The sequence below is a fragment of the Gordionus sp. m RMFG-2023 genome, chromosome 1, assembly GCF_954871325.1.
Source record: "Gordionus sp. m RMFG-2023 chromosome 1, tfGorSpeb1-WG-v2, whole genome shotgun sequence".
NCBI lineage: Eukaryota > Metazoa > Nematomorpha > Gordioida > Chordodea > Parachordodidae > Gordionus > Gordionus sp. m RMFG-2023.
The window spans coordinates 39,579,028-39,651,116 of record NC_088775.1 but is presented as its reverse complement, the minus strand read 5'-3'; the positions used below and the strand labels follow the sequence as shown (position 1 = coordinate 39,651,116).

Genomic DNA, 72,089 nt, shown 5'->3' with positions numbered 1-72,089 from the left:
AGCTTTAGCGCCTTACTTTTGAATTAGTAAATTTATTGTATACTTGAAGGTTTTATCATTAAACAAGACTAATATCATCAACAAGGAATGAAAGTAATATCAAACAAATTTATCAATGTGTACAGCTCAGTCTTTAATTTTTAAAATAAAATTTGAATGAAACTGTATCTATAATAGTTTTTGAACAGGATGAGTTTATTTGAAAATATTTTTTGGCCCAGTTCAAACATGGTATGTTTTAACTGGCCATGAGATATTATTCAACAATTACATATATTATAAAATAAAAATAATAAATAGTAAATAGTTAATATTAAATTTTCATTTTTTCATCAGACTCAATATTTTATAAATTATTATCTGATTGTTAAACTTGTTTAAAAACCACTCATCTATAAATTTTATCAAAACATGCTAAAAAAATACTTATTTCAATCCTTTCAGATTTTAAACAATTTTAGTGTTAGATAAAAAGTTAAAGGATGTTGACCTTGACAGTCAGCAAGCATGACCATTTATGCCACTTATCCCCTACATAATTTATTTTTAACTATTACTATTATAATTTTAGACACATCAAAAAGGCACCTGCTATCAATGATTTTTTTGAAATAAATAATATTTTTAAAAATCTTTTGGACGCATTTTTTTAAATCTAAAAATAATCACAAGAAAATTTTTGAAGATTTTTCTTATATAAAAAAAACATATATATTAAATTTAATATTGCATTGTCCTCAAGTGCTAGGGTTGAAGGATTATTTGATGATAGATTATACTTTCTGATCGACGCGCATTAGGTGAGATGACAGTAAGGAAATGTTATTAATTTTGGGATTCAATAAAAAATAAATAAATTATATATATTTTAAATTTTAGTCATATTTTTTATTAAAACCGCTTGGGTCTCAATTGGGATTGATCATTGAATGAGAATAAAATATAATTTGGGAATCGTCAATTCTACTTTGGATGTTTGCTAATTATTAAATAAAGAATATAGTTAAAATTTGCTTACCTATTGAAGATCTTGTTAAAATTTTAAATGATTTATTATATTCTTAACTGATATATAGGAATTGAAATTTATTATTAAAATATATTATATATTATTAACCTCTATTAGAAAATTATCAAATAAGCATAATATTAATATTTTACGTGTAAAATTGCAAAATAATATGATAAATAAATAAAAAGGCTTAAAATTCAAATAGAATTTAGTTTTGTTAATAGATAGATCTCTTTTTATTTGATTTGTCTGAATAAAATCTACGATAAACAGCATATCATATCAATTATTGGATCCAAAAAGAATATAATTCAAGTGATAAACTACCTCTCAAAAATCAATACCTACCCATCATAAATTAATGCCTACCTCCCAAAAATTAATATCTACCCCCCTAAAATGCCAATATATTTTGGAGGCATTTGTCTCCTACCCCGGCCAGGTTGTCACTGTTGCCTCTCATTACATTGAAAACGATTTAGAAGTAGATTCCTAAGACATACAAAATGTTATGACACTATATCTCGTGCCTTGAAATCTGCTGGAATTCCTTAAGACCTTGAGACAACTAGACTTTGTAATGCATATGATAAATGTCTTGATAATTTGTCCAAGATTCCATGGAAGAGTGGTAAATTCTTAATCTCAATTTTTCTGTGTATACCCACTCGCTCCTGCCAACTAAAACTATGAAATCTTCCAAATATTCTTCTTTTTCTCCCAAACATTTATTCACACCAATAATTGCTACAACACTCTTTTGGCCATCACGCTCTAGCCTTCTTTAAGGATCGCATCACATTACATCGAAAACCGATAATGCAAATAAAGGCTTCTACCTTAGACGAAGAATGCCAATTAATATAATTCTATCTTACATCAGTTTCATATTCTCTGCTGAGATAAGAATTCATTCACTATATTAAGTTTTATTTATATATGGAAATATATTTTCAAATTTATTATTATCTAATGATATAAATTAAATAATATATTTATTTTATAATGTATTTTCAAATTTGATTATTATAATGTTCCTTTTTCCGAATGCTAATTAAATTTTATGGTATATCTAGATTATTCTCAATTCCAAACTGGGTTCTTCTTTAAAACATTTTTATTATACTATATACAAAAAATCATCTTTGATTGAGTATTTAATTTTTATTGTGTTATATAATTCTGTAAATAGTTTAAATTTCTCCAAAATTTACAGACAATTATCTGCGCAAAATGCTAAAGAATTAAACATGAATTGTGCTTTCTTATAACAATGCTTCCCTTTAGTTAATATAAATTTATCGAAATTATAGAATAGCTGAAATGAAAAAAACCAAAATAGAGTAATTGTTTGGTTTATACTATCCATAATGAGAGAACAGGGTCCTTTAGATGGGAAAAACTTATCGAGAGAGAATAGGAAATCGTCTGATTTATTGAAAAGTAGGAAGGTTGATATTACCTGCGCAAGACATGAAAAGATTTAACGATAATATAATGGATATGACTATGAACTCTAATATTAGATTCGAAAGTCAAAGATTTAGTCTTAATTGAAGCGTATGTGCGATTTAGTGTCATTCAACAAACAATTTGCAAATTAAAATAAAATGTGCATATACGCTTCAATTAAGATTTAGCCATAGAAATGGTGCTGGTGTTCTTGTATTGTATTAAGTCTGTTGTGATTAAGGATAAGATAATGGCCGTTATACTATGCTATAGTGATTTAATATTAAAAGGAGATCTTATTCTAAAATTAGAGGAATTATTGTCCAAATCAGCAAATAGGGAAATGGTCATAGCGGCAGATTTGAAAGGCTTTGGAAGTCATAAGGATTTGATATTCCCGTAATTTGGTTAGGTTTAAATATCATAAACCTCCCCAAATAATTTCTACTAGAGAGAAACTGAGTCCTAATAATTCTTTACTTACGCAGGTAATTAATTTCTTTCCACAGTTTTGAAAAAAAATTTTATTGCAAATTTTTTATTTCACAATCATTTAAATAAAATTTTAAAATACAATAAATTTAACAATATAAATAATAAATAATCAAGTATTCATGAACATTCCTTCATTAAAATAGAAATAGATTTGAATCTTGTGAACAAAATTTTAGGTGGTCGGAGCATGTTCTGTTAATGTTAGAAGTAAAATATCATCATTTTTTGCTCGAGCGAGCATTTATCATTCTTAGACAGTTTATCTTTAGCCTGCTACCACTTGAAGAAGAAATGTGTTTTGAGCAAAATTTACATTCACATAATTTCCAATATTTTTACTTTTATTCAGCAATAAAAAGTTGGCATATATATGATGAGATTTGTATCCAAGCATATTTTAAGTAAAGAGTAAATAAATAGAAATTAAATATTAAATTAACTGATATATTTGTTATTTAAAAAGAATTAATAAAATTTTATTTATAAAATTATATCAATTTTTAAAAATTATTTCCATATTCATGGCTTATTGAACATTCTCACTCAACCATTACCGAAATATTCTATAAAATTTTTGCATATTTTGAAAAATAAAGTTTTTTTATAATATAAAAAAAGCTAAGGCCACTTCCAAGCACGACGTTTTTTCAAAACTTTTTCCGAGGCACGTTTTTCGCAATATTTTTTACTTCCAAACAGCAACGATTTATATTTTACAGCTGATTTTTTAAAAATGATTTTTATAACTAGATATTTTATTATGAGACATTATAAAAAAAAACGAAAAGTAAGTATAATTTATAAAGAAAGAGATCTGTATATGATCTATATCAATTTAAATGAGAATTTAAATGATTCGCAATTCTTTCACTATCTTGGATTATCTAGGAATGTTTACTATTATATACTTAACAAAATTGAAACTAAAATTATACATAAACAAACAAATGCAAAAACAACAATATCTCCTGAAAACAGATTATTTGTTACTTTAAGGTAATATATTTAGTTATTAATATATATACAACATTTAAGATACTTAAGAACGGGCCTTAATTATTCACAACTATCTTATAGTAGCAGAATAAGCAAAAGTTGCATTGCTACTAACATTCCAGAGGTATGTGATGCTATATGGAAAACTTTAAAAGATATTCATATGCCAATTCCAACTAGAGAACATTGGGAGAAGGTATTATAAATTTAGATATAAATATATTTTTAGATTGCCCAAGAATATTTTGAAAAACATGGATTTCCAAACTGCCTTGGCTCATTGGATGGTAAGCACATAAGAATAAAAAGTCCTGCAAAATCTGGAACCCTTTTTTATAATTATAAAGCTTTCAAATCTATAGTGTTACTTGGTTTAGCAGATAGTAATTGCAAATTTATATATATAGATGTAGGATCTTATGGGAAACAAAGTGATGGTGGCACTTTCAGAAATAGTAGTTTATATCAAACTAAGTAAATTTTTAACGTTAATAAATAATTTTTAATTATTTTAGAATTAGAAAGTCAAACACTTTATATTCCTCCCCCTAAACCTATGCCAAATAATATCATTGCTCCACATGTAATTATTGCTGATCTAGCCTTCCCAATAAAAAATTATCTAATGAAACCTTATCCTACGAAGAATACCAGCCCAGAAGAAAAAAATATTATAATTATAAATTAAGTAGTGCTAGAATGTGCATTGAATGCACATTTGGCATAGCTACTGCTAAATTTGCCCTACTTTCTAAAGCTATAGAGTGTTCAGTTGAAAATGCTGATAAAATTATATCTACAATTACACTTTTACATAATATTATTATTGATTATGATAAAAAAGAATATACACCTAATATTTTACCTATTACCGAAAATTTAGGGATCAGTAGATCTTTAAATGCTTCAAGTTCTAATTCAAGAGAAATTAGAGAATTATTTAAAGACTATTTTAATTCTTAAATATATGTTTAATTTAACATTTTATCATTATATATTAAATAAATAAATTACTTTTGTATGTGTATATAAATTAATAAATTACTTTTGTATGTGTATATAATACATAACTATTTAAACATCAACATTTTCTACTATAATATTATTTATAAAATTATAAATAAGAGTTTGCACATTAATTTTCATGGCCTCCTTAACTTCATTTGGCACCTTCTTTACATTATCAACCAAAGACAGGCACCATAATCTATTTGGGTCATTATCAATTTCTAACATTTTGTCAAAATATCTTTCCATTGGGTCTTTTGTTACTCTAGCCCTTTTTACAGGTCATACATTCTCTATATTATCTGTGATATTATTTAGTGTCTTTCTTGGTGTGGTGGAAGTAGTAAGAAATGATAGTGAATCATACCATTTACATGGAGTGCTAGCTTTAGCAGCATCCCCTGAATGCACTTCTTCTCTCTTTCTCTTTTCCTTTAAATAAGAATCCCTCAAATTCTTCCATTTTAATTTACAGACATTTGGGGATGAATCAAGCCTGGTAAATAATAAAGGATAAAAAATAATTTTATTTAAATAAAGATATAAATTATTAAAATTCATATTCCATGCTTACTAATAAATAGTATCTAATTAAAAAGTCTGTTAATTAAAAATTATTATTATAAAATAGTCAATATTTTCAATATAAAGTCTTGTTCTACTTTTTAGCACATAAAGTCCATAGTTCATCTACTAATAATCTATTAAAATAATTATCATTAGATTGGTTCCATAAATCGTCATGATCATCTACAAAATTTATCAATTCAGATACAAAATTTCCTCTAAAATCATTTCATTTATTGAATATTAACGTTAAAAAAAATTACTTTTTCATTTCAATTGTATCAGACGCCATTTAATCGTTAAAAAAAATCAAGCTAGTTTGTTATTAAAATAATCGCAAAATCGTATGCATGAAAAAATCGTTTGGTTTGGAAGCACACATCTATTAAGCTTAATTTGTTATTTATCGCTTTGAAAAAACGTCGTGTTTGGAAGTGGCCTAAGGTAGATTTTAAAAAAAATTTCATTGTTCCCTCAATATTAGTGGCATTGTTTTTTATTCGTATTTTTTTTCCACTATTTTTTTTAAATTTTCTTTAATTTTTTTCCCAATTTTTTCCGTTAATTCTTTAAAATAATTTTTTCGTTTTACATAAATCTCTTATAAAAGTGTATATGGTATTTTAAACAGACAATAATAAATTTTTATACCATTTTACAGGCCCGACTCTAGTTTCACCCATTAGGGGGGGGGGGCAAACAAAAATGGAGAAAGGTAGTTAAACAAATTTTTTAACACCATAGAACGAATATTATTTGAACACAAAATTGAAATACACGATTTTATTTGAAAAATACTACATATTAAAATATACAATGATCAAATATTTTTGTAAAATTAGATGGAAGTTAAGAATTGACTTATAACTGGAAAGAAATAAGTTGATTAGCATGTAAATATTTAACAATGTTGAAATAGTTTAACTGTGCTTGTATAATATTTGTTAGGGATTCAATCATAAAAAATATGTAATTTAGAAAATATTTAAAACTATGTAATTGGTATTATGTCAATGTGAACAGGGTAAAACTAACAAAATAAGCATTTACAATATAATTTTAGTTGGGATGTATTTTTATATACCTTGAAAACATTTCCAAAATTAATAGGTTATATCTTTTCCATGACCTAATGAAATCAAGCGAATGTTTATCTTATCAATAAATCTCTTTAATGATGAAAAGATGTGTATGATCTAAACTGATACAGAATATTTGAAAAACATTTGGAAATGCATTTTTGTATGGGTATAGAAATTTGACAAAATCTGATGTAACACAAATTTCCTAAAATCTTAGAATAATTTTTTACCAATCTCAATTTCAATTACCAATCCCTCTTCAGTAATATTGGTTGCAATAAAGGTTTTAATTTTTTTATACAAAATTAAAATGGCTAACTTGATTTCAATTTTATTTAAATTTATTAATTAGTTTATACAAAAAAATTGGGAAAAAAAGATTGAGATATTAGCAAAATAATATTATGTAGGCCTCGTCATTTGGGATACCGATGTCTAAACCTTTCCGCCATTATGAGCAAAATCTACAGACTTACATAATTTTATTTTGGTTATTATTTTGATCGATCGATCAAAATTGGGCTTTTTAACACCACAAGATATTGATTTGGTGATACCTGATTTAAATCTGTTGTAAAATATATGCAATAAGAATTACTTTAAGATCTAATCTATCCATTTTGTTTTTGAAAGCTCAAGCTCATTTTTCTTATTCTGAATCTTGGCAACTTGATCATTTGCATTCTTTTACCAAATTAACTATATTTACACTTTCTCCTTTCTCATTACAATATGTGGTGTGTTGGCGGTATTAAGTAATTTAGCCGACATGAATAGATAATTTATTTTAAACCAATAGTGGTTTGAACAGCAGTAGTGGTGTGAACAGCAGATATTTCCAATACATTGGGGGGAGGAGCAATTTAAAATTTTGGGGGAAAGTAAGCATAGAATCGGGCTTGCTATTTCGTATTACGTATCTTTAGAATAATATATAGCAACAAGAAAAAAATCTTTATAACTCAAAATAGTTTTCGATATCTGCATCATAACAAATATTTAAAAAATACTTTAAAAAAAAATCAAGTATAAAACTTATATTCACTAACTTGAGCTTAAAGTTTTAACCCAGACCCAATTTATTTGTTTTATACTTTATTTCACTTAACGAATTAGTTATTTAACTATTTCATCAAGTTTTAATTTAATAAAATATGTATAATTTAAAAAATATATATTTAAAGGGGTTTAACTACAAACTCGGTATTAAAAAAATATTATGTAAATTGATATTACATATTTGGAATTTCTGTTAAAAATCTTCACAAATATAAAATAAAATAAAAATAAAGTATATTAAAATAAAAATAAAATTGTTTGTATAACTAAACAAATATACAAAAAAAAAATAATATTTTAGAGAATAATTACATTTTAATTTTATAATTCTATATATTATAAATACAAATTATTCAAAAAATGTATTTTATCAAAGATTAAATTTTTATTTTTAAGATTTACAATATTATTATCGCGAAACATGAGATATTTAATCACAAGGGTCTTATGAATCTTATACTTTACTTATCTTCCCCTTAGCATTTCGTTCCAATCACTCATATCTTTGCAAGTCTCAAAAATTTCTCCTATCGATTATCACCTACTAGCAAAATCAGTTTTCTTACGGCTCAACGCACAATTCATAATTTAGTTCCGTGTTTAAAGGTAATTTTGAAGAATAAATTGAATTTTTTTTTTAATTTATATTTATTATATTTTAAATTTTAAGATTTTTATTATATATTATAATAATAATTAAATTTCTATTCTAATTAATAATTACTAATTTCTACCAATTCAAGATTTTCGGATTTTTTTTATTTTAAATTAAAAAAGAAAATAAATTATGGAATTCATTTTCATGTAATATTCTAATAAAATGCAAAATTAGATAAATACAAATAAATATGATTTTTTAATAATAATAAACATTTTCCTTTTTTTTTTGTTTTATTTTTATTCCTCATATTTTTCACTCACTTGACAGTTGACACCATCCCGATATTAGGTTACAGAACTAGTCATTATTTGTATAATATTAATTATGAAAGAACAAAAAATTAAAAATGGTAAAAAAAAAATCACCCAACAAATTTTCACATATATATATTTCACTCTACATTAATAAAAAAAAAGATATAAAAAACAAAAAAACAATTCAAATAAATTTGTCAAGGTAAAAAAATTATTGATTTAGTTTTTTTTATTTTCATTTTTTTCATTCCTTCATTCATAGAAAAAAAAATTAAATAAAAGTCCTAATAAATTATCTATGCATTAGTTTTATTGTTTAATGAGATGAGACAGTATTTCTTTTCTTTTATTAAGAGTAATATAATATTTTATATTAATCAAAAGCCTTTTACAGCAGTATTAATTGTTTACTTTAAACCAGTATTATCGAGAGCCTCGATTTGTTTCGGGATTTTCCAAAAGAGGTCCAAACCCCTTTCTCATCATTTTGTGAAATATCGAAACTTAAGTAATGTTGTTATAGAATGATTTAGCCATTTTTTAAAAAATCTGTGAAATCGAGGTTTTTAATAACACTGCTTTTAGCTTAATTGGTGATGCTGATAATATTTAGTGAGGATAGGATCTTTCAAATTAAATTTCAAATAAAGTTTATTTTAAAAAGAAATATTTTTTTGAATATTCGAATCTTTTTAGAGTCAGAAATATATTTATTGTTCTATATAATTTAAGTAGATAATATAGAACACACAATTTTATAATTTGATTTAAAATTTAAAAAAATATTAAAACACGAATATTATACAATTAATTTGTTACAAAATAAAAAGAAAATTTGAATTCAATTTTTTAACTCTTTTTTCTTTCTTAAATTTTTATCTTAATTCCCATAAATATAATTTCTCCATTAGTAAAATAATGATGCGGCATGCAATTTAGGGGCTGGTGGGGAAATATTTCTTAATATGTTGTTTTATAAATGTTTATTTGCCAATGCCAATGCCAATTCTTCATTATTTATAAATGGGAAACGATTTTTTTTAGATAGAACCTTTTATTTTTCTGGATTCATTTTAATTAATTTTTGGTTATAAGCGTAGTGATGTAGCAATTAAAATTTTTAAGCTAAAATGTATTCTATATTTTTCAAATTATTATTTTTTAATACAAAGAGAGAGGGTGAGTTATTTAGAATAATGATGTTATGAATATAATATGAAGAGCATATGTTCCATTCCATTTTAATAAAAATAAAACCATTTCTTCTTAGAATTTTTACATTATTATATAGTCAAAATTTTTGAAAAATAAAAATCATTTAATCTTAAAAAAAGTATAAATATTTTTTTAGAAATCGATAATTTTATCAAAATACCAATAAGTAACAAAAATAAACCATTCCTTAAAATGTAACAAATCAAAATTATAAAATAATTTACCTGCCAAATTAAAAAATAAATATTAGCCTATCCTGTGAAAATTAAATTAGTTTATCCCGTAAAATATTTGTTATAATGTTATTACTATACATACTAATGACGGACCACAATTCCACACTGACTCACAGTTCGCACATTAGCTCAGTCCAGTGGCCCCTACAACGGGGGGGGGGGGAGGGGGGTCCGAAACAACTGCTCCTAAAAATTTGAGTGGGGGTACTTTTTTTAAAAAAATTTTTTACTTTAAATTTTTTGTTTTAATATTTAAAAATTTTTTGCTACATCTATTCATATCCAATAGATTTCTGGTTGATGTATGTAATAATAAGACTCCCCTTCCTCCCCTCTCCACCAACTTATTATTTAATTAAATATGCATTGACAGAAATTTTGGTCGATGTTTAATAAATTAGGTTGTTATCCAAGATTTCTTGTCATAAATTATTTTTCCAATTTCAAAATATGCCCAAAAATATTACCAAAAAAAATAAAATGTGTTAGAAGAAAATATAATATCTGACTCTTTTAATGATCATGAAATTTAATCATGATATTATTGCGCATGAATCTTCACAGGCACATATGATGGCCGATTATGGAAGGCTTTCACACAACAAAAAATCCATATTACAATTTATAATACCCCAGAAAGAATGTGTGGATAATAACCGTTCTATCATAAGAATAATAATCAGATGTCTAGGTTATTTAATATCTCATAACCAAGCCTTCTGGGGAACAGACAACAAGAAAGCAATATGATGGGCCTTATTAAACTCATTTCAGATTCTGAACCTGTACTGGGAGAAAAAAAATAAGGGATTAAAAACGAAATTATATTCAAATCTATTATCATATAATAACATAAATATTCTCATTTAAACCATGTTATAAAAAAAATTCAAAATGAGATTGAATTCAATAGGTGCTTTTCAATCATAGTTGATGGCACATATGATGTTTCGAAATAAGAAGCAATAGCTTTGATAGTAATATATGAAAATAGTGAGACGCCTAAGTCCACTGAAAGACTGATAGACATACATTGTATGGGAAATACAAATGGTCTCGATATTAAAAAGAATATAATATCCAATCTTGGCTCCATGAATTTACCTCTTGAAGTCGTAGTTGGGCAAAGCTATGATGGTGTCTCAAACATGAGTGGAAGAATCAATGGAGTGCAGACTTTGATTAGAGGGGAGGCGCCAAAGGCAGCTTTTATTTGGTGCTATTGTCATCGATTAAATTTAATCATTGTTCAAATATGTCAATCAATAAATGAATTATAAAATGTTTTAGGAATATTAGAGGAGATTATATATATTTTAATGGTGTTAAAAGATATGAGGTGCTCAAAGCGTATCAGAGTAATGCACTGACAAAATCGCAACAATTTCTACGCATCAAGAATATCACTCGGTAATAATATCTTATTTCTATAGATAGAAACTGGCTATCGTCTTATTCTTATAAAGCTATTGTAAATTTTTTTCTACTTTATGATGCCATGAGGGCAGCTTTAACAAATTTAAAGGATTCTGAAGATCTGCCATTTTCACTATGGCTAGTGCTATAGTCTTTAGAATATAAAAATTTGATTTTATCTTATCACCTTGTGTTTTGGATAAAATATTGTTGCTAACAAGTTTGGCTTGTACAAAATTGCATATCATTTCGAAGGATATAGGATTTGCAATAAATCAAATTCAATTGGCAAAAGATTGCTTAATTAATTTGAGAAGTATAATATAAATTATTGTCTTAATTATTTTTTAATCTTAATAGATAATAACACTAAATTTTTGGATGTTTTTTCAAAGCCACAAGATTTTATGACGGAGAGAAATCTAATTTTTGATTTTGAAAGTTCTAGACTTCAAACATTACAATCCAAAAAGGAGAGGTATATATATACTTTCATCATTAAATATAATAATTTTTTTTAGCTTTAAAATAGGTGTGTTTTATGCTGCACTTGATTTGATTATTATGGTTTAAGGAAAGATTTAATGATGAATTGAAGATTTTAAATCAAACATCATTTTTTACACCAAAGGGAATGGCAGGAAAGTCAATTATTAAAGAAGATATAGAAGATATCTGTGAATTTTACCATTTAAATTCAAGTCAAATTTTCGAAGAAATATTGGTTTAGAAATATTTTTAAGATGGCCAAAATGGGGGATGTAATTATTACTCATGACCTAGAGGTTCAAGAATCTAAAGATTTGTCAGATTCTGAGAATTATAAATTTATTTAATTAAAATATTTTTACCAATACATTACTTCTGATGATGATAATTCAGGGACTTATGATTCAGATTTATTCATTTATTTTACCTTATCGTCTACTTTAAAATTTTTCTGCTTTCCCTAATTTGACAATTTTATATAAATATTTATTAACCATTCCTACAACCTCATGTACTGCCGAAAGAGTCATGAGTAAAATTAAATTATTTAAAACAAGACTTCGTAGTACCATGAAAGATCCATTTCTCAATAGTTTAACCATTTTATCAATGGAAAAAAATTTATTTAAACAAATAAATATTAATGAAATTATAAATTCCTTACTTCTTCCCCTAATTTATCTAAATTATTAATTTATAAATAATATTTTTAAAGTATATATTTTTTGCATTTTATTTTAAAAATTGACGCAATAAAAATTATTTTTGTAATTTATAGGTGTCATAAAATAATTAGCATATTTTCGAGGGGGGTGGGTACTTTAAGGGGGTTATTCTGCTTCGTTCGCTCAGAAAGTGTAGTGGCCACTGGCTCAGTCCCATCAAAAATGTCCATTAACAATAAATAAGGACCACTATTATGAAAAATGCAAGATAAAATTTTAGAATTTTTTTTAAAATAATCTAATCTAAAATAAATAATAATTTCACATATATATATATATCTTGAAAGGACATTTTTTGAATTCATCGAAGAGTTGCGGGGAATGCCGTATTTTTTTAACCTTGATAAATTATTTCTGACAACAATTAACTTATCATTCTGTTTAAATATTTATACAACTTTTAAAGGCGTGATTAATTCACCATCTTTCATTGAAATATTTTGTTTATATAGATTCGGTTTTTTTTCTATTAAAATATTTTTTCTTTTTGAAAAAGTGGATATAGAATATTGGATAATGTAATATGATATGAGTAATAAGTGGGCACATCCTGATGTACCTTTTAGAGATAAATACTGAATACTATATTCCTTTCATAAAGTATTCATTTTCATATCGAATGTATCTTTATGAGGTGGGCCCTCATTATTAGATGAATAGTGTTAGAAAACTTCAAATATATTAATACCCATTTTGTAAATATATAAAATTTTCATTAAAATATATCGAAAGATTTTACCATTTTTAATGCATTGGCTATCTTTATATTTATATAAATTTATTGGTCAAATTTAGTGAGTTGCATGGCAATCAACTTTTTATATCACCTTAAACATTGACTGCCTTCTTTATAAATTAATAAAAAATTTACCCATATAAAATGAGTGCCCTAAATTGAAGAGAGTATATTTCACATTAATACCATAAGCAGATAATTTTGATGATTTAAATGGAAAGATAGCAAAAAATATTGAATTGACTGTCGTTTATTTGAAATATTAAAATGCCATTTCAAATATAATTTTTATTAAAACTTCAAAAATATTAACGACTATCTTTCTAAATTCACAAAATACCTATTATAAAATTAGTATGCACTAAAATGAATATCATGATACTTTAATTTACTATAGGCAAATAAATTTTATGATCTAAATGTAAACCAATAGCAAAGACAAATAATTATTGAAAATCCCTGCTATTTATTAAAATTATATTAAATTCATTTAAAATATGAATTCAATATATTTATATTCCCTTCCATTTTATTTAAAAGTTATGTAAAGTTTTATATTTCTTCAAAAATATTGGCGGCCATCTTTATAATTGACACCTACAATACACAATTATTTACAGTATTCAACTTATAATGGGTATTCACTTCAAAGTGTTATAGCCACTCTAAGCTGAAAATAAGAGCTTTTCGGGAACTTGTACCAAATGTATTTAACGCCCCAGACCGTGTAAAAATAATTAAGGGTCTGGCCCAAAAATTGGATAAAATATTTTTACGGGCCGGTTTTCTAATATGAATATTGAATATACAATACAGTATAAATTTTTTATAACATAACTCTAATCAGGTTTTAAATATTATTAGACGAAAATTACTTGAACGTATAAGTAAATGAATCCCAATTTTCATTTTCTTAAAGGGAGTTTAAGAGGTCGTTTGCTTTTTAATACTGATATGATATATTACATGCATAAAATCAATGACATTAAAACTTATGAGGAAATCTTACTAGTTGGTATTTTCCCCCTAAAAAAGATAAATCTTCCATTATTTGGGGCGTAGTAAGGCTCGAAAAAGTCTAAATATATTATAATATTCGAATAATACATGTTATTATCACCCTGAAAATAGAAATAGAAGGCGATAAAAAGATAGGAGTTATAAATTATAATGGTGACACCCTTGCTAATATTTAAAGTAAAATGACAGTTAATTTTTATTTAAAAAGAGAAGTACTAATCTGCTCAGCAATTTAATCATATAATTTATTTATGATATAAGTTAGAAATAAAACGTATAGAATTTCCATATATTTTTTTTGTTTTGAATATAAGGAATTTTTTAATATCATATTATCTAAGCCTTCCAGGCAAAATTTGGTACCATTATTTTTTACCCAAAATTAAATGATGTATTAACAAATATTTAGTCTGATATTTGAAGTTGTGTATTATTATACTATCTATAATTTAATGTGACATTATTTTATGCTAATAGTTGTAAATTCCAAATATATAAATGTGTATGATTGATAATCTACATAATACTTAATTCGAATGAATTAATATGGGTCTTTTCCAATATAGACTTACAAATATACGCATTTCTCACAATTTTCAAAAGAAAGTTAATATAAATAAGAAAATTTATATACAGGGAATTTTCCGTTATAGCAATTAAGTAATAATATAATAATGCAATTAGTTAAATTGACTACTTTTAATTAATAAAAATATTTTCCTTGGGCTCAAGTCGGACTCTGGTCGGGTCAGATGTGTCCGACCCGAAGCCAGACCCGACCCGAAAAATAAATATTAAATACAAATATCCTTAATAATACAAATATCTTATGCTTACTAGCGGGGAAAATAAAAAAATTAATAAATTCTCAATACTAAATAACTTTATTTTTCAACCCATAGTCATTTAAACTAATGGCAATTTCTCACAATCAACATTTTTTTTAAAAAAATTTTAGCACGTAAAATTTTTAACATTACAAACGAAAAACGCGAATCAATTTTTCTTAAACAAAAACTCCTATTAGAAATTTTTAAACATAATTATACCTGTTTTTTTAGGAACATTTTTACTATATGCTCTTTTTAGAGCCATCGATATTTTTAAAATATACATTCACTTTTAATATATATATGTCGTATTGGGATATGGAATCATGTGGGATTCGAAATCCCAACGTGGGAATTCAAGATCTTAAATCCCCACGTTTTATTCGGGATCTTTTTTTAAAAATATTTAAAAAATATTCCGAATCCCCATGAAAAAAATAATAAATATAATTACTTTTTCTTTTCTTTTTTTTGCGGCTGGCACCATATAATTAAAAGGCCAAAATAAGGGATTTAAAAAGAGAATTTAAAAAAAAGTAAATAGTATTAAATTAAGGCATATAATGAATGAAAAGGGATGAGGTTAAGACTTTTTTGTTTTAAAAAATATATTTATAAAATATCCGAATTATTGCAACAATTATTCAATGCATAAGCAGGGACCCGAACCGTTATTTATAACGGTTCAGTTTGGTTATGGTTCAGTATGTAAAAAATTTTAATGGTTACGGTTCTTGAGAAGAAATTTATAAAGGTTAGGTTCGGTTCAGCTAATTATAAAGGTTTATAAAGGTTCATTACTGTTATAAATTTTTATTTTATTGAAGCAACATCATCTTCTAATTTATTTTTATTATAAGCATCTATGAATTATATATATAAGATTCAAAATAACTCATTTTTGAATATATTATTTGAACTTATAAATAATATATTTTCAAGTATAAATGGATTCCTTTTTGTTCATTGTGACGATAACACAAATTTTAGCCCCGAAAAAGCCCTTTCTACAGAAAAATATGTTGCGGGAACAGCTAATACTATAAGAGCACGTTTATAAAAAAAAATGATAAAACACTAAAATATTAAAACAACTATAGAAAAATATGTAAAAATATATAAAATTACTGAATAAAATTATATATTAATAGCATCGAAGGCTCTAAAAAGAACTTAATTTAATAATGAAAATATACCTAAAAAGCAAGTATAATTGTGTTTAAAAATTTCCAATTGAAGTTTTTGTTTAAGAAATAAGGATTCGCAATTTTCGTTTGTTATGCTAAAAAAATTTCGTGATAAAGTTTTTTAAAAAATATATGTAGACTGTGAAAAATTGCCGTTAGTTGAAATGACTATTGGCGAAATATAAAGTTATTTAATTTTGAATATTTATTAATTTTTTTATTTTCCCCACAAGTAAGAGGGTTTGTATTAATTGAAAAGGATGATACGCAGATTGCATCTCAAATAAGGGATTTCCCATTGGACCAGGGGGTGCAAGTTAAGCCATCGGATCTGATTTTTTTTTATAATTATACCAATATCAATATTATCAAAATAAAATTTAAAAAAATAAAACAAATAACAATTGCAATATTTTGAAGTTTTGGAAGCAGGAAAATTTATTTCCTTTTTTGAGAAAATTAGAGTAAAATTTTGTCAGCCCTGGCAAATTCGGCTTCTAGTGGGTTATTTTCTGTAGCCAATCGCCTATTAGAGTAAGGCGTTAATTGAAATTTTAAAAATAGACATTCTTCTTTTTCTAAGTAAAAATTTGGATTTATAATATGTATTTATTTTTTGTTATTATGGATTATGGAATTAAAGAAATAAATAGAATAAATTCAAAAAAGTGTAAAAAATTATAGTATTAAAATTTAGAAAAATTTAAAAACACCGTTGAATTTTCGGACGTGAATCAAAATATTGTTAGTGGTAAGCGTGAATGGGCGTGATTATTGCCACCGTGAGCGGGCGGGCCGTGAATAAAAAATTAGGCCCGCACCTCTTTTCGCTTTCTTTTCCTCTAATTTGTCTAAATTATTAATTTAAAAATAATATTTATTTTTTACATTTAATTTATATTAAAACCATTTTTTCGAGTATTTAATAAAGCATAAAAGTAATACATATTAAATATCTCTAAAAAATAAAATTTTCTGGTGCCAGCCAGGTGGCAAAAAATATAATTTAATTGTTTTTTTAAAAAAAGATTCCAAATCCCCTTAAATATTTTTTTTTTAATTTATTTTTGTTATAAATATCTGAACCATAACCGTAACCGAACCGATATAATTATTTTTTGAAGGAGTAAAAAGAACCTTTATAAAAAACGGTTAAACCGGTTCAGTTTTTATATTTTAGAAATGGAAATAATTTGAATATCCAGAATTATATAAACGTGCTCTTATAGTATGGATTTTAATATTTTTTAAAACAAAAATGTCTTAACCTCATCCCTTTTCATTTATTATATGCCTTAATTTTTTACTATTTTTTTTTATTCTCTTTTTAAATCCCTTATTTTGGCCTTTTAATTATATGGTGCCAGCCGCAAAAAAAAGAGAAGAAAAAGTAATTATATTTATTTTATTTTTTCATGGGGATTCGGAATATTTAAAAAAAAAGATCCCGAATAAAACGTGGGGATTTAAGATCTTGAATCCCCACGTTGGGATTCCGAATCCCACATGATTCCATATCCCAATACGACATATATATTCATTTTTTATTTTTATATTTTGTTTACATGTTTTAAAGGTAAATGAATAATAATTAATAAAAATTAAAATAAATGATATTGATTCTTTTTAATATGTTCATTATTATATTTTTAAATTTTTTCTCTATATAAACAATTATATCATCTTTCTTCGACATAAATCATGCAACTTTTTTTATATAATGAAAATAATTTTTAAATTTGATTGTATTTTAACTTTACTTTTTATTTTTAAACTGAATAAAATTTGATTGTATTTTTAACTTTACTTTTTATTTTTAAACTGAATAAAATTTATATGTATGCAAATTAAATAAAATGCAACTTTATTTTATCATCGATTAAATTATAGGAGTTAAATATACTTTTATTTAAGGTGGAATATGTGAATAAATACACATAATTTGAAATTGTTTCTAAGATAGACCCCATTTCCCCTTCTAATAATATATATGACTATCTTCTCAAAGCTGAATTATTAAAATGCCAAAAATATTCCTATCTGATGGGTAATAACTACTTTGTCCCCATCGTAACTACATCATCTTGCTCCTTTGGGCAAGTCGCTTTGAATTTTTTCCAAACGGTTTCGAAATCCATAAAGAAAAATATATATATCTCTCTTTATAAACTTAAACAAAACATTGATATCAAAATAATTTGGTCTAATTATTTAATTTTTAAAAATTCTTGGGTAGAATCACTTAGCATTCTCCTTTTTAATTTTTTTATACATTTTCTTTATAATTTAATATATTTGTTTTTTAAAATATTTTTCATGTTCTATTTTAATATAGATTTATATGTAATTGTTAGCGTCAATGTGTTATTTTTTCAACTTGAAACCATTTTTCAGCGCGTTTTTTAAAATCTGATTCCGGAAATGTATGCCATCATGATTGGAATAATTACCCTATGATTTCAGACAATTTTTCCATGAACTTTTAAACTTGATATAATTTATATTAAATTTTTCATATATTTTTTATATAAATTGTAAATGACTCGAAGGTTAACATCGAAATTGTCTAATAGGTATTCCAAACATGATAGAATATATTTGAGGTAAAATTCGAATTTAAATTTAAAAAAACACACTCAAAAAAATATTTAAAATTGTAAAAATAACACATTGCCGGAAAAAAACATATTGACGCTAACATATATATTTTTAGTATATATTACTTTAAAATAAAAAATGATTATTAATATTTAAACTCAAATTATAAAAAATTTTTAGTCGAGTTTGGCTTGGGTCGGGTTAGATCTAAAAATGTGCTCTGGCTCGGTTCAGCCTCTAGCTAAAATCTTTCTAAAATTTGGGCTTGGGTTGGAGCGAAAAAGTCACTTTGCAAACTTCTAGTTACAGCTATGTAAAGAGTTAGTCAAAAAAGAACTAATTAAAATAGGGAAGGGTTAGTGTTTGATATAAAATATAATTACAGGGTTTCCCATTCAAAAAAGGAAAAGTCCCAATCAAAAAAGAAAAGTCCCAATCAAAAAAGAAAAGTTACAATCATAAAAGGAAAAGGTCCGATCAAAAAAGGAAAAGGGTCAATCATAAAAGGAAAATTTCCAAAAGGAAAGGAAAAGTGTCAATCAAAAAAGGAAAGCTCCCATTCAAAAAAGGAAAATCGTAATTTTTTTAAATTTTTTTAAAAAAAATTATAAATTTTTCAATTTTTTTTAAATTTTTATTTATTTTTGTCATTCCTTCTTATTTTATTTCTAACTTTTTTGCGATTCCTTTACTTTATTTGTATCTCTTCTCAATTTATTTTTCTTACTATATCTTTTCTCAATTTTTTTCTTCTCATTTTTGATAATTCTTTTGTATTTTTAAAAATAATTTATAAAGTTAGGTCCATTTTTTTAACAAATCTTTACGTTTTTTTTTCATCATACATATGCCGTAATTTTTAAAGGGATCATAACTATCCGGGATTTTCACGGGATTGGGATCTCTTTAAAATTTCTATTTTTTAAAGGATAAAGAAACGGCATTATCACGTTTGAACCATGATATAGAAGAATTTTATTTTAAAAAGCGTTTTCCGCGCGATTCGTTTTTTAATTTTATTGTCGTTCATTAATTTTCAATGTTGTTTTTTTTTTGGCCTTATATAGGGTATCAATCGATAGCTAATCAAAAGATCTATTCAACTGGAGGTCAGTCTCTCCCCCATAATAGGCGGGTCTAGGTCTTGCAGATATATTTTTCTCAACACAAAACATCGATATGGGTATCAAATAAAAGCTAATTTTAATATGGTTTGACTGAAAGTCTTCATTCTTGGTCTGGATGGGTATGACTTGGTCTGGGGGTGATGGGGAGTGTATGGGGGGGGGGGGGGGGGGGGTGTAAAAAATAATTTTCTTGATATGTGTATCAAATAAAGGTATAAAAATATTTTTTTATTGTAATAATAATAAGCACTCATAGAAGGCAGACATAAGTCTTGGGGGGTCAGGAATATTCTTATCACCACAAAATATCGATATGGGTATCAAATAAAAGCTAATTTAAATATCTTTAGATTGATTATTTATTTTTGTCTTTATGGGTATGACTGTCAGGCCCTCATTAACAAAATGTCTAGTTGGATAGAATTTACACAAATAAAAGAGAATGAAGATAAAACAATTTTTTAAATCTTTTTTCGGTTCCAATCCTACTTGAAATATATAATTTGCAGTGTTCTATATGCGCGTTATTCCATAGCTATTTTTTCAAGTATCGATAGCTTTAACGTGCTACATTTTTAAAAAGAGAGATAGCAGTAGCTTGTTACTAAATAAATAACAAAAATTATTATAATAATTTTATAATTAATTCTAAAATCATAATCTTTTTATTTTATCTGTACCAAAATTATTTTCATTATCAATGTCTACTATCGACAATTAAAAATTATTTTTATACCCCCTCCCACCCCTCCCCCCAGACCATGTCATACCCATCAAGACCAAGAATGAAGACTTTCAGTCAAACTATATTAAAATTAGCTTTTATTTGATACCCATATCAAAAAAAATTATTTTTTAAACCCCCTCACCCCCCCCCCAGACTAAGTCATGCCCATCAAATGAAGAATTTCAGTTAAACCATATTAAAATTAGCTTTTATTTGATACCCATATCAAAAAAATTATTTTTACACCCTCCCACCCCCCACCCCCCACCCCCCCCCAGACCAAGTCATACCCATCAAGACCAAGAATAAAGACATTCAGTCAAATCACATTAAATTAGCTTTCATTTGATACCCATATCAAAAAAAATTATTTTTAACACCCCCCCTCCCCCCCCTCATACACTCCCCATCACCCCCAGACCAAGTCATACCCATCTAGATCAAGAATGAAGACTTTCAGTCAAACCATATTAAAATTAGCTTTTATTTGATACCCATATCGATATTTTTTGTTGAGAAAAATATTTCTGCAAGACCTAGACCCGCCTATTATGGGGGAGAGACTGACCTCCAGTTGAATAGATCTTTTGATTAGCTATCGATTGATACCCTATATTAGACATATCTTATTTCATAAGGCCAAAAAAACAACATTGAAAATTAATGAACAACAATAAAATTAAAAAACGAAACGCGCGGAAAACGCTAAAATAAGATTCTTCTATATCATGTTTCAAACGTGATAATGCCGTATAGTTCTTTATCCTTTAAAAAATTGAAATTTTAAAGAGATCCCTTTAAATCCCGTGAAGATCCCGGATAGTTATGATCCCTTTAAAAATTACGGCATATGTATGATGAAAAAAAAACGTAAAGATTTGTTAAAAAAATGGACCTAACTTTATAAATTATTTTTAAAAATACAAAAGAATTATCAAAAATGAGAAGAATTGAGAAAAGATATAGTAAGAAAAATAAATTGAGAAGAGATACAAATAAAGTAAAGGAATCGCAAAAACTTAGAAATAAAATAAGAAGGAATGACAAAAATAAATAAAAATTTAAGATTTTTAAAAAAAAATCGATTCTTTTCCCTGCATTTTATTTTACCTTTTATTTTACTAGTATTAATAATAGTACATTTAATTTTACTACATTTAAAGGGCAGCAACAACCCTCTTGGCATCCCTTCTTCTGCTTTTAAAATTCCATTCCACCAAACTTTTTCGTATAAAGATATTTTTGGTTTTATGTTACCTCTATTTTTTTGTGTCCTGATTTATTTACAGATGTAGTCAATTTTATTGAAGCTAACCCTTTATCCACCCCTCCACATATTATACCTGAGTGATATTTTCTTTTTGCTTATGGTATCCTACGAAGTGTACCTAATAAATGGGGGAGTTATTGCCTTATTTATAAAAATCATAACTATATATATCTTACTTATATCATCAAAAAATCTTTTAATTTATAGCTCTTTACGTAAATTTATTACAGACCTTATTGCTTCTTCTTTCATCCTATTAAGCTATATCGGTTCTCAAGTTGTGGAGCCCCCTTTCATTATTATAGGACAAATACTTAGTGTTATTTACTTTTTATTATTTTTTATTATAGCTTCCATCTGAGTAAACTTATATTTGCCTTGAAAGCAAGTCAAGATCCTAAAAATCATTACTCTCATCAATATTCATTTAATATAATATAAATTATATAGAAATTTCAACTCTAAAATACTTAAATTACTTTAAGTAATGTATTTTAGGTAAATATATACCTCTAAATCCTTAATTTAGTACACAAATTATGCTAACCTAAATTAAATTTAAAGTGGTCCTTTCGTATTAACTTTATAATATAACAATAAAAGATAGGAACCGATCTGGCTCTTGCCGATCTGAACTCAAATGATGGATAAATTTTATGGTCGAACAGACCATCCATTAAAACTACTGCATCTTAATGAAAAATAATTCAACATCGAGGTCGCAAACACTATAAATTATAAGATCTAATTTAATATATTACGCTGTTTACCCTAGGGTAACTTTTTCTAAATATTAATATATAATTGGATCTCTTTAAAATACACTCTATTTTAATATTTTATAGGGTAGTTTTAATTTTAGCCCTAGTTGCCCCAACTAACTGTAACTATATCTAGGTTCTTTCCTTCTTTTTATTAACTTTAAGATATTTCACTTAAAAATTAAATTCAATTTTATTAACCAATAATAATTTAAAATAAGTCTTACCATTCATCCTAGCAAACAATTAATTTGCAAATGATTATGCTACCTTCGCGCGGTCAAATTACCGTGGCCATTAAATTTTTCATCATAGGGCAGGCAATACTAAAAACAACTGATTTTAGCTAAGTATTTGTTAAACCTATAAATTTTAATCGAGTAAATTGATTAATTCACACATAATATTTTTACTATAAAATATTATTTCTACTAATTAAAGCAAATTAATTTTAATTAAAATTAATTATATTTAATATATAACAAACTACAATAAATATTAAAAGATTTTATCTCAATTTTATATTGATATTTTATTTATATTGGTTAACTTTATTTAAAAGAGCTCACCCCTATTAACTTCTAAGATTACTCACCGCATTCTAAAAGAATTATTATCATTAAGCCAGCTATAAAAGAACAAAATGAATTTCACTTTAATAAAATTTAAGTAAAAATTTGAAACTTTTTACTTAAATTTTATTAACTATCTTCATTATCTGGGTAGTTAACAATAAACTTTATTATTACCTTATCGTGTTGCAACAGGAAACCCTAATATCTTTATATTTAATCCCCTTTCAGGGCATTAACAATTTATTATACAAAATACTATAATTAAAATTTTAAAATTTTTACATAATTCACCTTTTCAGTGTAAATGAAACGCTCTATTATAAAATTATTTAAGCTATATGTAATAGGCCTTTTTTCAAGAGGGCCTACTTTGTTAAGACTTGTCCCTCTAGGGAATGACGGGCGATATGTGTATAGTTTAGAGCCTTTTCATTAAAACACTCTTATTTTAATTACTTCTAAATCCTGAATTTTAGTGTTAACTATTTTTAAATAGTTAAAATTATATTATATAAAGTACCCCACTTACTAAATATCCTAAACTTTGACTTGAAAAATTATTTTGTAAAATATTTATTTTTAATTTTTAAACAAAAAAAATATTAAACAGCAATACATAAAGAAAAATTTAGATAAGGTCAAAAGCGTACCATCAACTCAATAAGCTAGATCCTCTAATCGGGATAAACCACCGCCAAATTTTTTAAGTTTCAAATTTTATAATACTTAGGTATTTTCTATTTTATATATAATAATAGGGTATCTAATCTTAGTCTTAAAACAAAGCTTATAAAAATCCTGGATTTTGGATTTAATATCTTTAGTGATTCCACCCCCTAAAGATATTAAATCCAGACTAATTTTTACCAAAATCAAATTAAATCTGTTTGTATAACCGCTAATGCTGGCACAAACTTTTTAAGACTTATATTTACTAAACCTTAATTAAAAGTTGTTTAATTTATTTCACCTCTTTTCTAAAAATTAAGTTTTAATTTACAGTATAAATATATAAATAATATTTTAATTAACTTAAACTAAATTAAAACTATCTGCTGAAACTTATCAGCAATATAAGATTTGCAATCTAATTTTTAAATAGTTTAATATTTTAAAAGGGGGTATATCATTAAATTATTTTTCTGGCATCCCCTTCCTTTAAGGCTTGGCGTAATTACCTCCCAAAAATTAAAAATACGTATTTTTAATTTTTGGGAGGTAATTAATGATTCTTCTATCTGCTGAAACTTATTAGCAATATAGGATTTGCAATCTAATTTTTAAATAGTTTAATATTTTGAAAGGGGGTATATCATTAAATTATTTTTCTGGCATCCCCTTCCTTTAAGGCCTGGCGTAATTACCTCCCAAAAATTAAATGAAACCGGTACTATTTACTAAGTAACTAAAGCTTTCTATCAAAAAGCTTATTATAATACCTTAAACTATCAAACCATTAAAATTCACAATCTTATAATAAGGCAATAACTCCCCTCACGAAAACTTTATTAACTTATCATATCGAACTCGAGGATATGAAGCCCGAATAAACAAAAATATAAGTGTAAATAATCTAGAAAAACCAATAATCACTATAAATCTTATCACAGCTGTTATTTTCACTACTTGTGAGAGTCATAAGTGAAAATAACATAATCGAAATATATTCAGCTATATAAATTAAAGCAAAAAACCCCGAGTAAAACTCAACATTAAAACCTGACATCAGACTCCCCTTCCATTAAATCAAAAGGAAGCTAATAAACAAATCAAAAAGGAAACTAATAAATATATAAATAATATACCCGTATATATTTATAGGAGTTATAAATTCTTCAAACTCATAACTTATCACTACTAACCCTATTAGTAAAAAAATAAATCTTATAATTAACTCATAAGAAACAGCTTGTCTTACCGCTCGTATACCTCCTATATAGAAAACTTTGAATTTCTTAATCAACCCCCTATAATTAAAAAGTATACGCTCACGCCTATTAATATAATAAAGACCAATAGAGGATAATCATTTATTAGAGCGAAGGATCCTTGGGTCAGCACAAATTCGAAAAGGACCAAATAAAGTCCTAGTGATAGGAGGTGCAGCCACTCATATATGCCATCAAGTATAAGTATACACAAATATACCTTTAGAAAATAACTTGATGGCATCTATGAATGGCTGCACCAGTCCTATCACTAGGACTTTATTTGGTCCTTTTCGAATTTGTGCTGACCCAAGGATCCTTCGCTCTAATAATGTATAAAAGGATATTCCAACTAATAAGGATCCTTGGGTCAGCACAAATTCGGAAAGGACCAAATCTAAAGACCAAAATAGGTTTATCAAAATCTTAACTTTTGAGCATAATATCTGCCACAATAGATCCTTAAAGGAAGGGGATGTCAGCGTTGCCCGTCCCGCCCCCGCCCCATTCTTCTCTTCTTCTCACCCCCCACCCACCCCTATATATGTTTACTTCGTTCATTTCATTCGTTTCACTTTATCTGGAATTAGGAGAATAGTCATTCTTTATAAATATGGATATTATATATGTTTAGGATCAAGTTATAATTTAAATTATAACTTGATCCTAAACATATATAATATGCGATGAATTACATCTACCTCACATAAAGATATTGGTAATTTTATATTTGGATTCTGGTCTGTATTTTTAGGAACCGCCTTAAGAATAATTATCCGAACCGAGCTATCACATTCATCTTCATTAATTAATTCTGGGTCTAGTTATAATATAATTGTTACCTCTCATGCCCTAGTTATAATTTTCTTCGCCATTATACCTATTTTAGTTAGAGGTTTTGGTAATTGATTAATTCCTTTAAGGCAATAAACAAAAAAGTTTTATTATATAATGTATTTAAAAAATATTAAACTACAATTTAACTATATTTTTAACTCAAAAACTATATATAAATTTATCCTTTATATATATAAAAAATCTATTAAACAATTAAATAAAAAAATGGTGTTAATTAAATGAATGTAAGATACAAAAATTTTCGCTAAATAATAACCATTATAATAATAATAATCCATATTTAACACTTTAATACTTTCATCTCCTGATATAGCCTTCCCACGAATAAATAATATATCATTTTGGTTACTTCCTCCTAGAATAATTCTTCTATTAACAAGAAGTTTAACTGAATCAGGTTGTGCAACTGGATGGACCCTTTATCCACCCCTCTCTTCCCTAATTGGTCATCCCTCACCATCTACAGATTTAGCAATCTTAAGACTACATATCGCAGGAATTAGATCATTACTAGGAGCTATAAACTTTATTACTACAATTATTACCCTTTGCCCAGCCAGAATACCTATAGAAAAACTATCATTATTTTTATGATCTTCACTCATTACCGCCTTTTTACTTTTACTAAGTTTACCTGTATTAGCTGGAGCATTAACAATACTAATTTTAGACCGAAATTTTAATACTTCTTTTTTTGATCCTGTTGGTGGAGGTGATCCTATTTTATTTCAACATTTATTTTGATTTTTTGGGCATCCAGAAGTCTATATTTTAATTTTGCCTGGATTTGGTCTTATCTCTCATATTTTAACAGATAACGCCAACAAAAAATTTACCTTTGGTCATCTTAGCATAATCAATGCTATAGCAGGAATTGGAGGGTTAGGTTTTATTGTATGAGCACACCATATATTTACAGTCGGACTAGATGTTGACACTCGAGCCTTTTTTACATCTGCCACAATAATTATTGCTATCCCCACAGGAATTAAAATTTTCGCTGACTGGCAACTATATCTGGATCTCCTAACAATTTTTCTATTTCTCAAATTTGAGCATTAGGATTTTTATTTTTATTTACAGTAGGAGGTTTAACAAGAATTATTTTAAGATCTTCCTCCATTGATATCACCCTTCACGACACCTACTATGTAGTCGCCCATTTCCATTATGTCCTCTCCATAGGAGCCGTATTTTCCATCTTTGCTGGAGTTATACACTTTATGCCCTTAGTACTAGGAGTTTCAACCCCTATAAAAATTAGTCTCCCACAATTTTTCTTAACCTTTATTGGAGTAAATCTAACCTTTTTTCCCCACCACTTTTTAGGGTTAGCAGGCATACCTCGATATACAGATTACCCTGATAGATTTACATTTTGAAATAGTGTTTCATCATTAGGGTCCATTATATCAACTATAGCTCTAATTATATTTATGTGGATTTTATGGGACACTCTGTCTTCCGACCGAAAGGTATCTATCACCTAAGCCTATTCAACCCGTTTAGAGTACTCTATAGGGCTTCCTCCTTCTACACATACTTTTAATGAAATATCTTCAATCTCTCTTTAACAACTTTTAACTATAAATAATATTATAGTTAAAAATGAACTCGTGACGTGCCTTATTCTTACAAGATATACTTTCTTCATCCTCTGAACATTTAATTATTTTACAACATTTTGCAATAAGATTTATCGTAGGAGTAACTATTATAGTATTTTTTATATGCGTCTCTGTAACAGCTTCAAAAACCTTTGTCATTAAAACGACGCATATAAATATAACGGAATTTTTATGAACTACTACCCTTATAGTAGTTATAATAGCTATAGCATTACCCACAGTAAAAGTAATTTACTCTAATGAAGACTCCCATTGACCTGATCTTACTATTAAAGTTATAGGATCTCAATGATACTGAAATTACGAATATTCAGACTTTATAAACTTAAATTTTGACTCCTACATAACACAAGAGTCAGATTTAACTCTTAACAGACAACGACTTTTAGACTCTGACAACCATGTAATTATCCCTTATAAAATTATAACTCGAATAATTATTTCATCTAGAAATGTAATTCATTCATTTTCATTACCTCAATTTTCGATAAAAATAGATGCTGTACCCGGACGTATCAACCAAATTTTTATTATACCTAAAAAGCCTTTAATCACCTACGGTCAATGCTCAGAAATCTGCGGAGTAAACCACTCGTTCATACCTATTTGCCTAGAAGTTGTATAAACTAGAAACTTTATTAACTGAATTAACAAACAATAACTATATTATTATCCAACACATTTTCATTATGCTAAATAGCTTATCCAACCCGTCAAGCATCAACTTCTTAAGTTGAAGATGTTCTAAAACTTTAGTAAAATTTTTAATAACTTAAATAATATATAGATATTTAATTATAGTTTGTCATTCTATAATACTCAATATATTACCTGCTGAGATCTATATATCCCTCACTCCTACCCTAATCTACTGTCAATTTCATTCTTTTTTATTATGATATTTCTTATCCTATCTTTATTAAAATTTGTTCTTACCAGTAAATAACTAACTTAAATGATAATAAATTTATTTTCATCTTTTGATCCTTACAGTGTCAATTTCTATATGTATTTTCTCATCTGTTTTGTCATATCCGGATGATTATTTATTATATGACAAAACAGATGAGAAAATACATATAGAAATTGACACTGTAATTCTACCTACCGAGAAGGGTTTAACTCTAAGAAGCCGCCAACAATATTGGCACTATTAACGAAATCTCTGGCTTATGTAATATTAATAATGAACGATTGGATTTGGAGACAACAACTCTTTTTTCTCCCCTATAGACCTATAATAAAGAAGACGGGCTATACGTAAATATTAGTTCTAAGTAGTAAAGATTAATATTAAAGATAGTTATTGGAAGTGGTGATCTGCATCGGGCCTAAATTTTTTTTAAAAAAAGTTTTACCGGCCCGGCCCGAACCCGAAATTTTTTTTTAAAAAATTTACCGACCCGACCCGGCCTTATTTAAATAAAGAAATTAATTTTTATAATTACTCAAAATAAAAGACATATGTTATATGTCGTTTAGTTTCAATAAATAAAATCAAATATTTTTATTTTACATAAAAAATTCAATATAAAATTGAAGATATATTTAAAAAAATTCCCAAGGTCCGACCCGACCCGGCCCAAATTTTTTTAAAAATATTAGGCCCGGCCCGACTCGAACCCGATTATTTTACATAGAATTAGGCTCGAGCCCGGCCCGAAGCCCGAGATCTCTAATTGGAAGCTAAAAATTGAAGCCAAAAATATCCTAGGGTCTAAGAATCGACAATAAATACTGCGATTAAGGTCAGATGTTAACCGTTATGAAGTGTTTCTTGTCAGTAACTCTAAGGGATATAAGGGTTACTTTTTAAATTCACCGATTATATAGTTTATCTTACTATATTATTCAACAATTATTTTAAAATATGAGTACATAAATATATGTGGATTTTTAAGTCACGCATAAATTTTCTTTATTCAATATTCTAGATTGAGATTTTCAAAATCTTCATTGAAATAGAAATAATTAAGATATTTTTGTTATAGAAAGTAAAATAAAATAAAAGAAAGGAAAGGGAAGGAAAATATTATTTTGCAAACTTAGGATGCAAAAAATTATACTATTTTAAAACCATTTTTTTATACCAATTATTCTAACACTACGATGTTAAGTCTTCTTATAACTACAAATCAATTTTCATTTTTTAAGAGGCGAGTGTAGGCAGGTCGAACCCAGATCAGAGCTTGATTTAAAATAATCGATATAATGAAATATGTAAGTTTATTTTGTAATAATAAGATTAAAAAAGAAAAAGACATCTAAAAATTTTACTGATAAAAAAATTTGAAAAACATTAATCAAGTTAGGACAGCAGTTGTATCTTAATGCATTGGGATTAAAAACAAAAAATAAGACACGCAACCTAATATTCTTTACTTTCACTTTAAAGAAATTGATCATAAAATTAAAAAAATATGGTTCAGGTCTGGGTTAATAAACCTAAATATTTTCAACCGGGCTTAATAAACCTGGGTCCAGATCAAACTTGGGTTTCAGACCCTGATCTAATTTTTGTCTTATTGATGCTAATTTCCTTCGATGTTCTTTTTTTTCTCAGTTGATCAATCTTTTCGTCTTTTTGTCCTAAAATCTATTTTTCAATCATTTTAATTATTATTTAAGTCTTGTTATTATTCTTCAATTATTAATATTTTGTCATTTTCAATCGTTTCCTTTTTTTTCATCTTTGAATTTCTTGTCAATTTTTTTAAAACATTTTCTCTATTTATTTTCAATTTTTTTTATTTGAATCTTTTTATATTTCTTATCTATTTTTTTAGAGATTTTCTTATCTAATTTCCTTTGATGTTCTTATCATATTATTTTCAATCCTCCCATGTCCTAAAAATTTTTTCTTTTTTTTTATGCTGCAATCTTACTTAATCATTTCTAATTAAAAATATTATCATTTTTAATTATTATTTTTTCCTTATTTCCATTTTTATCTTTAATATTATTTTTAGTGTTGTTAATGAAACTTAGAGTTCCAACACTGCCATATTTTACAAATCAGTTTGCGATAATTTCAATGATTAAAATCAGGGATGCGAATCCGGCAAAATTTTTGCCCGGGTTCGGTTTAAGGTTAAAAAATAGGTAGGTTCGGGTTCGGTTCAGGGAAATATTTTTGAACCCGGGTTTGGTTCCGAGTTCAGCTCGGGTTTATGAATTTTTGAATTGATAAAAAAAAATTTATATTTAAATAATAATTAAAAGACTAGACATAATGGTATAAAAAATAAATTGTTTATTTTATTTATAGGCAAAATATAGTTAAAAATACAAAGCATAGTCATGTATCAATTTTAGAAATTTTATTTAGACATATTTCTTTAAATTAACAATATACAATATAATAATTTTTACTTTGACTTGTTCACTTTCATTTTCCTCTAATTAATAATCTTTGAGAATAAGTTAAAAATTAAAAATAATGGCGTAAATGAATTTAATTGTTTAAAATTTATTAACAATACAATAGGAATCTTTGAGAATAAATAAAAAAAATTTAAAAGTAAATGAATTAAGTTGTTTAAAATATTAACACATCACTTACTTGGAAATTTGAAAATATTATAAAATGTCAAGTAAATTATTAATATTTGTATTTACAATTATACAAATATCTTATATTAATTTAAACAATACAGTGAACCCGGTTGAATCCAGGTTCAAATAAAATTCCCGGGTTCAGTTCGGGGTTTTGAAAATTTATAAACGGAATTCAGGTTCGGTTCAGGTTCAGATTCAGATTTTTCCCCAAAAACCCGGGATTTCTTCTCCAGGTTCGGGTTCGGTTCGAACCCCTGATTAAAATTATTAAAAATCGAGACTAAGCGGGACAAACGTTATCACATTTTATAAATATTATTTATGGGAACTTTTTTCATCGATATTTTTTTAAAATTTCTGGTCAAAAATTACAAATTTATCAATCTTTAACATATTTTTGTCAAAATTAAAAAAATTAGAGGTAAATTTATATATATATATATCAATCCGATCATTCTTTTTTAACAGTTACTTTTTTCAAAATTATTTTCGCTTTGAGAACTCCATACCATTCATATTATAATTATTTTTGACGATTACCTACCATAAAATAAATCGAATGAAATTGAAGAACGATTTTTACTTCATGATACAATTCCACATTTGAATCAGGAATTAAAATAACAAAATTACTATATACTTTTTGTAGGTTTAAAGCTTATAGAATTCAAAAGAATTAACCAAATTTTGATCGGATAAATTTAAATTTTAAAAATGCAACTGCAGGCAAATAAATCGCAGGTAGCTACAAAATTTATTTACTCTATATTATAGACATCTGTATTTTTTTAGCTCCTTTGTTTTATTTGGTAATCTGTTGGAATTATTTCTAAATTTGTTAGCCCTTTGTAGTTATTGGTTTGGCTTATACAGTTAGTGGCCCCTACACTTTCTGAGGGATTGGAAGCAGATACCCCATTGAAAAGCCCCCCTTCTCGAAAAAATGGCCAATTATTTTTTGACACACATAAATTTTAAAAATAATTTTTATTGCAACAATCTTTAATATATAATATAAATAAAATGTAAAATATATAATTTTTAAATTAATAATTTAGATAAATTGGGGGAAGAGAAAGCGAAAGAATTTATAATTATATCAATAATTATTGCAGATACCTTCATGGACCTTAATTTTTTGACCAAGCCTGGCCCAGGCCCGCAGTAAAAAATTTTTTAGGCCCAAGCCCGGTTCGGCCTATATCTAATGTTAAAAAAAATTCCCAAGCCCATGAAAGATAAGTTTCAAAAAATTTCCCCAAACCCGACCCAAGCCCATATCCAAAAGTTTAATTTTTTTTATTTAATGAAAATAAACAATATTTAAATATATTTAGGCAATCATTTTATTTACAATACTAAAATTTATTATTATTAGAAGAAAAAAAGGCAATATTTCTTTAAATTAGCAACTGTTTTAAATAATCTAAATTTAAATTTAATCATTTTGCTCAAACCCAGCCCAAGCCCATTTAGAATTTTTAAAAATCCAGACCCGGCTCAGGCCAGCTAGAAAATATAATATTAGACCCATACCTGTTTAACTAAAAAAAATTTCAATGATAAAATTAGATTTCTCTCCTTCATAAAATCTTGTGCTTTTGAAAAAACATCCAAAAATTCAAGGTTATTATCTATTAGGATTAAAAAATAATTAAAGACAATAATTTAAATTATACTTCTCAAATTAATCAGGCAATCTTTTGCCAATTGAATTTGATTTATTGCAAATATATCCTTCGAAATGGTTTGAAATTTTGTACAAGCCAAACTTGTTATCAACAATATTTTTTCCAAAACACAAAGTGATAAAACAAAATCAAATTTTTCTATTCTAAAGACTATAGCATTAGCCATAGTGGAAGTGGCAGTATCTTCAGAATCCTTTAAATTTGTTAAAGCTGCCCTCAAGGCATCATAAAGTAGAAAAAATTTACAATAGCTTTATAAGACGATAGCCAGCTTCTATCTAAACAAATAAGTTAATATTACCGAGTGGTATTCTTGATGCGTAGAAATCGTTGCGATTTTATCAATGCATTACTCTGACATGCTTTGAGCACCTCATATCTTTTAATACCATCAAAATATGTATAATCTCATCTAATATTCCTAAAACATTTCGTAATTCATTTATTGATTGACATAATTGAACAATGATTAAATTTAATCGATGACAATAGGATCAAATAAAAGCTGCCTTTGGCGCCTCCCCTCTAATCAAAGCCTGCACTCCATTGATTCTTTCACTCATGTTTGAGACGCCATCATAGCTTTGCCCAACTAAGAATTCAAGAGGTAAATTCATGGAGCCAAGTTTGGTTATTATATTCTTTTTAATATCGAGACCAGTTGTGTTTCCTATACAATGTATGTATATCAGTTAGTCTTTCAATGAGCTTAGGCGTCTCACTATTTTCTTATATTACTACCCAAGCTATTGCTTCTGATTTCGAAACATCATAAGTGCCATCAACTATGACTGAAAAGCACCTGTTAATTTCAATCTCATTTAAAAAAAATTCTATAACCATATTCATGGTTTCAATGAGAATATTTATGTTATTATATGATAATAGATTGAATATAATTTCGTTTTTAATCCCTTATTTTGTTTTCTCCCAGTACAGGTTCAGAATCTGAAATGAGTGTAATAAGGACCATCATATTGCCTTATTGTTGCTTGTTCCCCCAGAAGGCTTGGTTACGAGATATTAAATAACCTAGACATCTTATTAATATTCGTATGATAGAACGGTTATTATCCACACATTCTTTCTGGGTTATAAATTTTAATATGGATTTTTTGTTGTGTGAAAGCCTTTCATAATCGGCCATCATATGTGCCTCTGAAGATTCATGCGCAATAATATCACGATTAAATTTCATGATCATTAAAAGAGTCAGATATTATATTTTCTTCTAACACATTTTATTTTTTTTGGTAATATTTTTGGGCATATTTTGAAATTGGAAAAATAATTTATGACAAGAAATCCGGATAACAACCTAATTTACTAAACATCGATCTAAAATTTCCGTCAATACATATTAAATTAATAAATAAGTGGGGAATGGGGAGGGGGGGGGGGGCCTTATTATTACATACATACCAGAAATCAATTGTTTATGGATGGATGTAAAACAATAAAAAATTTAATTTTTTTTAAAAGTACCCCCACTCAAAAAATTTTTAAAAGAAGTTGCTTCGGACCCCCCCCCCTCCTTCCCATTGTTGGGGTCACTGTATACAGTATGTGGGAAATACACTTTATTGGCAGAATTAATTTTTTAATTTAAATTCCATCATTATGCTATGATTTTTACTAAAATTAACACTGCCAATATTTGCACAATAAGCAACATTACTAAAAGTCAGATTGGAAATATTATTTATTATAATATTTGCAAGTTTTACAATGAGAGTCTTTTTTTCACTTTGGTATAGCATAAAACAAACTAAATTTTATAAAATTTATATGAAAGTTGCAACATATATATTATTTTTTTCCTCATAATATTAGAAATAATTAAAATTTTATGATTTTTTGATAGTCTTGTGGGATTTTTAGCATGTTAGAATTTTAACTATTTCACGAGCCCTATAGGCGAGTTTTTTCCACGGGGTAAGAAGGACAGCGTAACCTAAAGCGGGATGTTTTAATTTATTTTTTCTTATAAAATGGGGGGGGGGGGGGGGTGGATATTTTAGATATTTCGAGCTGGCATTATGAAACTTACTAAAATAGCTACCTCTTTAGCATTACCATTTTTATACAATCTCTTTATATAATGACCGTCTAATGAGCATATACTACATTTTGTAAAAAAAATACAAATCATGAATCTCTAATGTTTTCGCTTAAATCCTTTTTTAATAATTATACAATTTCTTTATTTGGTATGTATATATAAAACTAGTATTCTATCACATGACAAATATTATATAACTGTATGATTGATTTGTATATGACATTTATAACATTAATAATATATATAATATATCTCATTTATAACATATCCCCACACATATGATCTTACAACTGCTCAATCAGCCGATTTGTAGGTTTCCTAGCTCTTTGTGATTTTCACGTTTTTAGTTTTCCGTTATCTTCCACATTTTCTAAAATCCCAACTATATCCGACTCTCTATTTTTTATATTTTCTTCCTCTCTCTCTGACTCCATATTTTCTCCATTTTCTTCCTCTCTCTCTGACTCCATATTTTCTTCCACTGGCCCAGACTTTTCCATTTCTTTAGCTACCTCCCTTTTTCGAAGTTCATCCGCATGCTTTCGTACCATTCTATCCTTGCTTTCTATCAAATAAGAATATCTACCAGTTCTGGATTTTATAACTCTTTCTCTCCAAACTGAATTTATTTCAATATGCACCCATACCGGTTGTGCAATCTCAAATTCCCTCATTTGACTATGTTCTATCATGCGCTGCTTTTTGTCGTATATTCGATCGTTCCATTTCATCCCTAACATTTGGATGTAACCAATTTAATCCCGTTTTTAAATTTCGCCCCAATAATAACTTTGCCGGTTAACGTCCAGTTGATTGATGTTCACCCATTCTATATGCTATCAAAACTTCTCCCGTGGCTTCCTCAGGCTCCCTGATGACTTTCCTAGTTGCAAAATATCGACTCTTGAGGGTTCGTATTGTTTTTTCCTCGAAACCGTTCGTTTTTGGATGGTAAGGTGTTGTATGTATCAATTTAATATTTTTCTCGAAACAAAATTTTCGAAATTCTCTAGAAATAAATTGAGGTCCATTATCTGATACAATTTGTCTAGGTGTTCCAAACCGTGCGAACCATTTCCTTAAAGCCCTGATTATTGTCGTGGACGTGGTCTCTCTTATTAACTCAACCTCAACCCATTTAGTATGTGCATCAACTCCAACTAACCATGTATAGAATCAATAGGCCCCGCGAAATCCAAATGAATTCGTTCCCATGGCATATTAGATATGTTCCACGAATATAAAGGAACCTCCATAATATTCGACCGGTTACTTTGACATGGCATACATTGACGAACATATTGTTCAATGTCTTTATCGCAATTAGGCCACCAACAATACATTCTAAAAATTGATTTCATAGCATTTATTCCTGGATGCCCTCTGTGTATAATCATTAATATTGATTTCCTCAAAACGGTTGGAATTACCAACTTCCCATTCCATTCAATAACATCATGATCTACTGACAATTCCTCTCTACGATTATAAAAACAAACTAACTCTGTATCTTTTTTCGCATCAAAATCCACCCATCCACGCTCAGCTACTTTTTTAAACAAGCTATCATTCCTTGTTTCCTTTTGGAGTTCAACTTGACTAATATTTATATCGTGCAAATTCTATAGCTCTGATTTATAACGCATTTTTTTGATCATTATTTGATTCTATGCCTTCTACTGGCAGTCTAGATAAAGTATCAGCTACTTTATTTTCTTTTCCTAGAACATATTCAATATCAAAACCATATACGGACATTTTCCAAGCCCAGCGCGTTAAACGACTATTGGATATTTTAGGTAGTTCCCGTTTATCACCAAATAATATTTCCAAAGGTTTGTGATCTGTTCGCAATATAAATTTTCTACCATGAAATTTTTCCATTCCAAACAAAAGTGCTCGTGCCTCTTTTTCTATATTGCATAATTTATCTCTGACTCCAATAATGTTCGCGAGGCAAATGCGATAGGTCTGCTAATACCTTTTTTTACTAAATGACACAACACAGCTCCAAAACCAGTGTTGGAGGCGTCACATTCCAATATAATTGGCAAGTTTGGCGAATATGGAATTAGGGTTTTATTTGTTGATAAAAGCTGTTTTATTTTATCAAACACCTCTTGTTTCCTGTCCGACCAACCCCAGCAACATATGCTTGTTAATTTATGCAGTGGAGCGGCAATTCCATGCAGATGTGGCAAAAATCTCTCGTGATAATTCACAAGTCCTAAAAAAGATCGTAATTGGTGTATATTATTAGGAGTTGGTATCCTTCGAATAGCATCTATTTTTTCTTTCGCTGGGTGTATTCCATTTTTGTCTATTACAAAACATAGAAAAGAAACTGATTCATTTAAAAAGCGCATTTTGGCCCATTTGCTTTCATACCCTCCTGTTTTAATTTCATTAATACTTTTTTTAAGTTATTCAAATGTTCTACATCATTTTTCCCCGTTATGATAATATCTTCAAGATATACTCCGGTCATTTGGGAGTCTTGTAATAAATTATCCATATATCTTTGGAAAATGGTCGGCGCACTAGAAAGACCGAAAGGCATACATTGATATTGGAAATAACCAATATGGGTTGATATGGTTAAGTATTCTTTTGAACTCTCTTTTATTGGTAATTGTAAATATGCATCTTTCAAATCTATTACCGTAAATTTCAACCCATCTTTTAATTTGGTTAAAAGATCATCCACCGTTGGTATAATATGTAATCGTATAAAATATATGGGTTTAATGTTACCTTAAAATCCGCACAAATCCTGATTTCTCCATTTGTTTTGCGTACGTTTACTGTTGAAGTAGCCCATGTCAAACGTTTTTTTGTTGGGTAAATCTCCTTCAATATTCCCGATTTAACCAATCTATCGATTTCCATTTCAATTGGTTTTCGTAATGGAAAAGGTACTCTACGAGCTGGCCATGATTTCGGCCTTGCTGCCTCACTCAGATGTATGCTAACTTCTATATCATTCACCCGTCCTGGCTTGTCATTAAAAACACTGAAAAATTTTATCTTCATGCCAGCAATTTGTTTATCGGTTGTCATAATCTCTTGTGATACTACGTATAGTAACTTGTCGTGGGATAAACATATTAAATGCCAGTATCCATGGTAGTCCAAATAATGGTATGTCATTTGAACGAGTCACCACAATCGGTAGTGATCTGCTTATCTTTTCAAAACGAACCCTTACCATAGTCTCACCAAGTACACCCAGCGGTTGGTTACCATATACTGACAAAGGTTTGGTTGGTCCAAGCTTGGGTCGGCCAATTTTATCCCAATATTGTTTCCCAATAACCGATACCTGTGCCCCCGTATCATAGTCAAATTCTATAGGTACTCCATTTATCCTAACAGATATCTTCGCACTATTTCTACCAATTTGGGAAATATTATTAATTGAATCTGATGAGTCATTGTCATCTTGATGCATAGCATGTAACTTCCGTCACTTACAATATTTAGCATAATCCCTATCTTTTGGCAATTATAACATTTCACCCTTGATGTAAAACATTGAAAAAGGGGGGGGGGGGGGTGATTCTTCCACATTTTGAGCATTCATTGTACTTACACATATCATTATTGTTAAATTTACTGTTATCTCTGAACTTAAAATTATTATTATTGTAATAACTAAAATTTCCTTTTTCTTTATTATTATTATATGGGTACTTTTGATTAGAAAAATTTCCTTGATTATTCTCTCTCTGCTCCTTAGGTTTATTGACTTTTTTTACCATGTCACTTCATCCTCACCTTTCCCTTGCCAAAGCCATATTTAAAACCTGTTGAAAACTCACCCTCTCTCATATGTTATTTATTTCATCTGGAAATCTGGTGCGAATATCTTTCCCAAATGCACCCATTTAGATTCCAGCCACCATCTGATACCTCAATCTCCCATCCAGGTCAGATTCAAATTTACACTCTTGTGCTAATTTTTTAACTGCTTCACCATCCCCTCTTTCTATCTGAATAAATTTAATTCTCGAGCTGAATAACGTTGAAATAGGCTTAAATACTTTTTTACCCACTTCAATTATCTTCTTATAATTAAGTTCTTTCAAAATTTTTGGATATACAAAAGACCTCATCTCTGCCATATACCTCTTACCTCCAACACATCATCTATATATTCAATATAATCTTGAAAGTTGTTTTGTTTATCATAATTTTCAAATTTCATTTGTATAATATTATTTACTTGATTAATATTATTCGTTTCATTATATATATAATATATCTCATTTATAACAATAATGATATGCATTTTCCAAGTTTTTAAACTTTTAATATGATGAAATTCTCATTTAGAAACTTATAAAAATATTTAATCAAGGCTTTCAGCTCAGCATCTATAATAGGATACCATTAACTAGTGTTGTTAATCGGCTTAGCCGAGTCGGCTCGAACAGAGCTCACCCAAATTTTGGGTCGTTTTTTTCGACTCTAACTCAAAGTTTTGGTCGTTTTTTACGACTTCGACCCGAGTTCAAGCCGAAAAAAACGACTTCGACCCAAAATATGGGTCGTTTTTTCGACTCCGACCCAAGTCCAAGCCGAAAAAAACGACCTCGACCCAAAATATGGGTCGTTTTTTACGACTCCGACTAAAAAGTTGGGTCGTTTTTTTCGACTTCGACCCAAAATATGGGTCGTTTTTTACGACTCCGACTAAAAATTTGGATCGTTTTTTTCGACTTCGACCCAAAATATGGGTCGTTTTTTACGACTCAAACTTGAAGTTTGGGTCATATTTTTCGACTCAAACTTGAAGTTTGGGTCGTATTTTTCGACTCCAACTCAAAGTTTGGGTCGTTTTTCTGACTCAGACTCAAACATCGGGTCGTTTTATTCAATCCGACCCAAAATATGGATCTTTTTTTTTAAAGTCGACTTAAAGTTAGGGTTGCTTTTTTTCACCCTTAACCCAATATCTAGATCATTTTTTTTGACCAAAAGTCAAATAACATTTAGTATATATTAATATTATAGGCGGGAAAGTTACTTAAAGCTTCTTTAAATTATAATACTCTGGATTAACTATTCATCATAGTTATTTTTTTTAATTTTTAAGTGAAAATGCACCATAGAAAAGAGCCATTTGTTATGATGGTTATTTTTGAACTTTTTTAAATGAAATAGATAAAAATATATATTGTAGACATGTTAAATCAAAATTTCAGTGAAGATGTACCATAGATAAGTGACAATTGTCATAATCGCCATTTTTGAGCCTTTTTGAGTTTTTTTAAAGGAAATAGCTAAAAATATATATTCTAAACATGTTAAATTAAAAATTCAGTGAGGATGTATCATAGATAGGTGACAATTGTCATAATCGTTATTTTTGAACTTTTTCAATTTTTTTAAAGGAAATAGATAAAATTATATATTCAAAACATGTTAAATTAAAAATTCAATGAGGATGTATCATAGATAGGTGACAATTGTCATAATCGTTATTTTTGAACTTTTTTCAATTTTTTTAAAGGAAATAGCTAAAAATATATATTCTAAACATGTTAAATTAAAAATTCAGTGATGATGTATCATAGATAGGTGACAATTGTCATAATCGCTATTTTGAACTTTTTCAAATTTTTTAAAGGAAATAGCTAAAAATATATATTCTAAACATGTTAAATTAAAAATTCAGTGAGGATGTATCATAGGTAGGTGACAATTGTCATAATCGTTATTTTTGAACTTTTTTTAATTTTTTTAAAGGAAATATCTAAAAATATATATTCTAAACATGTTAAATTAAAAATTCAGTGAGGAAGTATCATATATAGGTGACAATTGTCATAATCGCTATTTTTGAACTTTTTCAAATTTTTTTAAAGGAAATATTTAAAAATATATATTCTAAACATGTTAAATTAAAAATTCAGTGATGATGTATCATAGATAGGTGACAATTGTCATAATCGCTATTTTTGAACTTTTTCAAATTTTTTTAAAGGAAATAGCTAAAATTATATATTCTAAACATGTTAAATTAAAAATTCAGTGAGGATGTATCATAGATAGGTGACAATTGTCATAATCGTTATTTATGAACTTTTTCAATTTTTTTAAAGGAAATAGCTAAAAATATATATTCTAAACATGTTAAATTAAAAATTCAGTGAGGATGTATCATAGATAGGTGACAATTGTCATAATCGCTATTTTTGAACTTTTTCAATTTTTTTAAAGGAAATAGCTAAAATTATATATTCAAAACATGTTAAATTAAAAATTCAGTGAGGATGTATCATATATAGGTGACAATTGTCATAATCGCTATTTTTGAACTTTTTCAAATTTTTTTAAAGGAAATAGCTAAAAATATATATTCTAAACATGTTGAATTAAAAATTTAAGAGGATGTATCATAGATAGGTGACAATTTTCATAATCGATATTTTTATCATTTTTTAAAGAAAATAGCTAAAAATATATATTCTAAACATGTTAAATTAAAAATTCAGTGAGGATGTATCATAGATAGGTGACAATTGTCATAATCGTTATTTTTAAACTTTTTCCAATTTTTTTAAAGCAAATAGCTAAAGATATATATCCTAAACATGTTAAATTAAAATATCAGTGAGGATGTATCATAGATAAGGGACAAAAAATGTTATTATATATACGAGTAGTAAGGTACATAATAATTTTTAAGTGATAAAATGAGATGCTAATATATTTCTTGTAATTTTAATTTATAAAAAAATTCTTAAATATGTTATTGTCATAGACTGGGTCAGAAAATCAACTATCACATAAACTCATCTATGTTTTATTCATATTATATTAAGTTTGAGGATATTAAAATATTTCCTCTTTGAAGTTTCTAGTTAGGATAAAATTTACTTGGCACATCTTACAATGATATTTATACCTTGTTTTTTTTTCGAGAATAAATTTTATGCGATATTTCATGAAGGAAATTACATATCATTGTACAGAGAAATAACTTTGTATATATTATCTGCACCAATATCTTTTATATCAATCTCTATCGATGACATTTTAAATTATATTGGAAAACTAGATTGTGTAGATTTATAATTATTAATTTAAAGGATTAAGATTTTAGAATTAATTATAAATATATCTTAATAATTTTTATATGCATTTAATATTTAAAATCTCTCGTTATAAGCCTATTTAGCAAGAAAAATATTGACTAATCCTGAAATTACGATAATAGATATCTATACCTTTATATAATCTATGAGAAAAATTGCTCTCATAATATTCTTTTTAATAAAATAGTGAATAATTAACGCCTGAAAAAAAGTATAGCGCTTTATAACATGTTTCAAAGTTAATCCCAGTATCAATTTTAATGTGTAAAACATTTAAGAAATGATTTAAATTGGAGAACTTTTATTAATAAAATTTATGTTAATAATATTAAATTATAATTTTAAAAACAAAAAATGAATAAAATAAAAAAATTTAGATTTATACCCCTAAAAATAATAAAAAAAAATTTGGAAAGTTAAAAAAAATGATTATTAATCATATCCCTATCCCTAACAATGAAGAAAAGAAAAAATCTCAACAAATTTGCCGTCTAGCTGGCACCACTAAAAGTAAAATAAAATATCTTTTATAATTTTAGAATTTAAATAGTCACTTCACTTCCATATGGAATTTTTAAACTAATAAAACAATAAATTTTTTAAATAAGTATTTGCGATTCCGGATGCATTTTTTCAATTAAAATATGAATTTTTTTAAATATAATTTAATAATTTAGGCGAGCCATATTTTTCATAAATGTAGTGTTAAGTCGAGTTTTTTTAAGTCGTACTGTAATTCTGAGCGTTTTCCGTACCTTTGCATGTTGGCTAAAGATTTTTTGTCGCAGCAAAGTACATCCGTTGAGAGCGAGCGTGTCTTCTCAAGAGGGGTGGACACCGTAACAAAGAAAAGAAATCGCATGGCCTCCGAAACACTTAAACAGTGTTTATGTTTAAATTCATGGGATATCAATATCACGAATAATAAATTTTATACATAATTTTTATATCTATATATAATGTTAAATTAAATTTTTTGTACATTAATAAATATATATAATTTAAATAAAAATATTTAAACTATAAATGTATCAAATATTTAAGATGATTTGAGCTTAGTATTCTTGTTTCAGGCTGTTGTTTTTTATGAATACTGGAGAATATTAGTGTTTTAATATTACTAAATTGATAACTAAAATAGTTTTTGATATTAAGATTTAGAATTTTGAACACTTGAGAAAAATTACAAATTAAAATTGATACTGGGATTAACTTTGAACCATGTTATAAAGCGCTATACTTTTTTTCAGGCGTTAATTATTCACTATTTTATTAAGAAGAATATTATGAGAGCAATTTTTCTCATAGATTATATAAAGGTATAGATATCTATTATCGTAATTTCAGGATTAGTCAATATTTTTCTTGCTAAATAGGCTTATAACGAGAGATTTTAAATATTAAATGCATATAAAAATTATTAAGATATATTTATAATTAATTCTAAAATCTTAATCCTTTAAATTAATAATTATAAATCTACACAATCTAGTTTTCCAATATAATTTAAAATGTCATCGATAGAGATTGATATAAAAGATATTGGTGCAGATAATATATACAAAGTTATTTCTCTGTACAATGATATGTAATTTCCTTCATGAAATATCGCATAAAATTTATTCTCGAAAAAAAAACAAGGTATAAATATCATTGTAAGATGTGCCAAGTAAATTTTATCCTAACTAGAAACTTCAAAGAGGAAATATTTTAATATCCTCAAACTTAATATAATATGAATAAAACATAGATGAGTTTATGTGATAGTTGATTTTCTGACCCAGTCTATGACAATAACATATTTAAGAATTTTTTTATAAATTAAAATTACAAGAAATATATTAGCATCTCATTTTATCACTTAAAAATTATTATGTACCTTACTACTCGTATATATAATAACATTTTTTGTCCATTATCTATGATACATCCTCACTGATATTTTAATTTAACATGTTTAGGATATATATCTTTAGCTATTTGCTTTAAAAAAATTGGAAAAAGTTTAAAAATAACGATTATGACAATTGTCACCTATCTATGATACATCCTCACTGAATTTTTAATTTAACATGTTTAGAATATATATTTTTAGCTATTTTCTTTAAAAAATGATAAAAATAGCGATTATGAAAATTGTCACCTATCTATGATACATCCTCTTAAATTTTTAATTCAACATGTTTAGAATATATATTTTTAGCTATTTCCTTTAAAAAAATTTGAAAAAGTTCAAAAATAGCGATTATGACAATTGTCACCTATATATGATACATCCTCACTGAATTTTTAATTTAACATGTTTTGAATATATAATTTTAGCTATTTCCTTTAAAAAAATTGAAAAAGTTCAAAAATAGCGATTATGACAATTGTCACCTATCTATGATACATCCTCACTGAATTTTTAATTTAACATGTTTAGAATATATATTTTTAGCTATTTCCTTTAAAAAAATTGAAAAAGTTCATAAATAACGATTATGACAATTGTCACCTATCTATGATACATCCTCACTGAATTTTTAATAACATGTTTAGAATATATAATTTTAGCTATTTCCTTTAAAAAAATTTGAAAAAGTTCAAAAATAGCGATTATGACAATTGTCACCTATCTATGATACATCATCACTGAATTTTTAATTTAACATGTTTAGAATATATATTTTTAGATATTTCCTTTAAAAAAATTTGAAAAAGTTCAAAAATAGCGATTATGACAATTGTCACCTATATATGATACTTCCTCACTGAATTTTTAATTTAACATGTTTAGAATATATATTTTTAGATATTTCCTTTAAAAAAATTGAAAAAAGTTCAAAAATAACGATTATGACAATTGTCACCTACCTATGATACATCCTCACTGAATTTTTAATTTAACATGTTTAGAATATATATTTTTAGCTATTTCCTTTAAAAAAATTTGAAAAAGTTCAAAAATAGCGATTATGACAATTGTCACCTATCTATGATACATCCTCACTGAATTTTTAATTTAACATGTTTAGAATATATATTTTTAGCTATTTCCTTTAAAAAAATTGAAAAAAGTTCAAAAATAACGATTATGACAATTGTCACCTACCTATGATACATCCTCACTGAATTTTTAATTTAACATGTTTAGAATATATATTTTTAGCTATTTCCTTTAAAAAAATTTGAAAAAGTTCAAAAATAGCGATTATGACAATTGTCACCTATCTATGATACATCCTCACTGAATTTTTAATTTAACATGTTTAGAATATATATTTTTAGCTATTTCCTTTAAAAAAACTCAAAAAGGCTCAAAATTGGCGATTATGACAATTGTCACTTATTTATGGTACATCTTCACTGAAATTTTGATTTAACATGTCTACAATATATATTTTTATCTATTTCATTTAAAAAAGTTCAAAAATAACCATCATAACAAATGGCTCTTTTCTATGGTGCATTTTCACTTAAAAATTTAAAAAAATAACTATGATGAATAGTTAATCCAGAGTATTATAATTTAAAGAAGCTTTAAGTAACTTTCCCGCCTATAATATTAATATATACTAAATGTTATTTGACTTTTGGTCAAAAAAAATGATCTAGATATTGGGTTAAGGGTGAAAAAAAGCAACCCTAACTTTAAGTCGACTTTAAAAAAAAAGATCCATATTTTGGGTCGGATTGAATTAAACGACCCGATGTTTGAGTCTGAGTCAGAAAAACGACCCAAACTTTGAGTTGGAGTCGAAAAATACGACCCAAACTTCAAGTTTGAGTCGAAAAATATGACCCAAACTTCAAGTTTGAGTCGTAAAAAACGACCCATATTTTGGGTCGAAGTCGAAAAAAACGACCCAAATTTTTAGTCGGAGTCGTAAAAAACGACCCATATTTTGGGTCGATGTCGAAAAAAACGACCCAACTTTTTAGTCGGAGTCGTAAAAAACGACCCATATTTTGGGTCGAAGTCGAAAAAAACGACCCATATTTTGGGTCGAAGTCGAAAAAAACGACCCATATTTTGGGTCGAAGTCGAAAAAACGACCCAAACATTGAGTCGGAGTCGAATAAAACGACCCGAGCTTTGGGTCGGGGTCGCGACTCGCGGCGTTTTAACAACACTACCATTAACACGTCATATTGTGTTTTCCAGCAATAAACTAAGCATTTATTCCACATCCAGAAATATTATATTATGACCCCTTTTGGAATATATTTCCCCCTCATTTTACCTATCTAAAAGCAGTGATTTTTTTATATTCTAGCGAACATCATATGAGATATTATTTGGTTAGCGAATTCTAAGTCCATAACATATTTTAAAATAAATATTATTCTAGAATAAATAAATAAATATACAATTTTAAAATAAATAAATATATACTATACTATTTTAAAATAAATAAATATTATTTTTACAAAATAATAATTTACCTTCTTTTATTACCCAATAAAAATTGTTTATTTCTTGAAAAGAATAGTATCTATGGCAAACAAAACTTTCAAAAATGGATATTATACCTAACCCTATAAGGCTAGTTTTCAAAAATAAAATTTTAAAACGTGCATAAATTTGTAAACGTCATTAAGGTTGCTCCCAAAACTTGTTTCAAATGAAATTAAATGATAAAGTTTTTGAAAATTTGACAAATATGTTTTGACCGCATTTTTATTTTTTTATTGAAAATGGTGTATTTTTATGTTTTTCGAAGTTTTGAAAGTTTTTTTCAAATTAAATTTTTACTAAATATATAGTATATTATCAATTTACTTTCATATGCATATTAAAATTTAAACTGATGTACAGTATATTTTTTTTAATTAAGGACCACTTATTATTTAATAATAAATCTGAATCAAGGTCACTTTGCCTCAATTTAAGGAATAAGAGGATAAAATTTATCGATTAAACCATTTAGATTCGTTTGTGGTATGTTAAATACTTAGAATTAAATTAAAAGCCTACTATAATTTTTTATTTCTTTTATCTTATCCATAATTAACAGATATACATGTATCAAATTTATTTATAACTTACATAAAAAAGGAAGGCACTTTTAATAAATAAATTAACATAATTTTTGAGGAGTGGATACAATTTTTTTTACAAAGAGGTCATTCTTTGACTTCTATATTTCCTAAGCCAATAACACCCTTCCACCCACCCCCCTTCCTCCAGAAATGTTACCCCCTACTTACCTGCAATTTCTATAAATTATGGGAGGCCGGGGTTATATTCCATAGGAGATTGAAGTGATGTACTATAAATAATAGACGAAGCAAATTTTTTAAATATTTTAAACGTAGTTTTAATTACTTATATCTCTTAGGTAGAAATGAAATTTAAGAAAGATATCTTATATTTTTTCTTATTAATATTTTTAAAAAAATATATAAATTTGGTTCTTAGCTTCCCTTAGAATCTTGCGCCAGCCTATTTTTTCTCATTCTCATGACATTACTTAAGGCTCTAAAGTTCTTCACTCAATTTTTTTGAGTGTTCTTTTCCTCACGATATCCCTACACATCCATCCAACTATTCTCACCTCCGTTCTTTCTACTTTGATCTGTTTTCACTATGGTATACTTCATACAACTTATCACATAGCATACATAAATTATCCATTAGAAGAGATGACATTTCTCTACTTTTTTGGGAGCTCTCATATGCAGATGATCTTGTGTGGGTGGCGAAAAAATAAACGGAATTGAAGGATTTTAGTTGGACGACGATTAGGAAATGAGCTCACAAAAAAAAGCAGTGGGAAAAAGGGAAGTCTGGAATAAGTAAAAATGATATTTGTTTGTAGAAAGTGTATGCTGTAAAAGGCGTGCAGATTAATGACTTAGAAAGGATTAGATATCGTTAATGGAGATACTTTGGAGAAAGTGAAGTAGTTTAGTTGCTTAGATGATGGACTAAGAGTAGATGGGAATACGGACTCGGCATTATGGCAAAGTTTAGATATCTCAGGAAAAGGGGCGAATCCCTCTAGTCACCACCTTCATTACTATGATAAAAGTTTCAACTCAGGATGGATTCTTCAGCTAACCCTACTATACTTCGAAATATTTAATATCTCCATCAGCTTCTCCGCGGTTCGTGCCCTCTCATACATTATCATACAGATACCAACCATTCATATATGCCACCTTACCTTCGCAACAACCATATTTTTCCCTTCGTTTATTTCTGTATATGCTCCCAATGAAAATTTCATCTGTCGATCTTTTCCATGTGTAAATCAAACTACATTTCATCAATTTTCATTTTGTTTCTTATCCGCTTCTCTAAAACTATTTCTAATATCTTCATTGAATGTTAAAAAATTTCTTATAATGGAATAATTCTTTCTTGTCAATCTTTTGCTACCTTTATTAACAATCAAATTCCATAGATTATTCATCTTTTCTACTTCTACGTTTTTCAAAGCCTCAAACATTTCTGTCATCATGATTTTTGTATGTGAGGCTTTATATTTCTTTATTTTCAAGTTTATAACTAATCCTTTCCATTCTTTATGCCTTTATTAAATCATGAAAGTTATGGGAAATAAAATTTTCACCGTTAAAAATGCTAGAATAAGTGATTGATAGTAACCTTTCTTCTAGTGGTTGAAGATATGCCTTAAGAATTAGAAATGGGCCATTATAAACAAATTGCATGAAAATGAAAGATCGAAACCAAAATCCAATAATAAATTATATTATTAGAAAATCCATTAATAAGAAATAATGAATAGAAGGAATATAATATAATCTGTGGATTACAAAAAAAACACTCATATTTCATGGTATAATATAATTTATAGAAAAAGTTAAGAATTGGGAAATTCATAGAATGAAAAGTTTTACTTTTTAATATTTTAAACAAAGCCAGCTAGTAAATATAATATTAGGCCCATATCCAGCCTATGGGCCGCGGGGTAGTATTGTGAAATCAATACCATCTAAAATCAATAAGATATTGATTCTACAATATTGTAAAATCAATACCGTTTGATAATTTATGACCGAACCTCAACTTTTACGAATAAAATTTAAAATTAATGAATCAAATTGGTACATCTAAATTTATAATTATAAATTTATATCAAGTAATAACAGATAAATATCAAACAAAAAGAATACTTAGTAACAGAAAAATATCCTTTACTGCTAACACTTAGTAACAGAAAAATATCCTTTACTGCTAATACTTAGTAATAGGAAAATATCCTTCCTTTACTGCTTAAAAATATCACAAATTTTTTAATAAATCAAATTGGTACATTTAAATTTATAATTATAAATTTATATCAAACAATAACAGACTACCAAAATAAAAGAATATTTAGTAACAACAGGAAAATAAGGTAAAAAAAGTAAAAAAAAGTAATTTCAGATGTATGGCAAACAATTTTATGGTTAAAGAAGATATACTTTATAGTGTAAATGAAGCAAACTTGTATACATTGTATTTATTTAAAATTTTCTGCAGGATGGAATTGAATAAACATAATTTTAACCATAAGAAGAGAATTATTACAAATAATGAGTAAACAAATAAAAATTATATAGAATATCATTGTAAAATAAATTCCCTGAAAAAAATTATATAAAAGAAAAGAAAATCATTTTCATAATCATTTTAAAACTATTAAATCGATTAAACAAATTTTTTACAAGTTGAAAATGGCCGCCAATATTTTTGAAGCGATGACAAAATATAATAAATATTTTACAATTCTAATGGCCGCCAATGTATTTGAAACGATGAAAAAATTTATAATGAATAAATATTTTACAATAATAATGGCCGCTAATATATATTTAAAACGATGGAAAAATATATATTGGATACATATATTTTAAACTTTTAATGGCCGCCAATATATTTGAAGCGATTAAAAATCAATACGGTATTGATTCTACAATACCAAAATATCACTACGGTATTGAATCTACAGTGATAATATCAATACATTGAAGCTACAATGGGTATTGATTTCACAATCCTACACCGGCCCTGCCTGAAGGTCTCTGGTACTAATACACACTCCATGAAAATTTGATTCGAATACAAATAATGCAACTATTCGATTTGTCTTTTTGTAGCTTTAATCGTTACTTTTTTAAATTATTATTTATCAGATTATATCATTACAATATATTCAATTCAATATTTTTTTTCTATCAAAATTCACTGAAATTTAGTTAAATTTTAATTGGAGGAAATATTATAATAATTAAGAACAAAATCCACTGATAAATTTAAAAAAACAAACAAGAAAATATTTTTATCTATTATAATAATGAATGTGTTAAAATATATTTTAAAAAAAATTTAAATTATATAATTATTATCTCGTGGGGCCTCTAAAAATTTTATCATTTATTACGCTTAAAATAATAAAAGAATTATAGGAAGCCATAAAACCGAAAATAAAACTTATGTCCTTTATATTGAGTTATCGTCTGTATACCAGACTTAAGAATTAAAGATAATATTTTTAAGATCATTTCATTGTAAGTGGGAGTGGTTGAATGTTCGGCAGTTTTTTACCCACCTGAAAGTACACAAAATATTTAGATTGTCAAACATATTTGTTTATCAAACGTTTTTTTTTAACACCCCAAAAAATCAAACGATAATTTGGTAAATTAAAAATATTATCAAAATAAAGTAATATTTCTGATAAATCTATGCTCTGAGCAAGAAAATTTGTAATTCACTAAGTTTGATTCCTGAATTCCCTAGGAAAATGTGGAATATTTGTGCAGTTCAATGAACTTTAAAGCGATATCGAAATACTGATTTCAAGTTCCTAAAACAAGATCCCTGATCTAAATCTACCTATGATCAAATGTGGAACGAATAAAAGATCTCAATATTACATGTGTTTTGCATCATATACAGGGTTTTCCATCCAAAAAAGGAAAAGTCCCAATCAAAAAAGGAAAAGGTTCAATCAAAAAAGGAAAAGTGTCAAACAAAAAAGGAAAAAGTTCAATCAAAAAAGGAAAAGGTCCGATCAAAAAAGGAAAATTGTCAATCAAAAAGGAAAAGTCCCAAAGGTTAAGGAAATAGTCCAATCAAAAAAGGAAAAGTGTCAAACAAAAAAGGAAAAGGTTCAATCAAAAAAGGAAAAGTGTCAAACAAAAAAGGAAAAGGTCCAATCAAAAAAGGAAAAGTGTCAATCGAAAAAGGAAAATTCCCAAAAGAAAAGGAAAAGGGTCAATCAAAAAAGGAAAATTCCCATTCAAAAAAGGAAAATCGTAATTTTTTAAAAAAAATATATAAACTTTTCAATTTTTCTTAAATTTATTTATTTTTGTCATTCCTTCTTATTTTATTTCTAACTTTTTGCGATTTCTTTATTTTATTTGTATCTTTTCTCACTATATCTTTTCTCAATTTTTTTTCTTCTAATTTTTGATAATTCTTTTAAGTATATTTAATTTTCACTAAATTTTTGGCAGACAACTTCTTTATTATAATATTTTACATATGAAATTATTTAATTACAATTACGATATATATTTAATATAGTACGAAAAAAATTTATATTAATCATTAATACTATATCCCAAAATGTAGAAGGGGAGAAATTATTAATGATTAATATAAATTTTTGTTTCGTACTATATTAAATATATATCGTAATTGTATTAAATATATATCGTAATTGTAATTAAATAATTTCATATGTAAAAAATTATAATAAAGAAGTTGTCTGCCAAAAATTTAGTGAAAATTAAATATACTTAAAAGAATTATCAAAAATGAGAAGAAAAAATTGAATAAAATAAAGAAATCGCAAAAAGTTAGATATAAAATAAGAAGGAATGACAAAATTAAATAAATTTAAGAAAAATTGAAAAGTTTATATATTTTTTTAAAAAATTACGATTTTCCTTTTTTGAATTAGAATTTTCCTTTTTTGATTGACCCTTTTCCTTTTCTTTTGGGAATTTTCCTTTTTCGATTGACACTTTTCCTTTTTTGATTGGACCTTTTCCTTTTTTGTTTGACACTTTTCCTTTTTTGATTGAACCTTTTCCTTTTTTGTTTGACACTTTTCCTTTATTGGACTTTTTCCTTAACCTTTGGGACTTTTCCTTTTTTGATTGACAATTTTCCTTTTTTGATCGGACCTATTCCTTTTTTGATTGAACTTTTTCCTTTTTTGTTTGACACTTTTCCTTTTTTGATTGAACCTTTTTCTTTTTTGATTGGTGCTTTTCCTTTTTTGATTGGGTCCTTTTTTGGATGGGAAACCCTGTAAGTTTAGGAAATAATTTTTAAAAAAGTGAGTGTGCCATAATCTTACATAAAAGGAATCCACATAGCCCGTTTTTGGAAAAAAGAGTGAATTGTGATTTATTTCAAATTTAATTTTTTTAATCTCAATTTTCTAAGAAATGACTCAATCAAATTCTAATTTTTGCGATATTAAGTTCCATATATTCTTTAAAAATTTTTTTTATTTTATTTAAAAAAACAAATGACGCTTTTTAGAATTATAAAGAATTCAAAATGCGATTTATTTTTGAGCAATAAATAGAAAAACAAAAATATTATAAATAAATGAATTTGGGCCTACTTTCCATTTGGCTCTTCGTCTTAGTTTCAATGCAGGTGTACCCTCTATTTGCGTCGATTGTAATCGAATCGAATACCTACCATCTCTTGAAGTTCTTCCGCGGATGTCAACCAACCATAAATTCATTAACAACATTCTGTCCTCAAAAATGTTAATATCCCTATCACTCTTGAGTAGGCCTTTTTTTTCTTATGATAACACCCTACCCCCCGGATGGAATATCCCTTATCCCATAGGCGAACGATCTCCCATTGACCTAGGACTATACATGCATTGATTTTACAGAGATGTCTAACCTCTCATTTTCTGCATCGATAGCGGAAATCGTTAAAAAAGATACGCTGGCATCGTTAATACAGTAGTCACTACCACACTAGAGGATTTTCGGAAAGGCTTTCAATTTTATCAAAGTCTCGGTCAAAAAGAAGACTCATTACAGGCGACCCCAACAAAAAATTCTACCTTCGTCAGCAGAGTTCTCTCGAAATCTGTCGATCCAATTTCTTAAGCATTTACTCCTCTCTAGGGTAACATGTTCCCTTTTTTACATCTTTTTTAATAATGTTTTTTATATAAAATTTAATATATATATTTTAAATATATTTACTAAATATATTTATCATTTAAATTTTTAAAATATACCCGGGCCGGGCCTGGAAATTTTTTTTAAAAAAACCCGGGCCCGGGCCGTATTTTTTTTAAAAATTTATACACATGAATTATTATATTCGTCAATTAGATATGGTTATAATGATTATATAGTTATGATTAATATAATGTTTGGTGAAAGTTAACACTAGCTAACACTCATAGTATCTATTACATAATAAAATTATAGTTTTTATATAATATATGTTTTATTTTTTATTAATTAAAATATCATTTTTATTTTTTTATAAATACATAGTATATTCTCAAAATATTATTTACACAAATTTTTTATAGTATCAATTTGTAATATACTAAATATCTGTTTAAAAAAAAATATGTTAGTGTTGTTAAACGGCTCGTTTTGAGCCGATTTTTAAAAACGTCTAACTCAGTGTTTTATCCAGAAAAATATTTGCAAGCCTGAAAATTTTGCTCATAGAAGGAGCAAAGGTCTAGACATATAGTATCGAAATTTTTAGGTTTGGTCAATATTTTTCTGGCGAAAATATTGAGTTAGCCGTTTTTAAAAATCGGCTCAAAACGAGCTGTTTAACAACATTAGCTAATATACTTGCTTATTAAATAATAATACTCGCCGAAAAATATGATAAAATACGAAATAATGAATTTTTTGTATTTACCAGGTCGAATATAATTTTAAAAAATTCCGAGCCGGGCCTAAAAAAAATTTTTTTTTAAATCCAGGCCGGGCCTGGCTCCAAAATTTTTTTTTTAAATATTCGGGCCGGGCCTAAAATTTTTATACCCGGGCTGGGCTGTAAAAAATTTTCGAAAAAAAATCCTGCAAATGGTACCCCTGCAGGTCTCTGATATTTATTTTTAAATTTCTTCTTTTATTATATAAGTTTTAATATTTTTTTTACATTTCTTATTGAATTGTGCAAATATTTGAATTTAAAAATAAAATATAATAAATATACCATATAAATGATGTCACAACATATTTTGTTCTGTCAAATTTTATTTTTACTGGATAAGATATTTTTTTAAATTACATTATTTTGACAGGAAATTATATTTTTAGTGAGAAATGATATTTAATAATATATTGCTCTCTTCTTTCCTCCTGATACTAATTATAGATAATAATTGGGGAGATGGGGGGGGGGGGGGGGGTCCAGAAATTATAATGGAGTATTTTATTTTTCCTTAAAATGGCTTTTTATTTTTTATCGATTTTTATCTCTGTTTTTGACAGCAGATTTTTTTAATATTTTTTATAAAATCGATTCGATTATAATATGAAAAAATGAAGTGGTTTCAAAAATTTGATGAAAAAACAACTTGAATATTAATTTTTTAAAGTAATATCCCAATTAAAACATGAAGGAATGGATGAATAGATGAGACGGAAGATATGTAATAAAAACGTAAACGAAATGTTTAAAATTTTCAATTTACCGTTTTAAATTTTAATGAGGTGTTTAAAAAAATAAATTTTTCTACCTAAAAAAAATAAGAAAAAAAAATTTCCAAATTTTGGAGTTAAATTTTAATTTTTTTTAATATAAACATTTAATCAATTCGTAAGTCAGATTGAGATTCCAGACTGAACATAGGATATCAATGGAAAGTAATTTTTCAATGTTTTAATTTATTTTTGCTAGCCAATATATAAACGGATATTCTTCTTCTTTTTGTTTTTATTTTAGAGCGTATTTTAAACGAACTTTACGAACTATAATTGAGTTATTATGATATTTTTTATTAAACTTCATATTAAATTCCTGCTTCGTTAGCTTACCCATAAAGTGTTATCAGGATCCATGCCACTAACTGGCTCTCTTTAGAATTAGAATATTCTGATAGAATAAAAGTTTTTAAATTATAGGAATTGAACCCAAGGACACTTTGTTTTGATGTTTTCTTTTTGAATATGAATTTCTATATGTAAATGCCCTATACATAGAAAAATTACGCTAAATATTGAATCCAGAATTGGTCAGGATAAAGTCCGAATTAATTATTTCCAATCCTCATACTGGTTCTTAATTTTTTATCTTTAAATATTAGTGGGAAATATTTCCAAATTCATAATTAACAAATAAATGATCCAATCTAACCGATATCTCTAAAAAATATCATTAAATAGAATAAAATACAATATTGTAGCCCTGCAAAAATACTAATCGAATATTAGATTTGATTCAAAAATTTGATTTTTTTTAAATTTCAATAGTGAAAAAAATGGATTATTAATTTTTAAAAAAAAATTATTTCCAAAATGGGAAAAAATTGCCATCATACCAGAACAAAAAATGTAGAAGCTCTAAATATCTAGTTTGTGCTTCATTTATCACCTGATTGTACTTATAATTCTGCAATCAGTGTCGCCAATTACAAAAAAAGAACCGAATTTTAAGCTACATTATGATCATCCATCACTCCTTAAATGTCAAGAAGTCAAACCCTGCACTAATTCTGGAGATTTATACCAAGGAATGTGGTGCGGAATTAGTATATTTAAGTACTTGAATTCATTTGATAAATGGGTTTTTTTAGTAAAATATGAAAAATTGTCAAATGCCACCATGCTAGAAAAATTAAAGAACTATTTGATATATTCATATCTTACCATATTTAATGACTGATTAACGCTTATTGATTTATCAATCAGTTTTATAGCGTATCACTCCCTATTCGTAACCTTGTAACCTCTTATCAGACGAACAATTGAGAGTTGCCATTAGTTTATGTTTAGATTGTGATATCGTACAACCAAATGCTTGCATCAAAATATTAAAATATTATGCCAACGTGTAGTGTAGGCACATTTAATTTTAATGTTTTATGTTTTTTCTTAATTTTTGATTTCACTATCATCATCAAACCTCAAATGATCTTCATATAAAGGATCATTATCATCCAAATCTAAAATATCCGATGTAAATGATATCGATTCAAAACATTTCTTATTCGATATCGTTTATATTTTCAAAATGTGCTTTGAATCTTAAGGGAACTATAATTTCTCTCACATTTTTAATGAGATTTTCTATTTTAGTAACATTTTTTATTCTATCGACTGTCACTAGATTATGTAATCCTTGCCCCAAATATAAATGATGGTCATATTCTCCTAGACAAACACCTTTATTTACATTGGGTCCTGCATCCGTAACCATTTGAATTTTCTTGGACGCTAAATCAAATTCAATTTCAATTTTTTCTATCTCGGAAAGAATAGTTTCAGCGGTATGTTTTTGAGTGACATGATGTGTCGCCAATGTATAAAACACATTATTCAAATTATCTATTTCGTGAAATGTAAAGGTAATATAATTTCGCCGTCTATATTTGTCGGTCCACATATCAAAAGTTATAGCACAACATTTTGGACTTATAGTAATAAGAATGAAATATATAATAATATTTCAATACCTTTTCTGTAAATTACTAGCCTAATCTTATCTTATCTAGCACGTTGGTCACAAACCTGCCCAAAGTGAGCGAACGTGTATTATGTAGTGATGTAAACGAATTTCTACAAAAAAGAAACGCGTTACCGTTACTCGTTACATCTGAAAAATGGAACGCGTTACCGTTACTCGTTACCATTTTACAAAAGGAACGTGCGTTAACGACTTTTCAAAAAAGTAACGAGCTACTCGTTACTTAAAAAAATTAAATGTTATATATAATGCAAAAAAATATTTATTTTTTTCCGACAATAGAATAAAATAAAACTATACAAAGAACATATAAGATAAGATCTTTTTATAATAAAATTTTCATATATAATTATAATATGAATAAAATTATACAAAAATAATATATTCTAAGATAACATCTTTATGTAACAATTTTTTATTTATTTTTAACAATTGATTTTTAAAATTTTGATCAGATAAACATGAGCGCTTAGTACTCAACACACCTTTAGCCGTGCTAAACACACGTTCAATTGGCACAGAGGATGGGAGAGTGGTGTTATATTTAATAAACAAAAATTTCAATTCGGGGGATTTATTAAAAATATTTAAGGAAATATCTTTAATTTGAAAAAAGCTTGAAAGATCATCTTCACAGAGGTTTTCATTCATTTCCTCATCAAAAAAAATTTATCTTAATCTGAAAATATTCTAGTGTGTGTATTGGATAAAGGAATCAAGCCTGTTCTTTCTTTATCAATATCTTTTCTCAAACTGGAAATAAGTTCCAGCATTCTTCCTTTATTCACCTCTAATTTTATCCAGGGCCAAATTTAAATAGTGGGTGAATTATTGCCGATAGTATATAATCATCATCATAGATGTGTTTTGAATCTATTGAAAATATGATAGTCAAAATATAAATTATAAGCAATATTTGAACTGTATACCTTTTATCTATGGCTTCTTGGATTGAATCAATAAGCGGCTTACAAAACCTAAAATTATTTAAAGCCAATTTTTTAAGTTTTGATATTATAATGCTTATAATGGGAGTGAGATATCCCAAATGCTTATTTTCTTCGCTCTCTAAAATTGAAAGAGCCGTAGCTATCGGTTCCATAACCTATAAAATCATATATATACATATCATATTTTAATTAACACTAACCATACAATATTGATCTATGAACGACTTGTCGTTATCTGAAAATCTCTGTAATCCAGATTTGCCGCAAGATTCATCAAATTTTTGGTAAGTCACCTTAATAAGACTATTTATTAATTTTACAGAGTTATAGAACGAATTCCATCTTGTTATGACAGATTTAATCAAATATCTTCCCATATTTTCCTTAAAAATGGCTGCACAGTTAGAAGATTGCCCATGTTTATTCCACAAAAGCTTACATTTCGAAAATGTAATTTTTGAAATGTTTTTATAATGGACATCGTTGAGTGTCTTTTCAGTGTCAATACATAAGATTTAAAGTGTGTGCTGAATAGGAATGATGCTTAGGTAAGTATACAATATTATCATTAATATTTTGATCTTCAATTAGAACAAATAATGGCAGAGGAACTATTTCATCATCCGTTTCCTCTCCTTGTTCATATACTCTAATAAATTTTTAATAAATATATTTTATAATTTTTTTAATGATTAAGTTTTTATATGTTTAAAATAAATACAAATTAATTCATTCTTTACCTTCAAATATTTTTTTAAGTTTGTGCTACTTGACATTGTAAATATTTGCGTTGGGACATAATTTACATTTATAAAGTGTAGACTTGATACCATTAATTTTCTTAATTGGTTTAAAATATAATTCAAATTGGGGAAAGGGAAGGGTTAAATCTTCTTCATCTGAAGAAGTAAGTACTATGGACATAATATTCTTTTAAAATAAATTATAAATTAATTAATAATATCATTATATTTACTTTGAATTTTGATTGAATATTAATTTCGACTGATAATTTAGCAACTAGAATTAAAAAAAATGTTGGAAGTGGTTGATATGAATTAAAACTCGGCTTAAATTATTAATATTAAGAACTAAAAATTAAAAAATAAATAAAAGTAATTTTATAATACAATAAAATATGTTTTTCTTTTTATTGATATTTTTTAAGAAAAAATATAAAGTAACGAGTACAATATTTTTTTTGCGTTACCGTTACTCAAAAAAAGAAACGCGTTACCGTTACTCGTTACCTTTAGATAAAGGTAAAACGAATGGCGTTCCTTTTCTTCAAAAAATGTAACGTCTTTAGTAACGACGTTACTTTTTGACATTACTTTACAGCACTAGTATTATGTGGATTGTTACAAATCAAATGTTTTTATAGCAAATAATATTTATTAATTTAAAAAAATAAAATCGCATTTTTTAATGATTCAAAAATGATTTAATATTATTTTTCTTCTAGTTACAATTCATAAATAATATATTAAATAAATATTATTTGCTATAATAAAAAATATATATCACGCCGCTATGCCTCCGATTTTTCACATCGGCGGCGGCGTGTTAAGCGCCGACACTTTTTGACGGCATCAGCGTAGGCAAATTTATATCGTCTTATTTCATAAGAAATATTGAGAGCGGACCGGATAACGAACCTCTTTGGCCAATGACGCTGGAATATTCCATAAATGTTGTAGGAATTTATATTTATTTATTTTTTTATTATTATTTTATTTGGTATCACGTCAATTCTGCACGGAAAATTCTGCGCGGCGACAATTCAGCGCAGCGACAATTCAGCGCAGCGACAATTCAGCGCAGCGACAATTCAGCGCAGCGACAATTCAGCGCGACAACAATTCAGCGCGGCGACAATTCAGCGCAGCGACAATTTGGCGCGGCGTCAATTCGATGCGTACAGTTGCAATTTATTATATCTTACTTAGTATAAAAAAATAAGAATGATTTAATAGAAATCATTTTGAATGTTGGTCCTATTAATTATTTCTTTAAATTTATTTTTACAAAAATCTCAATTTTATTTACTAAATGTGTAATATCAAAAAATAATTAACAACCAATATTTATACCTATTTCTTTGGTTGACCAATTTACCACATAAGGTATGTTGATAGCCAATGTTATGTAAGCCGAGATTTTGGGCATAGAAGAAAAAAAGAAAGGTTTGGACCTCTATCTCAAATCTTACATATTATTTTGGCTAGAATTTAAATCTACCGTTTTTAAAAATAGACCTAGCCATGATCCAAAAAAATCAAATTAAGACTGATTCATTTTATAGATTTATTAAAAATCCTTAAATTCTATTATTCCTTTTTAAAAAATTATGCTTAGGCTTATTTTTTCTATTATATAAATCAAAAATGAATTAACGCACAATTTTTTTTATTTATTTATAAAATGAAATAGAATAAATATACTATACAAAACATGCTATTAAAAAAAACATTATATTTGTAAATTAATATTATATGCGATCCCCGTATCATTAATCGGGCGATTTACATAGTCAGATACAATTAATATAATATTTTCAGCCGTATCCCGATATCTCTTTCTTGATCTCGGGGTTTGCGTATCAGAAATATATTGTTCAATTTTTGCTTCGGTTAACGATCGTTCAAACCGCATCTAAAAATTTCCAAATAGAGGGATGGTGCGATGATAGCAGAGATGAGAATGCTCTATGCCAACCTATAGTAAAAAATTGCAAAGTAAATTATAAAGATGGTTGTGTAATAATGATTAAAAAGATAGCAAATTTTAAAAAAAATTACCTTCAACTGCATTATTTGTTTTTGGGATTCACTCCTATGTAGCAGCATATTGATTCCATAGGGGAATTGGAAACCTAGGTGGTTGTCTTTCTCCATTACGAAGAATTTTCCCAATCCAATTCGCTTCATAATATGTTATTAGATTATATAAGACCCTTTCATTATCTTGATAGAATGGTGTTTGTGTAAGTCCATAAAAAGCATCAACTACATCATGCATGGTAACAAATGCAAGAGAGAGCATTTGCCTAATTTTTATAGACCACTCATATCCTGCATCTTTATCTAAATAATGTGCTAATAACTCGCCATCACTCTATGTCTCCAAATCGCTTGGGTCATATGAAAAAAACACCCCCTTACAGTTATTGACGGAAATGAATGTGTAAAGGCATTTATTTCCGCCTGCTCAAAATCGATCATTACCGATATAGGATTTAGATTATTTTTTAATCTTTTTATATTATCCAAGACCCTTATATATGTAATCTGGGTTTTATTCGGTAATAGCGCAAAAATTGTGGGTACAATCATTTTATTATATTTTACATGGAGGGTCCAAAGTTGGTGAAAAATTAAGGGGGTTGTCTTAAATGTGCCATCTGCATACCAATGACTGCTTTCCGCCATCAATGTGAGGTTTTGGGCGGTGGCGAATCTTGGCAGTTCCGGTTGCAAATGCTTGCTATCATAAGGAATGGCAACCCTGAACATGTTATTCTATAGATATCGGGCAAATAAGATCGTAACTGTTAGTAGGGTTAGGTAATGGAGATTCTATAAGCGATCAAGCCCGCTGAGTGGTCCACTTTATTAACGCGATGAGTGGAAGGGCAGCATGAAGGGATGGGGAACCCCCTGCCATTGCAATGCTTATAATTTTTAGAGGTGTATCAGTCACCTCTATGGCACGTCTTTTAATTTATTTAAGCATTCGGTTTTTAATATCTCAGTACCATCTAACACATTATTATGATTATCTATATGAAGAATTACTTTTTCATTTAATATGTGGCAACGCCCTTTGCAATGGGTAGGTCTACCTTCCAGTAATTTATAAGACTCAACACATTTTCATATTGTTTTTTGATTTAGTTCTGTCTTTCCTGAATATGTATTGATCATGAACATGTTGTTTTGACCCTTGTTCACTTATAATATATTTTAAAGGCATTCTTAAAAAATAAATGTATAAAAATTATAGATATACAGAAATAATATTAATATTTACCTTTATCAGGAATTCTCAATTTATAATGATTAAATTATGGAAAGATTATTAAGATTAAATTATGGAAGGAAAAGAAAAAAAATAAAGTTTTTTACAAACTTATTAAAATTTTAAAAATGGAAGAAAGGACAAAATTTTAAGATAAAATATAATTCTATTTATTAATTTTTTGTGAATAGTTAGGCGGAAAAATAAAAAAAAGGAGATTTGGATTTTATGTTTTTTAGAATGTAAACTTTTATTTTTATTGTTGAGAAAAATAATGATTGAATTCTTTAAAATTGTTGAACAAAAAGAGAAAATCCTAAAATAAAATATAATTATATTTATTAATTTTTTGTCAATAGTTAGGCGGAAAAATAAAAAAAAGGAGATTTGGATTTTATGTTTTTAGAATGTAAACTTTTATTTTTATTGTTGAGAAAAATAATGATTGAATTCTTTAAAATTGTTGAACAAAAAGAGAAAATCTCAAAATAAAATATAATTATATTTATTAATTTTTTGTCAATAATTATACGGAAAAATAAAAAAAAGGAGATTTGGATTTTATGTTTTTTAGAATATAAACTTATTTTTATTGTTGAGAAAAATAATGATTGAATTCTTAAAAATTGTTGAACAAAAAGAGACAATAAAATATAATTATATTTATTAATTTTTTGTCAATAGTTGGGCGGAAAAATAAAAAAAGGAAATTTTAATTTTATGTTTTTTAGAATGTAAACTTTTATTTTTATTGTTGAGAAAAATAATGATTGAATTCTTTAAAATTGAACAAAAAGAGAAAATCCCAAAATAAAATATAATTATTAATTTTTTGTCAATAGTTAGGCGGAAAAATAAAAAAAAAGGTGATTTGGATTTTATGTTTTTTAGAATGCAAACTTTTATTTTTATTGTTGAGAAAAATAATGATTGAATTCTTTAAAATTGTTGAACAAAAAGAGAAAATCTCAAAATATATCATTATATTAGGGGTTATATTGGGTCTATTTTTAAAAACGATTCCTTAAAGTAATTAAATTATTTTTGCAGTTCTTGGGTATAGCCTTTTGTTTTGCCCAATTCTTTTTGTTTATTAGCCCATAAACGTTTAAGCAACAGTTCTCGGACTGTTGCACGTACAAGTATGTGCAGCTTGCCTACAAACGTGAGAAGGGCTCCTCATTTTCTTCCCTTAATTAACTATCCAGTTTGATGGATTTTTGAGGAAAACCTACCGTAGCTCTGTTGTATCCAAAACCAGAGGGCGAAAGCGCTTTTATCACTTATCACGTAAAAACGGTTGATTAAGATTGTAGCCAAAATAATATATAAGATTAGAGAGAGAGAGGTCAAATCTTTCTTTCTTCCTTCTATGCGCAAATTCTCCAGGCTTACATAATATTGGCTACTAATCAACATACCTTATAATGTGATAGATTTGTCTTAAAGAAATAGGTAAAAATATTAGTTAATTTTTTTCGATATTACACATTCAAGTAAATAAAATTGAGATTTTTGTAAAAATAAATATGAAGAAATAATTAATAATACCAACAATCAAAATGACTTCTATTTAATCATCCTTATATTTTTATACTAAGTAATTTATAATAAATTGCATCTGTGATAAATATGGGCCAAATTGACGCTTCGCCGAATTGTCGCTGCGCTGAATTGTCGCCCCGCCATATTGTCGTGCACAGAATTTTCCACGCCGAATTGACGTGGAACCATTTTATTTTGGCCGATTCAGCATTTTATTCATACCAAAAAATGCTCCTTTTTAATAAAAAATCAATTTTTAAATTATAATCACATAGGTTAAATTTATTTCGTCAGTTAGACAATCTTTTAAATTATATCCTACTAGAGATTTGGTAAATTTGCAATTGACTTGGCCTAATTGTATGCACTAAAAAAATAAATTCTATTTATAAATATTCAATTTTTATATTAAAAAAAGTTTTAAATTAGATATTTTAAATCCGATTCATAACCGACTTCAGGTGCTGAGTTTTTAATCTAATTCTACTATAATAAATTCTATTAAGTGAGTATTCTATTTCAATTCAAATATTTAAAAAAGTAATTATAAACCAATCCATTATTTTCAAATAATGATGGAATAATTTTTTTTTATTAGCCTTATTCTAAAAGGCACAATTTTTTTTATGAAACGGAAATAATATTTATCGATTTTTGCGAATTATTTAATTTTGTAATCTTTTTTTTATTTATAAAAACGGTATCCAAAAAATTATATTTTGAAGACATGTCTAAGTTAGCTATATCATTCTATATCTCCGAAACTTTAAGATTGTTATCATAACCAATACCTTTCGAAGTAAAATATTTTGCATTTTCTTTTGAAAATTAAACCTTTACATAAAAAAATTTTAACCTATAATAATTAAGTTAATTGCTAGAAATTTCTAAAGTTTTTCGCTTATTAACCCTGTTAAAAGTTTTTATAGATAACTCCTATTTATACGTGCATTGTGAAACATTTTTTTAAACTATTTAAATCTATATCGGGTTGCCATAGCATAGATGATGTCGTTCGAAAGTCACTATTGAAAACTATTTATCATCAATTTTTTAAAATTATTTGAAATAATAATATTTCAATAACTTATTTTCTGTTATCTTTGTTATCTAAATCAATCAATTCAATAAAAAATTCACCTTTATATAAAAACCCTGGTTTTACTCAAATTAACCTGCTCCCAAAAGATATATATGTTAGCGGCAATATGTTTTTTTCGACAATGTGTTATTTTTTAAACTAAATCATAAGCAGGTTTTTTAAATTTAGAAATCTGATTTTACCGGAAATGTATTATAACATATTTGAATCCTAACTTATGAATTGTTAAATAAATTAATAAAGCCATTGTGCACGATTCTTATAAAATGAGACTTCGAGGAAAAGCATAGGGCAGGATAGGAAAAAAAGATTTATTCCATTAATAAATTTTATAAACCAAAATAGTTCACTAATCATTATATAAGGCTAAAAGAATATTAAAACTTTATCATTGAATCGATCTGTCAATTTTTTAAAAAATATTATTCAATTAATATGATCATAAAAATATATGTTTCAAAATAAAATAGTCATATTAGCAATTATCGCTATATTGATCTCGTGATTAAAATTTGCTATAATATCTTCGCGATATATGTTATGCTAAATAGTTTTCCTTATATTGTCTTCGCGATTTGGATTTCGCTATAATGACTTTGCTATAGCGATATTTGATTCTCGATATTGTTTTCGCTGAATAGTATTCGCTAATATGGATTCGCAAGTTTCGCTATAAAATCCATTTGCGAAAATGACATTCGCTAGTGATAAAAGTTTCTCTGAATTGATGCAACCATATAATATATTTAAATTTATATGAAAATAATGGCATGTATTTAAATATTCCTTAATTTTACAGATATCGTCCTTAAATTTTCAAACTAAAAGTCAGAACTTATCCTTAAAAAACAAAAAAAATTATTTAAATTACTTAATTTTACATGATTTCATCCATAAATTTCCATTCTAAAATCAGGAATTTTAAGGAATTTTATCCTTAAAAGAAATACAATTGGGAAAAAGGTTAATGTTAGATATCGCATAGTCAACATATAATTGCTAAAAAAAGACCAATTTAAAAAAAATATATAATAAGACCCATTAATTTTTTAACATATATATCATCCCCAAGAAGTGATCACCCAGTTACTTTCAGACAACAACATGATCTCTTTGCTGGGATTCTTACCTAGAAATACCGGATTGAGATACACGCACTCATCCGACTAGGCCACAGACGCTCTTCGAAAATGACTATTTTTAAATATAAATATTAGGAATAAAAATTGATTATCTCGATCATATCACATTTTGGTTGCATCAATATCGCACCATGCGATATTTAACATTAACTGAAAAAAATAGTTATTCTATTTAAATTAGAAACCTGCAGAGGTACTATTTGCACTAACCGGCCCGGTTTATTCTTAAATTTTCAGCCCGGTCCAGGTTTTATATTTACAAGCCCTACCTGGATTTTTTTAAAAAATATTTTAATATATAATTATATTTATTTATAATTTTTATAGATAAGAGCTATTTAAAATATTCGACCCGGCCCGAGTATTTAAAAAAAAATACTATAAATATATATGTGATAGCGGCAATGTGTTTTTTTCAACTTTAAATCATTTTTTGAGCACATTTTTTTAAATTTAAAAATCTGATTTTATTGGAAATGTATTTCAGACCTATCTTATGAATTGTAGACAATTTCGTCAACCTTTGGATCATTTATAATTTATATAAAAAATCTATGGAAAAACTAATATGAGTTATATTAAGTTCAAATGTTCATGACAAAATTGTCTGATTCCCGGTATACGTTCAAATAATGATTATAAGTTGAAAAAATAAAACATTGCTGGAAAAAACAGATTGCAGCTTACAAGCATTAAATAAATGTTAAATCCAAAAAAATATATTTAAAAACGACTTAAATAAAATACTAATAAAAATACTATTATAAATGATAAATAGGCTTCCATGGAGCCATGAATTAATGATAAATTTGAACGACAAATTTCTAAACCAATGTTCTGGCGAATTATTAATTTCTACAAGATAAAAACTACGTTTAATTTATTTGGGATTTGCTTCATATTTTTTATAGTCCTTCAATTTCTTATGGAAAATATCGGTCTCCCCTATCGACAATGGACTTAGTTTTTTTTTCACTTTCTTATATGTCGTATCCTACTCATTAATAGCGTTTATAAAATTTTGAAAACCTTCGGGGACACACTATACTCGAAAAAAACTCCTATTGTTAATTAAAAATAATTGAATTTTTAGTTATATAAATTCCCCATATATGCCCAAATATATAAAAATCTACCATGGTTCTTTTCGAAGGCATGTATCAATTACCATAATTTTCTAAAAAAATTTGGTTTATCTTCTATAATTTCAATATTACAAATGATAAAAATTAAAACGAAAGATATTAAATTTAAAGGGTGGGTTAAGACTATCAGGGGATATTTTTCCTTTGTTGCTGGGTATATGAAACAATGTGTTTTTAATGGTATGTTTAAATTTAACTATAATTCTTAACAAAAACCCCAAATCTTCCTTAAAATTAATTTTTTATTTAGTTCTAAGCTATAGATCACACTAAAAATATAAACCTCTAGTGCAAAATTTAATAGTCATAATTTACAAATATTTTTATATAAGAATTTTGTATAATTTCAATTTGATGTTAATTTTGATTTTGTTTGTCAGATTTTTTTAAAAAATTTTAAAAAAAAATTTATTTATTCTAGAAATGTCATTTAAATTTTTAAAAAATATATAAGATCTCTTAATTGTAAATTAATTTTTTTTTAACCTAAATATATTTGGAAATGTTATGTTTTTTTTAATAATAAACAAATTTTTATAAATACTATATATAATAAACATTTTTTGTCATATATTTTCAAATAGAATAATCTATGAATATTTGCTGATCCCATGATAAATCACGTTTTAGCAAATGCCTTTCTATCTAAATATACATATGATTCAATTGTTTAGAAATAAATAAAAGTCAGCATCAATATTATATGCGTTGGAAAAAGGTGGCACATCACAATTATGTCGCACCTATATACTTCTTTATGAATCTAATGACTCATGCTTCCCGCAATTTTCTTTGTCGCAAATATCCGACAATTTCATCCTACAACATAATTTTTTTGCTAATTTTTGCTTTTGTTCTATGGGTAACATCGCCTTTTCTATTAGGTTTTGTCAAAGTAATTAGCCCCTCAAACCGCTGCTATAATACAACCTCTTGCTTAGTGGTTGATTTCAATGCCGATGATTCAACGTTTAAAAGCCCATTAAATCAATATCAGCTATATAATCCACCGGGAATATATAACAAAATTGAAGAGATGCTAGATAATCATATTAATAAAAATTATAAACACCCAGAGGATCAAAAAAACAATAAAAGTTTTTTAAAAGGTTTTACAGACGAAGATGATATTTTATCAGAAATAGAGAATTTTCAGCGGCAAAAGGAACAATTTCGACATCATATTCCGCTCATATTTGTTGGGGGCATGCCTCGTAGTGGCACTACTTTGATGCGGGCAGTGTTAGATGCACATCCATTTGTAGAATGTGGAGAGGAGACGCGTGTAATACCGCGTTTACTTTTTATGCTAAAAAATTGGGCCTCATCTAAAACGGAGGCCCAAAGACTGTTAGAGGCCCGTATAACAGATAAAGTTTTAGATTCTGCAGTAGGTGACTTTATAATAACTATCTTAAGTCAGCGGGGAAGAGACGAAATCGATACCCCTTCAACTATGGATACTTCATATTCCGATTCGAATTCTGATTATGTGGATAGAGAAATGAAGTTATATGCCGAAGGTGTCAATAATAATATCGACGATTTGGAATCTATAACACAAATTAATCAGAAAAAAAACATAATTTCCAAAATCCACAAGAGTGGTGAAAAAGTGAAGAAAAGGAAGAAAAGACTTTGTAACAAAGACCCATTTGTGATGAAAACAGCTGATTTCGTGGCTCGTATATTTCCTCATGCTAAGTTTATTTTCATGATACGAGATGGACGTGCGGTAGTTCAATCGGTAGTGACTCGTAAGGTAACGATAACTGGTTGGAACGTTGAAGACTACAAGCAATCTCTTAGCATGTGGAACGCAGGGGTTCATCAAATGTATGAAATATGCACAGCCCTTGGAGTCAATATTTGTAAATCTGTTCATTACGAGACTCTTGTGTTGCAACCAAGGAAAACTATAAGAGACATACTTAAGTTTTTAGATCTACCGTGGACATCCCGCGTTTTAAGGCACAGTGAATTGGTAGGCAAACCTGATGGCATCATGTTGTCTAAGTATAATTTTATCCAAATTATTATCCTTTTTCTCTCTTTAATTTATAAATTTCTATGCTGAGAAGTTACTTTAAAAGGTTGCGCCTATTAAGAAAGTAATTTAAATTTAGACCTAATATCAATTTTGTTTAATTAAATCTTAACTAAAAAATGCTCATAGTGCTTATTTCTATAAAATAACATAAAAAATATAAGAGAATTTCATACATATTGATCAAAAAGAAACAAAGGAACCGGACCTAGTTGGTCATTTATAAAGTTTTTCAGAATATTTCATACGTTCGATCGATATTCTAACTGTATAAATAGAGGAGTGGATAAAGGTAAGTTACTGACGATTTAATGAGTAACAAAAAAAACAAAAATTTAAATATAATTTATATATATTTTTACAGACTGGAAAGATCGAGTGATCAAGTCATCAGACCTATTAATACCGAGGCACTATACCGGTGGATGGATTCATTTCCCTTGGAGATAGTAATAATAGCATTTAGTGCAGATTATCATTATTATTAAAATATTATAAAAATATATTACAAATAATTTATTTAATAAGTTGTTTATCTGTAGTTTAATTAATATTTATGAAACTAAAAGTTCTATAAATTATTAAATTGGTTTCATTTAGTTTCTATAAAATGCATTCTATTAAATGTCCTATTTACCTAGTTTGCTTTAAAAAAATATATATCTCAAGTTTAATCAGGCTAAGGAAATAGCACCAATGTTGATAACATTAAACTACTCAACCGAGGGCTTCCCTTATTATGGTGAACCCGACACATTGGTTATAAAAAACAATCAACGAATTCAATCTCATCACGATGTTTACGACGAAAAAATTAAAAATATGAAACTCGGCACAATTGATCGCCAATAAAAAAGAATTATTCGCCATTTTATGTTCCTGTTTATAAAAATGGAATTATTCAAGACTCAAATGATTAATTCGGTTGTTTCAAATATACTTCTTGATCAATATTGTAATTCGTTTACCATTTTATACTTATTTTGAACTAAGGCTAAATATTTTTATTTTTTTCACAAGTACAATTTTAAATGAAGTATTTGGTTAATCACTTGCTCATTCACTCTTCGTAAATAATTCATTCCAAATTACATTCATATATGAATATTAACGAAAAATATATTGGAAAAGAATAATATAACATTAATATAAAGCTGCATGCATTAACAGCCCTTTGCCAAGTGAAATAGATCACATCCTTTATAAAACATTTTGCATTCCACACAAAGCCCAAAAATTTCGTAGCTCTGAGTTGTAAATTTTTAAAAACGTTAAAATAATTAGTAAAAATAAGGAATGAAAAATTGTTTAAATTTTGGACGTGCAAAAATTTCATTTTTTTACTGCTCAAAGGTATAAAGAATATTCTCGGCGCGTTTAATTTTTTTCAATGAAATAGCAACCGAAAATAATTTTCAAATTTAATTTAACCTTAGTCCTTAAAAACTTAAAACAAATGTTTGACAAAATTAGTCATTTGATCAATTAATTTAATATTTATATTCTCTTATCTTCGGTTTTACCCTTCGAATGGAATAAATATATACTATACATATATATTAAATATTAATTCCATCATTGTTATTTGATACTTGTTAATATTATATAATATATTACTAATTTACCTTTTTATGTTATTCGACATTGATTAATATATTTTTTATAATAATTGTCGCGGAAATAAACCAATCAATATAATTGTTCAAATCGAATATAATTTCATGCAACTTCATAACTAAATGTTTTATAACTATTATTACGTATAATACACACTCAGAAATTTGTATTAATTTGGAAAGAACTTTTTGGCAGTTTACAATTTTCTTATTTATATGACGATTAAAGCTAATGTATTAAATTGAATTTATTACAGCAATGCAGCAGGTCTGATTCTAGCTTCACCCATTAGGGAGGGGGGTGCAGACAAAAATTTTGGATAGGCAGTTAAGAATTTCTTTTCAACGCGATAGAACAAATATTCCAAATATAATATGTTTATAAAATTAGATGGAAGATGAGAATTGATTTATAGCTGGAAAGTAATAAGTTGATTTTACAAATATATAATAACGTTGATATAGTTTAAATGTGCTTGTATAATACTTGTTAGGAGATTCATTTATAAAATATATGTAAAAGAAAATATTTATAATTATATACTATTGATATTATGATCAATGATTGAGTAGTGTAAAACTAATAAAAATAAAACATTAAAAGTTTTATTTTGGTTGATGAGATGTACTTTTAAATGTCTTTTAAAATATTTCCAAAATTAATAGTTTCAGCCATAGGCACAGCCGGGAGGGGGGGGGGCAAGGGGAAATCACCTCCCCCTTCTGAAATATGTCACTTTTGGTGAATATCATTTTAAGCTAATAAGAAATATCCTCCTTAGCCCTCTCCCAATCTCCTGTACCTCAAAATATATGCATATATCTTATACAATAATTTGAAAGAAAGAATGTAAAGGTTAAAAGTTTTTTAAACTTAAAATAATTACTATAATTCATATTTTTTGGAAAAAAACATTTATATATAAAAATGACAGTTTATTTTTTGATATCATCTCTTGGTTTCAGTAAATTATAAATTATTTTAATATAGATATAATAAAAAATATATTATAAATATAATGATATAATATCGGGTAATGTTTAGCTACCTAAGAGATATTGAGTTTGTAGCATCATCCAGATTATTATGATTATTTCCGTCGAAATGTGTATGGATGTTTTATCATTTGTTACTATATGATGTATAAATTATGGAATAACCCATTGTGAGAATTTATAATCAGTCTACATATATAAATAAATAATACTTGTGTGTATTTGTATTATTAGTGCAGTCGACATTGAAAAATATTTAATTTGACACAAATGAAAATGGTATATGAATATTTCAAATGGTATGATGATCTAAATTGTTTCCGTATTATGTGTTTATAAATAAATAATGATTGGTTAAATATTTCATGCTGATTAATAATTTCAATGAGAAGAATTAAATATATTAACAATATAATTATACATGAGAATATGATAAAATTTAAATTATTATTGATGGTTGAATAATGTTAAGGTTTAGCTATCTAACATTTATGGTGATATTATCAATATTCTTTTGCATATATCTTTTTCTGTGATTGTATTTTGACTATTTTAT

General features: G+C 26.9%; 2 protein-coding genes across 4 annotated transcripts in view; both read left to right on the top strand.

The window, feature by feature from the left end:
* Positions 1-4,918, top strand: part of LOC135925367 (uncharacterized) — a 12,611-nt gene extending 7,693 nt beyond the window's left edge. Inside the window, exons 2-5 of the mRNA XM_065460649.1 lie at positions 2,647-2,863; positions 3,995-4,151; positions 4,185-4,429; positions 4,558-4,918. Coding sequence (XP_065316721.1) covers positions 2,647-2,863; positions 3,995-4,151; positions 4,185-4,429; positions 4,558-4,918 — 980 coding nt within the window. The remainder of the gene's footprint in view (positions 1-2,646; positions 2,864-3,994; positions 4,152-4,184; positions 4,430-4,557) is intronic.
* Positions 4,919-53,290: 48,372 nt separating this feature from the next.
* Positions 53,291-70,545, top strand: LOC135922959 (protein-tyrosine sulfotransferase-like). Of its 3 annotated transcripts, none has more exons than XM_065457513.1 (4): positions 53,291-53,433; positions 67,459-68,890; positions 69,286-69,370; positions 69,563-69,697. In XM_065457513.1, the coding sequence occupies exons 2-4, from the start codon at positions 67,578-67,580 to the stop codon at positions 69,593-69,595; spliced, it is 1,431 nt and encodes a 476-aa protein (XP_065313585.1). In that variant the 5' UTR covers positions 53,291-53,433; positions 67,459-67,577; the 3' UTR covers positions 69,596-69,697. The 3 variants fall into 3 exon arrangements, with proteins under 3 accessions (XP_065313585.1, XP_065313586.1, XP_065313584.1); XM_065457514.1 differs by having other exon boundaries at positions 53,323-53,433; positions 67,759-68,890; positions 69,591-70,542; XM_065457512.1 differs by lacking the exon at positions 53,291-53,433 and having other exon boundaries at positions 69,591-70,545.
* Positions 70,546-72,089: the final 1,544 nt, after the last annotated feature.

Excerpts from the sequence above, each read along its gene's own strand:
- LOC135922959 (XM_065457512.1), top strand. The coding sequence starts at position 67,578 with ATGCGTTGGAAAAAGGTGGCACATCACAATTATGTCGCACCTATATAC. Across the intron at positions 68,891-69,285 it reads GATGGCATCATGTTGTCTAA|ACTGGAAAGATCGAGTGATC; the intron begins GTATAATTTTAT and ends ATATTTTTACAG. Across the intron at positions 69,371-69,590 it reads ATTCATTTCCCTTGGAGATA|TTTAATCAGGCTAAGGAAAT; the intron begins GTAATAATAGCA and ends ATATATCTCAAG.